The sequence below is a fragment of the Pleurodeles waltl genome, chromosome 9 (genome assembly GCF_031143425.1).
Source record: "Pleurodeles waltl isolate 20211129_DDA chromosome 9, aPleWal1.hap1.20221129, whole genome shotgun sequence".
Classification (NCBI taxonomy): domain Eukaryota; kingdom Metazoa; phylum Chordata; class Amphibia; order Caudata; family Salamandridae; genus Pleurodeles; species Pleurodeles waltl.
The window spans coordinates 222,282,364-222,354,452 of record NC_090448.1 but is presented as its reverse complement, the minus strand read 5'-3'; positions in this window follow the sequence as shown (position 1 = coordinate 222,354,452).

The following is a 72,089-nucleotide window of genomic DNA, read 5'->3' as shown; positions in this document are numbered from 1 at the left end:
TTTTTCAATTCTGTTTGATTAATCTTTACAGTGATTGATTTTACTACACGGCTTTAAACTTTGGACAGTTTTAAATATGTTGGCAACATTCCTATATTTCTTTTTGCCCATCCTCTTAGCTGCATATTTTATCTTGGGCAGTGATTTCAATGCTAATATTCTCTGTGTTAACTTTTCCTAACCCTTTCACACAAACAAAGAAGGGATACTCTTAAACAGATGCATTGACGTAGCTGGAACAGGCTAGCAGATTGGAGATGTTTCACTTTTTTGAAGACTTATTAACTCTTATGAACTCTTTTGACCAATACCTTGATCTCTGCCAGTAATTTGAAATTACGGTGTTTCTGGATCACTTCAGATATTGTTCTTGCATTTAAAAAAGATGAGTGTGGTGATTCAAAATGCCTTAAGACCAGGGGTTTATTGATTCTGCTGTTAAAGTAGTTGGGATGGTCATAAAAAACAAATACTTGTTCTTCTGATAACAACATTATTGCTGAGGTTGAATATGTCTTTAGTGAGGCTCTGGAAACTATGGAGCAGAGGCTCAATCATTAGCAAATATACTGTGTTAAAACAGGCTTCTATCCATTTGATCGTACCAATAGATCTAAGTTAGAGCAGATTTTATTGTCCATGGATCTTGACACATCACATATTATGTTTCTCCATTGTTTTCACACTGACTCATCTGCTACTGTTTGATGTGGAGATTGTGGTAAATGCTCTGAATCTTTTAGATTAAACAGGGGGTTCAGCAGTAGTCTCTTCTCCTTAATATTATTCATTTTATACATCAATAATCTCAATTACTATTTACTATCCAAGGGACAAGATGTGCCTCACATTGCTCATAAGGCCATCCCAGTATGCAGACAACACCATTTTACTTTTGCACACTGTGGACTGGAAAAACTTGGAGATGCTTTTGTGATCTTTATGGGTAACTTAGATTTAAAAAAACAAATCTTTCTAAAATCCATGGGTTGAATTGGGGAAGGTGGAACAACTAAGACCAGAACACTAAGCCCTCATTATGACTTTGGCGGTCTTATTGCAAGACCACCGCTGTGGCGGGCATCAAAAAACCTCCATGTTGGTGGTAATTCGACCGCTGTATTAAGCGTCACACCATTAACACCACCAAAATACAGCCACAAAATCGACACCGCCAGGACCCAGGAGGGTGGGAATTAGGCGTTTCCACCACCAGCACCGCCATGCTGACAACTTTCCACTCACCAGATTACAAACCTCAAATCACCACAGCGGTTCTACAATGGTGGAAAACCATTGGAGATTTGAACCTCGCGGTCAGAATACACTCCTCCCAGAACAAACCACCACATTTGACCACTTTGAATACCCCACACCTGACACTTATACACACACCAGACATACCTACTTACAGCACTGTATAACAAACCCCACACAACCTTTGTGACTAAAACGACTACCACATACACCAAGAGGCCACAAACCTATTACTCAGTACTAAAACACACAAACAACCACGATCAACCAGCACTCACAACAAAACACTGCATCCCACCAAGCACCCTACACACACAAGAGCCACCCTCACCCACAACCCATCCCCCATGTCACACCAAAAGCACCCACTCTTCTCAGATGATGAGTTGATGGTCATGGTCGATGAAATCATCAGGGTTGAGACACAACTGTTTGGAGCACAGGTACAGCAAACATCCATAGCCAGGAAAATTGAGTTATGGCAGAGAATGGTCAACAGGGTCAACTCAGTGGGTAATCATTCATGCACATGGGAGGACATCAGGAAGATGTGGAACGACGGGGGAAGGTGTGTTCTGTGGCTTTACAACACCAGATAGCCGTGCAGAAGACTGGTGCTGGGCCCCCACCTCTTCCCCAGAGCTCACATCGTGGGAGGAGAAGATCATGGAAATACTGCATCCTGAGGGCCTGACTGGAATACCCAGAGGACTGGACTCTGGTGAGTAAAAAACACTCCTCTGGCACTAAACGACCTGTCCAGCATGCATCCTCACTACCCAAACACTCCCAAATCCACCCATTCTCCTACTATACCTCCCACCTTATCCCCTATCACCTAATGCCTCTCTCCTGCATGCCACACTACCACCCTAGCCCAATGCCCACACACTCCCTGCCAAGTGCATGAATAGTACAGCCAATAACTATCACTACCTCTCCCACAATGCACTAGCCTATCCACAGCAATACCTGCAATGTGCACTCCACATCACATAACTTGCATGTATGAATATTGCACTAGCTACAACAACTGGATGCTTCGACTGAGGAACACGAAATGGCAATGACAGTGATGCAATGGCACTACACAATGCAAAACAACCCCTATGGGGCATGGTACACATGTCACAATCCACCATTCACAAACTCTATTATCACAGCTGCAGCTGTCATTGCCATTACTGGTAATCAAATCAAGCCACTGTATGTATCAGACAAACAGAAAACCAATCACACCTCCACCATTTAAACCTTTCCTTATTCATCCACAGGTACCCCTGCCACTGCCACTGTGAAGAGGATACCAGGGACAGCCAGCCCTCCTTAGGATGAAGGTCCTAGTAAGGACAATGGGCAGGATGTCTGGACATTGTGACCTACCTGGCCCATCTGGGACCCCTGGTCAGTATACCACTCCCTGCCTGCCTCACTCTGCCCACATCAAATGACCTGTAGCGCCAACATCACAGCCAACCCTTTGTTCCAAAACCTGTGCCCCAAGGACGGTACAATCAATTGTGTGCCCCACAGTACAGGGACCTGAATCACCCCCTCACACCCAAGACCATGAAGGTTCTGCTGACACTGGGAGTGGGCACACCTTGCCAGGAGCACAGGCACATGGGGCCAGGGGGCATGGGAGGGGACCTGTGGGCCAGATGACGTTGCAGCCAAGGCAGTCACCTGACCAGAAAGTCATTTCCTAAGTCCTGGGAGCATATCATCAATCCCAGGACAGGATGGGCCAAATAATAACCATGTTAGGGTCAAATCTGAGGCTTCAGAGGGAATACCAACAGGAGGTCATGCAGAACTGGCAGGCCAACATTGCCGACATGGCCTCCATTGCAGGGGTACTAAAGGACATCAACACCACCCTGTGTACTTCTCCCACCCACCAGCAGGCCCCTTCCGCTAGGCACATCACATCTGAGCAATCTACATCTGCGGCTGCTAGCGGAATGGAGGCCCTGCAGGGGAACTCCAAGCCTCAGGCACCCCTCCCTCTGTAGCTGAAGAAACTCCTGCAAAAGTGGATGTCCATAGAGACATCCGGCAGGAGCAGATGCCAAGACCAACCCCACAGCCAGGAGTGACCCTGTCCTGATTACACTCCCGTGTGTGCCACTGGGACTCCCTGTTGACTGTTCATTGACATTACTCCATTTTCCAATGGCCAATGGACACTGGACCTGTGTTACCAACAGTTGTGCCACCTACTATAAGGATACTATCTACCACGGCCCCACTAATCACCTGTTTGGCACTATATGCACAATCAACACTTTAGATCACAGCAATGGCATTTGTGCCTTTATTTGCACTCATACAAATGTTTGGTCTGCAAACTGTTGTTTGTGTATTGTCCCCTAATCCAACAGGCAATGAAATGAACTACAGAGGGAGACATCCTCTACAGGAGACACAGTACAACATAAATGGCCCACTGTAGATGTAAGGGAGTCACCAGTACAGCCACACACCACAGTAAATCCAAATATCCAACCTGCTAAAAGATCATGGCAGAGAGTACCACCAGGCTGGTAGGCATGGAACCACACAAAAAACATATGCAGTACATAGTTGTCCTGTCCAGTATAGATAGCCATTCAAACAGGGCACAACAGATATCACTTCCACATCACCAATTTTAGGTAATACATCACAAAACACTCTCGCTGCCATCTGTATCGTGCTAGACTCAACACTGTGAACAGTAACCAAAGGCTAATTAACATGAATGGATCAAGCAATAGCTAGGAGTGCCAAAGAGGAACAGGGCACAGTGGCTTGCCAGAATGATGTGAGAATAGGAGAATGCAAGACACACACCACAATACAGGGCTGTCCATAGGAGATGTCAGTCTTGCAACATGCAGAGAGTGTGCACATGGTTGAGAAGATACATATTCAGTCAGCAACTTACATGCATTCAATCACCTCAAACAACACACACATAGGGATAGGAACACTTTACACCACCACTGAGAATCCAAATCAGGAGGACCATTGGCAGCAAAGTATGTTGCAATAGTTCACATGCAAATATACACAGCATACCTGTAAGTTACTGGAATTACTGATTGATAAGCTCTGCCCTGGACTCAGCTGCACCTTCCTCATCTGCCTCCTCATCACTTTCCACTTCTGCATCACCAGCAACTGGACCAGCTGCCTCCTCATCATCGACTAGTAAGGGTATCTGACATCTCAGGGCCAGACTGCGGAGCATGCAGCAGGCAACTATGATCTGGCATACACTCTAGGGACTGCAGAGGATGGCACCTCCAGAGACGTGCACACACCTGAATCTGTCCTTCTGGAGGACAAATGTTCTTTCTATGACACTCCTCGTCCCGCCGTAGCCCTCATTAAAATAGAGTTCAGTGGCATGGTACCTCACTGGTGTTAACAGCCAGGGAAGATTAGGATAGCCAGAGTCATCTGTATGCAGGAAGGACCTTTCACAATACAGGTACAGACACAAGGAAGATTGTGAAGACATGTGCCATTACAGATACACACATCCACCAATGAGCCAAGCTCTCACTCTCTGTAGTCGTGCCATCATGTGGTGGACATTGCTGTTCCTCAGAATATAGGAGTTATGCACAGATCCAGTAAACTTGGCTATCACTTGGGAAATGTATTGGTCTGCCACACGCACAACCTGCACATTGATGGAGTGGTAGATTTTCCTGTTCCTACATACCTGTTCATTGGCATTAGGAGGGACCTGGGCTACCTGCGTGCCATCTATGGCCCCTATCACATGAGTGATGTATCCCACATATCATAGAAGTCTGCCTTCACATAAGGCAAATCCCTTCTCGGGGGGAACCTGATGTAACTATCCATGTATTTCAATAAAGCACACAGTACATCCTTCAGCACAAGAATGAAAATTGGCTGTGGCATCCCTGCTGCCGGGCCCATTGTAATCTGAAAGGAGCCTGTGGCAAGAAAGTGTAGCACTTACAGAACTTGAACTGTGGGAGGGGTGGCATTGGGATTACATATGGCAGGCAATATATCAGGCTCCAGCTGGGTACATAGATCCATGATGGTCTGATGATTCAGGCATTCGGCCACCTTCTGCAGCCTTAACTCTTGACACTCTCGCAAGTAAGACCTCCACTACGTGAGCAGTTGCATAGTGTCTCTGGGAGCAATCATGCCACATCCTGCAGATGATAGGGCCCCCAGCCTTCACCTAAGAAGAGCTTGAGAAGCTGGTGGAAGGGGTCTGACCCCTGTATGGACAGCTGTATGGGACACCAGAGGAGCAGGTGAGCCCAATGCCATAGTCATGTGTGATAGGGGTGTGTGTGAGGGTGAATGGTGTGTTTTCTGGTCAGGGAGGGGGTAAATGCATGCAAGAGGCATGAACTTAATGAGTGTGATGTGTTAGGATGGGCATGTGTGGGCATTCGGTTGGTCTTATGTCTGTAGTCCATTGCTGATGGTATGATGCATGTCTACATGACTTTCTCCTTCTGTCTGTGTCACCAATGCAGGTCAACGCCCATCAGAAGAAGGGGCTTTTGCATGCCATCACCAAACAAGTGCGGACCCTGAGGGTCCATGCCCGGTGGAGCACTCATTGTCGCAATAGGTGTGAGGACCTGAGTCGCTGGGCCCAGAAGACCATGGCGGCCCAGCTGGGGATGTCCTGCCCATCGGACCCTGACCCCCCAATGGCCTGCATTTTGGCAGGGGCCTACCCTGAGCTGGATGGGCATTTGAGGGCAGCACAGCAGCCAAGAGGGGGTAAGTAATCACTGTATCCTGGGGCTTGCCTGGCCTTAGTTGGGATTGGGTGCCTCATTCCTGGCAGGGTTACATTGCAGTACATGCTACATGTGCATCAACATTAGGAAATGGTAAATTGGCTCCCTGGCAGAGTTTATTTTGTGGATGTATCTCCATGCAGAACAGTCATTGGAATCCTCTCCATGTCAGTAATGTAGTGATGCACTAATGACATAGGCACATGTGTGACTTCAAAGAGTGTGAGTGTCAGTATCACCCTGATCATTGTGTATGACCAGCTCCTGCCATCTGCATCAGTGGCTCTGAGGTGTCAGGCCACTGCCGTCTGTGTAGCCTACCTGCATATGCGACTGTGTGACTCTCCTTTATCACTGGGATTTGATTAATCATGTACTGGTTCTGGATACTGAAGGATTGTGGGCATGTGTAAGGAAATGCCTCCTTGGCATGGTTACCCCCTAACTTTTTGCTTTTGCTGATGCTAAGTTATGATTTGAAAGTGTGCTCGGACCCTGCTAACCAGGCCCCAGCACCAGTGTTCTTTCCCTAAACTGTACCTTTGTCTCCACAATTGGCACAACCCAGGTACCCTGATAAGTCCCTTGTAACTGGTACCCCTGGTACCAAGGGACCTGATGCCAGGGAAGGTCCCTAAGGGCTGCAGCATGTCTTATGCCACCCTGGGGACTCCTCACTCAGCACATGCACACTGCTTCACAGCTTGTATGTGCTGGTGGGGAGAAAATGACTACGTCGACATGGCACTCCCCTCAGAGTGCCATGCCAACCTCACACTGCCTGTGGCATAGGTAAGTCACCCCTCTAGCAGGCCTTACAGCCTAAGGCAGGGTGCACTGTACCTTAGACATTGTAAGTGCAGGGTAGCCATAAGGGTGTATGGTCTGGGAGTTTGTCAAACACGAACTCCACAGTTCCATAATGGCTACACTGAAAACTGAGAAGTTTGGTATCAAACTTCTCAGCACAATAAATGTACACTGATGCCAGTATGCAATTTATTGTAACATACACCCAGAGGGCATCTTAGAGATGTCCCCTGAATACCTACCCGATTTCTAGTGTTGGCTGACCAGTTTCTGCCAGCCTGCCACAAACCAGACATGTTGCTGGCCACATGGGGAGAGTGCCTTTGTCACTCTGTGGCCAGGAACAAAGCCTGTACTGGGTGGAGGTGCTTCTCACCTCCCCCTGCAGGAACTGTAACACCTGGCAGTGAGCCTCAAAGGCTCACCCCTTTTGTTACAGCACCCTAGGGCATCCCAGCTAGTGGAGATGCCCTCCCCTCCGGCCAGTCCCCCCGCTTTTGGCGGCAAGGTTGGAGGAGATAATGAGAAAAACAAGGAGGAGTCAGCCACCAGTCAGGACAGCCCCTAGGGTGTCCTGAGCTGAGGTGACTGCTGCCTTGAGAAATCCTCCATCTTGAGTTTGGAGGATTCCCCCAATAGGATTAGGGATGTGCCCCCTCCCCACAGGGAGGAGGCACAAACAGGGTGTAGCCACCCTCAAGGACAGTAGCCATTGGCTACTGCTCTCCCAGACCTATACACACCCCTAAATTCAGTATTTAGGGGCTCCCCAGATCCCAGGAAATCAGATCCACTTCAAATACTACTCCAGTTAGCACTGGGATGGCCAGTCTCCAGGTGGGATCAACAGTGTGCCCAGAGCAAATCAGGGTCCACACTGAAGTTACATTAGTCTCTGAGGGTGGGTACACTAGCTGCCTGGCCGCCTAACATGCAAAAATACAGGCAGCAGCTCTTTATTAATGGGACTAGAGTAGAGGCCCTGAGGGATACAGGTGCCAGTGTCACTATGGTGACAGACAAACTGGTTTCCACAGGACAATACCTGACTGGACAAACTTTTCCAGTCACCAATGCTGAAAATCAGACTAAAGTACATCCCATGGCTATGGTAACTTTAGAATGGGAAGGGGGCACTGGCCTGAAACAGGCGGTAGTCTCTTCTGCTATACCAATTGAATGTCTGCTTGAAAATGATCTCGAGTCCTGAGCATTGGCTGAGGTAGAACTCAAAACCCATGCTGCCATGCTGGGTATCCCTGAACTGGTGTGTGTCAAGACTAGGGCACAGTGCAGAGCTCAGGGTGAAAAAGAGGTGTTGGAGTCTGGAAGAATGGCCCAACCCTCCAAGAGAAAAGGAAAGAAGACTGGGGAACCAGCTTCAGCACAGAAAAAGAAACAGAACCTCTCTTCTTAGGAAGAACTTCTATCCCCTGAGGGAACTGAGTCTATGGAGTTAGAACCTTATCAGGTTGAGCTCTTGGGCCAAGGGGGACCCTCAAGGGAACAGCTGTGCAAGGGGCAAGAAACTTGTCCCTCTCTTGAAGGCCTAAGGCAGCAATCTGCTGAACAAGAAAAAGGAATGGTCAGTGGATACATAGGGTCTATTGGGAAGATGGACTCCTTTACACTGAGGCAAGTGATCCCAAGCCTGGTGCCACCAGGAGAGTGTTAGTGCCTCAGGAGCTTAGGGAGTTCATTCTGCCTTTGGCCCATGACATTTCCCTTACTGGGCATTTGGGACAAACCAAGACATGGGAGAGGTTAGTCAACCATTTCTATTGGCCCAATATGTCCCAGAAGGTAAAGGAGCTTTGTGCCTCCTGTGCCACCTGTCAAGCCAGTGGTAAGACAGGTGGCCACCCAAAGGCCCCCCTCATTCCACTTCCAGTGGTGGGAGTCCCCTTTGAAAAAGTGGGAGTGGATATAGTGGGTCCACTTGAACCTCCCACAGCATCAGGGAATCAATATATCCTAGTAGTAGTGGATCATGCTACTAGGTACCCTGAAGCAATTCCCTTTAGGTCCACTACTGCCCCTGCAGTAGGCAAAGCACTCATTGGTATTTTTACCAGAGTGGGATTTCCTAAGGAGGTGGTTTCTGACAGAGGTACCAACTTCATGTCAGCTTACCTGAAACATATGTGGAATTAATGTGGGGTGACTTACAAAGTCACCACACCATCCCATCCACAAACCAATGGTCTTGTTGAGTGATTTAACAAGACATTGAAGGGCATGATCATGGGGCTCCCTGAAAAACTCAAAAGGAGATGGAATGTCCTCTTGCCATGCCTGCGTTTCACCTACAGAGAGGTGCCTCAGAAGGGAGTAGGGTTTTCCCCCTTTGAACTTCTGATTGGCCATCCTGTTAGGGGACCACTAGCTGTTGTGAAAGAAGGCTGGGAGAGACCTCTCCATGAGCCTAAGCAGTATATAGTGGACTATGTACTAGGCCTACGTTCAAGGATAGCAGAGTACATGGAAAAGGCAAGTAAAAACCTTGAGGCCAGCCAACAACTCCAGAAGATGTGGTATGACCAAAAGGCTGCTATGGTTGACTTTCAGCCTGGGCAGAAAGTCTGGGTTCTAGAGTCTGTGGCTTCCAGGGCACTTCAGGACAAATGGAGTGGCCCTCACCCAGTGCTAGAGAAAAAGAGTCAGGTCACCTACCTGGGGGACCTAGGTACTAGCAGGATCCCCAAGAGGGTGATCCATGTTAACCTCCTAAAACGTTTTCATGACAGGGCTGATGTAAACATGTTAATGGTTACAGATAAGGACCAGGAAGCAGAGAGTGAACCTCTCCCTGATCTCCTCTCCACTGACCCTAAAGATGGCACAGTAGATGGAGTGATCTATTCAGACACCCTCTCTGGCCAACAGCAAGCTGACTGCAGGCAAGTCTTCTAGCAGTTTGCTGAGCTCTTTTCCCTAACCCCTGGGCAGACACACCTATGTACCCATGATGTGGACACAGGAGACAGCCTGCCTGTCAAGAACAAAATATCCAGACAGTCTGACCAAGTTAAGGAAAGCATCAAAGTGGAAGTCCACAAAATACTGGAGTTGGGAGTGATGGAGCGCTCTGACAGTCCCTGGGCTAACCCAGTAGTCTTCGTCCCCAAACCTCACACCAACGATGGCAAGAGAGAAATGAGGTTCTGTGTGAACTACCGAGGGTTTAATTCTGTCACAAAGACAGATGCTCACCCCATTCCAAGGGCAGATGAGCTGATTGACAAATTGGGTGCTGCCAAATACCTGAGTACCTTTGACTTGACAGCAGGGTACTGGCAAATAAGAATGGCACCAGGATCAAAAGAGAAAACAGCATTCTCTATACCTGATGGGCACTACCAGTGTACTGTAATGCCCTTTGGCTTAAAGAATGCCCCTGCCACCTTCCAAAGGATAATGAATCAAGTCCTTGCTTATCTTGATGATGTTGCTGTCTTTAGCTCCAGCTGGCAGGATCACCTGGTCCACCTAAATAAGGTTTTGCAGGCCCTGCAAGCAGCAGGCCTCTCTATCAAGGCATCTAAATGTCAGATAGGGCAGGGCACTGTGGTTTACTTGGGACACTTTGTAGGTGGAGGCCAAGTTCATCCACTCCAACCCAAGATCCAGACTATTCTGGACTGGGTAGCTCCAAAAACCCAGACTCAGGTCAGGGCATTCCTTGGCTTGACTGTTTACTATAGGAGGTTTGTGAAGGATTATGGATCTATAGTGAACCCCCTCACAGAACGTACCTCCAAGAAAATGCCCAAGAAAGTTAACTGGACTTTGGAATGTCAAAAGGCCTTTGGCCTGAAGCAAGCAATGTGCACAGCACCAGTTTTGAAAGCTCGAGATTACTCTAAGCAGTTAATTGTGCAGACTGATGCCTCTGAACATGGGATAGGAGCAGTCCTGTCCCAAACAAATGATGATGGCCTTGACCAGCCTGTTGCTTTTATTAGCAGGAAGTTACTCCCCAGGGAGCAGCGTTGGAGGGCCATTGAGAGGGAGGCCTTTGCTGTGGTCTGGTCCCTGAAGAAGTTGAGACCATACCTTTTTGGTACTCACTTAATAGTTCAAACTGACCACAGACCTCTCAGAAGGCTCATGCAAATGAAAGGAGAAAACCCTAAACTGTTGAGGTGGTCCATATCGCTACAGGGAATGGACTTTATAGTGGAACACAGACCTGGGACTGCCCATGCCAATGCAGATGGCCTTTCCAGATTCTTCCACTTAGAAAATGAAGACTCTCTTGGGAAAGGTTAGTCTCATCCTCTTTCGTTTGCGGGAGTTGTGTAAGGAAATGCCTCTTTGGAATGGTTACCCCCTAACGTTTTGCCTTTGCTGATGCTAAGTTATGATTTGAAAGTGTGCTGGGACCCTGCTAACCAGGCCCCAGCACCAGTGTTCTTTCCCTAAACTGTACCTTTGTCTCCACAACTGGCACATCCCTGGCACCCAGGTAAGTCCCTTGTAACTGGTACCCCTGGTACCAAGGGCCCTAAAACCAGGGAAGGTCTCTAGGGGCTGCAGCATGTCTTAGGCCACCCTGGGGACCCCTCACTCAGCACATGCACACTGCTTCACAGCTTGTGTGTGCTGGTGGGGAGAAAATGACTAAGTCGACATGGCACTCCCCTCAGAGTGCCATGCCAACCTCATACTGCCTGTGGCATAGGTAAGTCACCCCTCTAGCAGGCCTTACAGCCCTAAGGCAGGGTGCACTATACCTCAGGTAAGGGCATATGTGCATGAGCACTATGCCCCTACAGTGTCTAAGCAACACCTTAGAGGTTGTAAGTACAGGGTAGCCATAAGAGTATATGGTCTGGGAGTTTGTCAAACACAAACTCCACAATTCCATAATGGCTACACTGAAAACTGGGAAGTTTGGTATCAAACTTCTCAGCACAATAAATGCACACTGATGCCAGTGTGCAATTTATTGTAACATGCACCCAGAGGGCATCTTAGAGATGCCCCCTGAATACCTACCTGACTTCTAGTGTAAGCTGACCAGTTTCTGCCAGCCTGCCACACACGAGACATGGTGCTGGCCACATGGGGAGAGTGCCTTTGTCACTCTGTGGCCAGGAATAAAGCCTGTACTGGGTGGAGGTGCTTCTCACCTCCCCCTGCAGGAACTGTAACACCTGGCAGTGGGGTGCTGCAGTTTGTTGCAGCACCCCAGGGCATCCCAGCTAGTGGAGATGCCCGCCCCCCGACCACTGCCCCCACTTTTGGCGGCAAGGCTGGAGGAGATAAAGAGAAAAACAAGGAGGAGTCACCCACCAGTCAGGACAGCCCCTAGGGTGTCCTGAGCTGAGGTGACTACTGCCTTGAGAAATCCTCCATCTTGAGATGGAGAATTCCCCCAATAGGATTAGGGATGTGCCCCCTCCCCACAGGGAGGAGGCACAAAGAGGGTGTAGCCACCCTGAAGGACAGTAGCCATTGGCTACTGCCCTCCCAGACCTAAACACACCCCAAATTCAGTATTTAGGGGCTCTCCAGATCCCAGGAAATCAGATTCCTGCAACCTGAAAAAAGAAGAAGGACTGCTGACCTATAAGCCTACAGAGAAGGAGGAAGATGACAACTGATTTGGCCCCAGCCCTACCGGCCTGTCTCCAACTTCGAAAACCTGCTCCAGCGACGCACCGGACAGGGACCAGTGACCTCCAAAGCATCAGAGGACTGGTCTGGACTACAGGACCAAGAAACTCCTGTGAACAGCGGCCCTGTTCAAAACCAGCTACTTCTTTGCAACAAAGAAACAACTTCCAAAGACTTCACGTTTCCTGCCGGAAGCGTGAGACTCTACACTCTGCACCCAATGCCCCTGGGTCTACCTGCAGAAAACCAACACCTCAGGGAGGACTCCCCGGCGACTGCGAGCCCGTGAGTAACCAGAGACGACTCTCCCGAGCCCCCACGGCAACGCCTGCAGAGAGACTCCAGAGGCTCCCCTGACGGCGACTGCCTGTAACAAGGGACCAGACGCCTGGAACCAACACTGCACCCGCAGCCCCCAGGACCAGAAGGAACCGAATTTCAATGCAGGAGTGACCCCCAGGTGACCCTCTGCCTAGCCCAGGTGGTGGCTGTCCGGAGAATCCCCCCCTGTGCCTGCCTGCACTGCTAGAGTGACCCCTGGGTCCCTCCATTGAAACCTATACAAAACCCGACGCCTGCTTTGCACCCTGCACCCGGCCGCCCCTATGCCGCTGAGGGTGTGTTTTGTGTGCCTACTTGTGTCCCCCCAGTGCTCTACAAAACCCCCCTGGTCTGCCCCTGAGGACGCAGGTACTTACCTGGTAGCAGACTGGAACCGGAGCCCCCCTGTTCTCCATAGGCACCTATGTGTTTTGGGCACCTCTTTGACCTCTGCACCTGACCGGCCCTGAGCTGCTGGTGTGGTAACTTTGGGGTTGCCTTGAACCCCCAACAGTGGGCTGCCTATGCCCCAGGACTGAGACTTGTAAGTGTTTTAATTACCTCCTAATTTAACCTTTACTTACCTCGCCAGGAACTGTTGATTTTTGCACTGTGTCCACTTTGAAAATAGCTTATTGTAATTTTTACAAAGACGGTACATGATATTGTTTTCATTCAAAGTTCCTAAAGTATCAAAGTGAAGTACCTTACATTTAAAGTGTTTGATGTAAATCTTGAACCTGTGGTTCTTAAAAGAAACTAAGAAAATATATTTTTCAATATAAAAAACTATTGGCCTGGAGTAAGTCTTTGAGTGTGTGTTCCTCATTTATTGCCTGTGTGTGTACAACAAATGCTTAACACTACCCTCTGATAAGCCTACTGCTCGACCACACTACCACAAAATACAGCATAAGAATTATATCATTTTGCCACTATCTTACCTCTAAGGGGAACCCTTGGACTCTGTGCATACTATTTCTTACTTTGAAATAATATATACATAGCCAACTTCCTACAGCATAGCATTACAGTTCTACCACAAAACTGGTCTTAATGAGACAGGAATATTGGCCTGATGGCTAACTGGCCATATGTAGGTGATCTGCTTGCTGTAGAGAGTGTGTCCGTAGGCAAAGAGGGATTCTGAAGCATGTTGAAATGAGGAATTCTGATTGCACAGATAATTAATTCATATGAGCAATACTTGTGGGGATGTGGCCTTCAAACTATGGTTTAGTATTGGAGGCAGTAAGTGCCCTGGGAGGACCCTTATGTCTCACAGTGCTGACAAAGCCCTATCTAGCCCTCTGCTGCATTGCTGACTGACTGCATAGTTTATGTCAACATGGATATCTGGGGGCCTGTGACTCTTACAGCTTGCCTTGGCTATTAGGTAGTGGCAGATTAGGATTGGTTTGGGTATTGCTTGACACATGGCGTGTTGAGGTGATGGTGGTTTTGTGTTCTGTCTCCACAGGCTGCTTAAGTGTTAGTGGGATGTATATTAGGTGTACTGGCAGTGGTGTTCGTCCATTTGTGCTTACTGCATGCAAGTATTTACCCCATGTGATATGTGTGGTATGGGATCAGTGACAGGTTTTGCCATTTGTAGAATTTTGTGTTTGAGGGTGGAGTTGTCATGGTGCCTATTCCAATTTGTGTATCTGCATGTGTGGTAGAATGGTAAGTGGCCCATGATGTGGTATGTCCAGATGTTAATCTGTTGTGACATTGCACTCAGTGGATGTGTTAGGACGGTGAACATGTGGTACATGGCCCATTGTACATGCACTTGGCAGTATGCTGAGTAGTGTTATATGTGTTTTGTGTCAGCAGCTCTGGCTCTGTGATAGGGTCTGACTACTCACATGTTTAAACCACAGATTCACATAGTACACATCTGGTGTGAAGTGTTTGGGTGTCTAACTGGTACTGGCTAAATCTAAGTTGTCCTCCATAATAGCATCACAATACTGAGTGGGCTGAGGACAGGTAGGTGGTGTGTGCTTTGTAAGTGGAGCTGTCTTCACTGTTATGGACATGTTACAGAGGGCATGAACTAATCAGGTCTTGTCACTGTAGAGGCCTGCTGTGTTATGTTGTGTCAGCTGTACATCCTACGGGTGATAGGGGTTTGGAGAGGTAAGATGTGTATTCAGGCATTGTATTGATTCTGCATCCAGGGCATGCTGTGCCAGCTTCAAAGGGCAGTGGTTGGTATCCTGGGGATAGGTGTAGTAGTGCAGTCCTACTTAGGTATTGCTCTAGGTGTGAGGGTTGGCAGACAGGTGTGGGAAGGGTGACATGTCATGACGTTATGTAGGTTATGTGCATTAGCAATGTGATTGCCTAGCTATGATATGTATTGTGACAGATATACATGTGTAGCTGTGTCAATGGGAGGTATATGTTAACCTCTTAAGTGCGGGCGTCGACCACTGGCCGACGCCCACACACCCTCCCTGGTGCGGGTCACGACCAGTGGCCGACACCAGGAAGGGCATTAATAAATCCTCGGGTGCGTCGCACCCGAGGAATTTTTTTTATTTTTTTTACTCCCCCCGGGAGACACGGAAGCTACTGTGTCTCCCCCCGCCCCCCACCCGCCCCTTTGGGGGGGGGGGGGGGGCGCGATCGCGCCCCCCCCCAGGGGAATTTTTTTTTTTCTTCAAAAAAGAAAAAAAGAAAAAAAATAATGAAATGACAGGGCGTCGTCTGTGGGCAGGGTGACCCCCTGTGGGGGCAATTTTTTTTTTAGATGTTGTAGGGTTTCCCTGGGGGCCATTTTGGCCCCCAAGGAAACCATACAACAACTAAAAAAATATATATGTATATATCTATATATATATATCTATGTAGATAGATATATCTAGGTACATGGATATATCTATAGATATATCTATGTAGATATATATATATATATATATATATATCTATATATATATATATATATATAGGTAGATCTGTATCAAAGAGATTTATAAAGCGTGCTACTCACCTGTGAGGGTCTCAAGGCGCTGGGGGGGGGACGGAGGGAGGGAAAGGGGCTAGGAGGTTCACTGTTCAAAAAGCCAGGTTTTGAGGCCCTTCCTGAAAAGAAGTAGGTTTTGGGTCTTGCGAATGTGGGTTGTGAGTGCGTTCCATGTTTTGGGTGCAATGTAGGAGAAGGATCTGCCCCCGGTGGTGGTGTGTTTGATGCGGGGGACAGAGGCGAGAGAGAGGTCAGCTGAACGGACGTTTCGTGTGGGGGTGTGGAAGGTGACTCTCGTTGAGGTAGCCAGGGCCTGTGTTGTGGAGTGATTTGTGTGCGAGGATGAGGATCTTGAAGGTGATCCTTTTGTCAATGGGGAGCCAGTGGAGGGATTTGAGGTGTGGAGAGATGTGTTCGTGTCGGCGGAGGTCGAGGATGAGTCGTGCTGCTGAGTTCTGGATGCGTGTAGTTTGCACTTGAGTTTTAGAGCGTGCCGGCGTAGAGGGTGTTTCTGTAATCAAGCCTGCTGCTGATGAGTGCGTGAGTGACAGTTTTTCTGGTCTCTGTGGGGATCCATTTGAATGTTTTTCAGTATACGGAGTTTGTTGAAGCATGAGGAGGTAAGAGCGTTGATTTGTTGGGTCATAGAGAGGGAGGAGTCTAGGATGATGCTGAGGTTGCGTGCGTAGTTGGCGGGGGTGGGTGCAGGGCCTAGCGTGGTGGGCCACCATGGGGGGTCCCAGGTTTTTTTGGTGAGGGCCAAAGAGGATTATTTCGGTTTTGCTTGAGTTGAGTTTCAGGTGGTTGGCTGTCATATATACATCACTTTTGTCAATATGTGTGTGGTTTCCCTGGGGGGAAAAGGGTCCGACTTGTCTAGTGGCAGTTTTAGTGCCATAAAGAAGCGCAGAAGGTTTATATGCCTACTGCAAAGAGCACATCTGTATTTTATGTAAATAGCTGAGTACATTAGTAAAGTCTATGGAGAGATGAAGGGCACTTTTGCTGGGTGGTAATGAGGGAATCCGAGGAGGAGGGAGTGGGAGCACCAATAATGATTGTTGGACTGGGCGCAGGAGGTGCTAAAGACTGTGACGAATGGTATGTGACAAGGTGTTTTTTGAGTGTCTTGAAAGTACGTGCTGATTGAGGGAAGAAGCGCAGGTAAGGTGGCCTCTACTGTTGCACGTATCTCACACACACCATCGATTTTGTGACTGTCTACGTAGGCTAGTGTTTTAGAGCAACAGTTTAGCCAATAGCAGAGATGGCATCTTGATGGATGACTGCTGCCTGCACTCGGGTAATAGAGGACCGCTCTGACATAGGATCAGAGACTGAGACATCAGATACTGAGACAGCATCTGAGGGATAGGACAATGGCGCAGACTCTGGGAGTGATTTTTCAGTCAGAGGAGTCCCATTCGAAAACTCCTCTTCCAGTACATTATGAGGGAGGTGATGAGGACAGTCCTGCTGTCCCTTCGCAAGCTGTTCGTGCAACTGGGTAATAGTGGGTTAGGCCAACCCAGAGAGCAGGTGAATGCGGCGGCAAGCAGAGAGTGAGTGCTCTCTTGGGAGCTCACCAATTTAGTTCAGCCCCAAATTCCACCACCCAAATCATATTGTGGAGACATCAAAATTGTCTATGGCAAAACAAACTGGTTTTGTAAGGCAGGCACCTGTGTTTTTGGTCCTGGATTCGGCGGCCATATAGAGAAACACACTAAACCCAAACATTTCTGGAAACTAGACATTCGGGGGGAGTCCACAGAGGTGTGACTTGTGTGGATTCCCCAAAGTTTTCTTACCCAGAATACCCTGCAAAGCTGAAATGTTGAAAAAAAACTCTATTTTTCTCGCATTTCTGTCACACAAACTACAGGAATATGCTGGGATCCACAACATTCCTACCACCCAGTGACTCCTCACCTGTCCTGATAAAAACACTACCCCACTTGAGTGCCTACACCTAGTGCCTGTGTCAGGAATGGATCACCCCAGGGTCAACAGCTGCCTCACGTAAGGACCAACATTGACCGTTGTGTGATCTATTCCTGTCGCAGGCACCAGGCCTAACCACACAAGTGAGGTATCATATTTATCGGGAGACTTGGGGGAACGCTGGGTGGAAGGAAATTTGTGGCTCCTCTCAGATTCCAGAACTTTCTGTCACCGAAATGTGAGGAAAACGTGGTATTTTAGCCACATTTTGAGGTTTGCAAAGGATTCTGGGTAACAGAACCTGGTCCGAGCCCCACAAGTCACCTCATCTTGGATTCCCCTGGGTTTCTAGTTTTCAAAAATGTGCTGGTTTGCTAGGTTTCCCCAGGTGCCGGCTGAGCTAGAGACCAAAATCCACAGGTAGGCACTGTTTTCTATGAAAAAATTTGATGTGTCCACGTTCTGTTTTGGGGCATTTCCTGTCGCGGGCGCTAGGCCTACCCACACAAGTGAGGTATCATTTTTATCGGGAGACTTAGGGGAACGCTGGGTGGAAGGAAATGTGTGGCTCCTCTCAGATTCCAGAACTTTCTGTCACCGAAATGTGAGGAAAACTTGTTTTTTTAGCCACTTTTTGAGGTTTGCAAAGGATTCTGGGTAACAGAACCTGGTCCGAGCCCCGCGAGTCACCCCTCCTTGGATTGCCCTAGGTGTCTAGATTTCAGAAATGCACAGGTTTGGTAGGTTTCCCTAGGTGCCGGCTGAGCTAAAGGCCAAAATCTACAGGTAGGCACTTCTCAAAAAACACCTCTGTTTTCTTCCAAAAATGTGGATGTGTCCACGTTGCGCTTTGGGGCGTTTCCTGTCGCGGGCGCTAGGCCTACCCACACAAGTGAGGTATCATTTTTATCGGGAGACTTGGGGGAACGCCGGGTGGAAGGAAATTTGTGGCTCCTCTCAGATTCCAGAACTTTCTGTCACCGAAATGTGAGGAAAACTTGTTTTTTTAGCCACTTTTTGAGGTTTGCAAAGGATTCTGGGTAACAGAACCTGGTCTGAGCCCCGCAAGTCACCCCTCCTTGGATTCCCCTAGGTCTCTAGTTTTCAGAAATGCACAGGTTTGGTAGGTTTCCCTATGTGCCGGCTGAGCTAGAGGCCAAAATCTACAGGTAGGCACTTCTCAAAAAACACCTCTGTTTTCTTCCAAAAATTTGGATGTGTCCACGTTGCGCTTTGGGGCGTTTCCTGTCGCGGGCGCTAGGCCTACCCACACAAGTGAGGTATAATTTTTATCGGGAGACTTGGGGGAACGCCGGGTGGAAGGAAATTTGTGGCTCCTCTCAGATTCCAGAACTTTCTGTCACCGAAATGTGAGGAAAACTTGTTTTTTTAGCCACTTTTTGAGGTTTGCAAAGGATTCTGGGTAACAGAACCTGGTCCGAGCCCCGCGAGTCACCCCTCCTTGGATTGCCCTAGGTCTCTAGTTTTCAGAAATGCACAGCTTTGCTAGGTTTCCCTAGGTGCCGGCTGAGCTAGAGGCCAAAATCTACAGGTAGGCACTTCTCAAAAAACACCTCTGTTTTCTTCCAAAAATTTGGATGTGTCCACGTTGCGCTTTGGGGCGTTTCCTGTCGCGGGCGCTAGGCCTACCCAGACAAGTGAGGTATCATTTTTATCGGGAGACTTGGGGGAACGCCGGGTGGAAGGAAATTTGTGGCTCCTCTCAGATTCCAGAACTTTCTGTCACCGAAATGTGAGGAAAACTTTTTTTTTAGCCACTTTTTGAGGTTTGCAAAGGATTCTGGGTAACAGAACCTGGTCCGAGCCCCGCAAGTCACCCCTCCTAGGATTCCCCTAGGTCTCTAGTTTTCAGAAATGCACAGGTTTGGTAGGTTTCCCTATGTGCCGGCTGAGCTAGAGGCCAAAATCTACAGGTAGGCACTTCTCAAAAAACACCTCTGTTTTCTTCCAAAAATTTGGATGTGTCCACGTTGCGCTTTGGGGCGTTTCCTGTCGCGGGCGCTAGGCCTACCCACACAAGTGAGGTATCATTTTTATCGGGAGACTTGGGGGAACGCCGGGTGGAAGGAAATTTGTGGCTCCTCTCAGATTCCAGAACTTTCTGTCACCGAAATGTGAGGAAAACTTGTTTTTTTAGCCACTTTTTGAGGTTTGCAAAGGATTCTGGGTAACAGAACCTGGTCCGAGCCCCGCGAGTCACCCCTCCTTGGATTGCCCTAGGTCTCTAGTTTTCAGAAATGCACAGGTTTGGTAGGTTTCCCTAGGTGCCGGCTGAGCTAGAGGCCAAAATCTACAGGTAGGCACTTCTCAAAAAACACCTCGGTTTTCTTCCAAAAATTTGGATGTGTCCACGTTGCGCTTTGGGACGTTTCCTGTCGCGGGCGCTAGGCCTACCCACACAAGTGAGGTATCATTTTTATCGGGAGACTTGGGGGAACGCCGGGTGGAAGGAAATTTGTGGCTCCTCTCAGATTCCAGAACTTTCTGTCACCGAAATGTGAGGAAAACTTGTTTTTTTAGCCACTTTTTGAGGTTTGCAAAGGATTCTGGGTAACAGAACCTGGTCCGAGCCCCGCGAGTCACCCCTCCTTGGATTGCCCTAGGTCTCTAGTTTTCAGAAATGCACAGCTTTGCTAGGTTTCCCTAGGTGCCGGCTGAGCTAGAGGCCAAAATCTACAGGTAGGCACTTCTCAAAAAACACCTCTGTTTTCTTCCAAAAATTTGGATGTGTCCACGTTGCGCTTTGGGGCGTTTCCTGTCGCGGGCGCTAGGCCTACCCAGACAAGTGAGGTATCATTTTTATCGGGAGACTTGGGGGAACGCCGGGTGGAAGGAAATTTGTGGCTCCTCTCAGATTCCAGAACTTTCTGTCACCGAAATGTGAGGAAAACTTTTTTTTTAGCCACTTTTTGAGGTTTGCAAAGGATTCTGGGTAACAGAACCTGGTCCGAGCCCCGCAAGTCACCCCTCCTAGGATTCCCCTAGGTCTCTAGTTTTCAGAAATGCACAGGTTTGGTAGGTTTCCCTATGTGCCGGCTGAGCTAGAGGCCAAAATCTACAGGTAGGCACTTCTCAAAAAACACCTCTGTTTTCTTCCAAAAATTTGGATGTGTCCACGTTGCGCTTTGGGGCGTTTCCTGTCGCGGGCGCTAGGCCTACCCACACAAGTGAGGTATCATTTTTATCGGGAGACTTGGGGGAACGCCGGGTGGAAGGAAATTTGTGGCTCCTCTCAGATTCCAGAACTTTCTGTCACCGAAATGTGAGGAAAACTTGTTTTTTTAGCCACTTTTTGAGGTTTGCAAAGGATTCTGGGTAACAGAACCTGGTCCGAGCCCCGCGAGTCACCCCTCCTTGGATTGCCCTAGGTCTCTAGTTTTCAGAAATGCACAGGTTTGGTAGGTTTCCCTAGGTGCCGGCTGAGCTAGAGGCCAAAATCTACAGGTAGGCACTTCTCAAAAAACACCTCGGTTTTCTTCCAAAAATTTGGATGTGTCCACGTTGCGCTTTGGGACGTTTCCTGTCGCGGGCGCTAGGCCTACCCACACAAGTGAGGTATCATTTTTATCGGGAGACTTGGGGGAACGCCGGGTGGAAGGAAATTTGTGGCTCCTCTCAGATTCCAGAACTTTCTGTCACCGAAATGTGAGGAAAACTTGTTTTTTTAGCCACTTTTTGAGGTTTGCAAAGGATTCTGGGTAACAGAACCTGGTCTGAGCCCCGCAAGTCACCCCTCCTTGGATTCCCCTACGTCTCTAGTTTTCAGAAATGCCCAGGTTTGGTAGGTTTCCCTATGTGCCGGCTGAGCTAGAGGCCAAAATCTACCGGTAGGCACTTTGGAAAAAACAGCTGTGTTTTCTATAAAAAAAATAGGATGTGTCCATGTTGTGTTTTGGGGCATTTCCTGTCGCGGGCACTAGGCCTACCCACACAAGTGAGGTATCATTTTTATCGGGAGACTTGGGGGAACACAGAATAGCAAAACAAGTGTTATTGCCCCTTATCTTTCTCTACATTTTTTCCTTCCAAATATAAGAGAGTGTGTAAAAAAGACGTCTATTTGAGAAATGCCCTGCAATTCACATGCTAGTATGGGCACCTCGGAATTCAGCGATGTGCAAATAACCACTGCTCCTCAAAACCTAATCTTGATCCCATTTTGGAAATGCAAAGGTTTTCTTGATACCTCTTTTTCACTCTTCATATTTCAGCAAATGAATTGCTGTATACCCAGTATAGAATGAAAACCAACTGCAGGGTGCAGCTCATTTATTGGCTCTGGGTACCTAGGGTTCTTGATGAACCTACAAGCCCTTTATATCCCCGCAACCAGAAGAGTCCAGCAGACAAAACGGTATATTGCTTTCAGAAATCTGACATCGCAGGAAAAAGTTACAGAGTAAAACATAAAGAAAAATGGCTGTTGTTTTCAGCTCAATTTCAATATTTTTTTATTTCAGCTGTTATTTTCTGTAGGAAAACCTTGTAGGATCTACACAAATGACCCCTTGCTGAATTCAGAATTTTGTCTAGTTTTCAGAAATGTTTAGCATTCCGGGATCCAGCATTGGTTTCACACCCATTCCTGTCACTAACTGGAAGGAGGCTGAAAGCACCAAATATAGTAGAAATGGGGTATGTCCCAGTAAAATGCCAAATTTGTGTTGAAAAATTTGGTTTTCTGATTCAAGTCTGCCCGTTCCTGAAAGGTGGGAAGATAGTGATTTCAGCACCAGAAACCCTTTGTTGATGGCATTTTCAGGGAAAAAACCACAAGCCTTCTTCGGCAGCCCTTTTTTCCCATTTTTTTGGAAAAAACTAAATTTTCACTGTATTTTGGCTATTTTCTTGGTCTCCTCCAGGGGAAACCACCAACTCTGGGTACCATTAGAATCCCTAGGATGTTGGAAAAAAAGGACGCAAATTTGGCGTGGTTAGCTTATGTGGACAAAAAGTTATGAAGCCCTAAGCGCGAACTACCCCAAATAGCCAAAAAAGGGCTCAGCACTGGGGGGGGAAGGCCCAGCAGCTAAGGGGTTAACCATTTTGCCCCTTACCTCTCTCTCTCTAGCCACCTCCCTCTCACTCTCTTTGTGTGCATCAGCATCGTCTGGCGAAGGAGAAGACGCACAGGCGAGTGAGGAGGCAGCAGCCCGTAGGACCCAGGAAGCTGGCACCAGAAACACCGAGGGACCCAGTGGGACAGAGGGCAAGGGGAGTGCCACAAGGGAGACCGGATCTGCCACCTCTTCATCTGAATCCTCCTCCAGTGGACACTCCCTGGGACCACCCAAGCACCAACTTTGTCCACCACCCCCTTACTACCACTGCCCTCCCTATTGCTCATCACCCAATTGCCCGTACCCACTCACCCAGGAGGGTGGACATCTCCACGGGAACCTCTGCCCCTGCCCAGTCATCCCTGCTGCCCTCAGTAGGGAGGCTAATGATGTACTGAGGTCCATCTCTGTGGGTCAGGCAACCAATGTGAATGCCATCCAGGGACTGGCAGCTCAGGTACAACAGAACAATGCATTCCTGGAGGGCATTCACAGTGCCATGGCTGGATTACAGATATCCTTTCAGGCACTGGTCTCCACTCTGAGAGCAGCCAGTGTCCCTTTGTCTACTGTTCCCCTCCAACTACCTCTTCCCAAACCCAAACCCCTCTCCGCATACCCATCCAAATCACTCATTCCTACAGGCATGCATCCACCTCAACAGACAAGGTTTCCACAGACAAACATAAGCACCATGGAAACACACCACCGGCATGCACACAAGCAACAGCCACCTGCAGACACAACATCCACTCCCTGCACTGACTTCCACATCACCCCTCCCTAATAGACACTACTCCAGACACACCTGCAGCCACCACAGCCTCATTGATGGATCCAGCCACCAGTTCCTTTTACCGACAGTCAGCACAATATTAGACCTGCAGACATCCACCCCAGTCACCACTTTTGCACTCACCACAACCACTGACACCCCCATATGCAGCACATGTACCATACCTGCAGACCACCCCTAACATAGAGTCACCCATCCACCACAGCGTCTTCCAGCACCTCCTCTCAAAACACCTAAGCACACACACTCACCCTCACTCACTCACCCAACTGACACCCAGCACACAAAAGCATTCCATGCAGGCGCCTGCACCCAAGACATACACCGAGACACATCTGACAATAACTCCCTCTCCCTCCATTTCCAAACCGTTTAGCCATGACCGCCCGTGTGTCTAAGAAACATTTCATCTCAGAGTATTCCCTGTTCCCTACCCCTCTCCCAACCTGTGAGATTCCCAAGCACTCTGTGCTCAAGTCCAGCCCTTCCACCTCCAAGTCCTCCCCTGCCTTCCCAGTGTATATAGTTGGACATTTTTAATCCATTTCACCTTCTGGGCCAACATGTTGTTGGAGAGTATGTTAACGTGCTTGTCCTGCCTTTCATTCTACTTGCTGTTTGGTGTATGTGGGCTTTGGTTTGTCTGTGTGTGACTTGTGTGTGTGTGTTGGTTGTGCTTGCTGTTCTGCCTAGGCTGCAAGTTTGTGTGTGTGGTCCTCAATCAATTAATCAATCAATCATGGATTTGTAAAGCACGGTTAATCACACATTGGGTCTCAAGGCGCTGAATGTAGGCATGTTGCTCAAAGATCCAGGTCTTGAGGTCATTCCCTGAACTTTTGCAGTGATGCGGTCTGCCTGAGCTTGTGGGTGTTCCATGTCCGGTTGCTAGGCAGAAGGATCTTCCTCCTGCTGTACTTTTCCAGATCTTGGAGAGGGCAACAAGGGGGAGCTGGGAGGAGCGGAGTCTTCTGTTGGGTACGTAGAAGGTGAGGTGGTGGTTGAGGTATGCCAGTCCTATGTTGTAGAGTGCCTTGAAGGGGTGGATTAGGAGTTTGTATGTGATGCGCTTGTTGACTGGGAGTCAATGTAGGTTTCTGAGGTGGGAGGAGATTCGGCTGTGATGGGAATGTCAAGGATGAGTCTGGCTGCTGCATTGTGTACTCTTTGTAGTCTTGATTGAAGTTTCTTAGTAATGCCGGCATAGAGTGCATTGCCGTAGTCCAGTTTGCTGGTGTTGAGTGCATGAGAGACTTCCTCATGTCTGGGGGAATCCATTTGAAAATCTTCTGCAGGAGACAGAGGGTGTGGAAGCTAGATGAGATTATGGCGTTAACTTGGTGGGTCATCGATAGAGAGGACTCACGGATGATGCCCAGGTTGTGCGCATGATCAGTGGGGGCGGGGCATTACCCAGAGCAGTGGGCCACCAGGAGTTGTTCCAGGAAGAAAGGGTGGAACCGATCATGAGGATCTCTGTCTTGTCTGAGTTAAGCTTGAGGCAGCTGGCCTCCATCCAGGTGGCGACTGCTCTCATCCCGTTGTTGAAATTCCTCTTCGCTTGCGCAGAGTCATCAGGCCGGGACAGGATCAGTTCGGTGACGTCAGGGTAGGAGACTATGTTTAGCCGTGTTCATTGGTGATCTTGGTGAGAGGGACCATGTAGACTTCAAAAAGCGTCGGGCTGAGTGAGGATTCTTGGGGAACTCTGCAGCAAGTGTCTTTAGGTTCGGATGTGACCAGTGTTACTCTGACCCTCTGTGTTCTTCCGGTGAGCAAGGACCTGATCCAGTTCAGGGCTTTGTCTCAGATGCCCGGTGTCCATGCAGTCTGTTGCAGAGGGTGGAGTGGGAGATGGTGTAAAATGCAGTGGAGAGGTCGACGTGGAAGAGTATGGCCATGACACCACAGTCTAGTATGATGCGCATATCGTTGGTGGCTGCTAAAAGTGCAGTTTCGGTGCTGTGGTTGCTTCTGAATCCAGACCGGGAAGGGTCTAGGATAAGGTGTGTCTCGCTGGTTGATGGCTTTCTCCATTACCCTGTCTGGGAAAGGGAGCAGAGAAATGGGTCTGTAGTTCTTCAGCTCCCTCAGGTCATAGGTGGGTTTCTTGGTAGTGGGCTTATTTCAGCGTGTTTCCAGTTTGAGGGAAATGTGGTGGTCTTTAAGGATAGGTTGATGGTTCGGTAGAGTACCAGCGCTATGGTGGCACTGGAATTTGTCCAATCTGTGGGGATTTTTATAATTTCACCTCCAAACTGGGACAGAAACATCTTGATCAGATATCAGTGGTTTGCAAAGTGAAGTGTGCTCTCATTTTGTGCTATGTCTTTGATGTTTGGTGTTACACTTCCAGTGCCAAAGTACAACAAGAAGAAATATCTCTTCTGCTGCATGTTATTTGGTCTGACTCATAACACTTCTCACTTTTTTTGCCAGGAGGATTTTGGTCTGCCATATGTTGAGAATCATATCTTGCTAGCTCCCTCATCGTTGTGGTAATCAATTTAGTTTAACCTCTACAGAGGCTCACTCAACTTGGAGGGGGTCCTACTATGGCGGGGGCCATGGCCTGTGTCAGGGGTTTGCCATGAAGAAGCTATGAGGCTGGTCGGGCATTAAAGTGCTTCTAGAGTCACAACCAAAGGAGAAGGTCGGCCCCACCCCTTAAAAGGAAGCATGCATGACGAGTGGGCCTCTTTGGTTCCCTCTCGCCTATCGAGTCACCCAACAGCAGCATTTTCCCACAGTGCATGGCCAAATGTAGCCCCTGATTTGTTTCCTGATTTGTTTTTGCTGGATCTGCCTACAGCATGCTTCTCGTTGCAGCTCTGCACCGCGGACCTTGTTTGTGGCCCTGAGAGTGTCACTGTGAGCCACTCAGGCTCAAGATTTTGGTTGCCTGATACTTTGATGAGTATAATGGATGCAGTAGATGGGATTCTGCCCTTGCTGCACCTGCTGGCCCTCCAAGGGGGACAATTTAGAGAGGTGGTGGTGCCTTGGTGCCTGCTGAGACGCCAAGGAGACCAGGGGTAGCACCTTGGTTGGCAGTTCCCCTGCTAAAGAAGCTTGCTCAGGGACAGGGACCTAGGAAGTAAGGGTGTCCAAGCGCAGGGGTTGCTTCTGGCACCCCAACTGTGAGCAGTATAAGTGAAGGTGGGGCACAGCATTGTGTTTCTGCTGTGACAGTCCCGACAGCTAGTAATAGCACAGTGCAAAACAGCAACAGTTATACGATGATTGGGGTCGCACATACGGGGGCACTGGACAGACAGATTTAGGGCCAGATTACGACCTTGGCAGAAGGGATTACTCCGTCACAAATGTGATGGATATCCCGTCCGCCATATTACAGGTTCCACAGGATATAATGGAACTTGAAATATGGCAGACGGGATATCCCTCACGTTTGTGATGGAGTCATCCCTCTGCCAAGGTCGTAATCAGACCCTTAATCACAAACTTAGGCAGTGCTTTTCCTTGACTTTCTAAGGTAGGGATGTTGTCTATGCCTCTGATGAGGGGTACTTCAGCTGGTGTAGCTGAAGGTGACTATGTGGAAAGGGCCAAGTGGCCAGTGGCTCTCCTGGATGGTAGTGGGGGGCAGGTTGGTCAACTGCAGAGTGCTGGTGCACAAATGGGGGTGAGCTTTGGGATGGCGCTAGCTGAACAAGTATTGCAGCAGCCTGCAGGGGTCAGCAGGGGGACGTTCCCTCAGCAAGTAGTTCCAGCACTGAGGGGCACACCCAATCCTCAAAACACACCACTGAAAGGTACAGTGGTGTCTTTGCTGAGCATCAGGTTAGGAATTGTGCGTTCCGAACATGATCAGCTGGGAAGGCATGTGCCGATTGAAGGGAAAGAAAACATTTGGAAGGGTAATTATATTGATATGTGCATGCTGATTACGGATAGCCCCAAGCAGAAAGAGAGAAAGCGGTACAAGGAGTTCTCCCATTCACCACCAGAGAGTGGAGAACACATTGTTGATTTGGATCAAGTGTTTCACAATCTTCCAAGCAATCATGGCAGAACTTGTCCCAACCTTGGGGGCACAGTTGCTACCAGAATAGGATTGTATGCACTCGCTATCAGTTCGGGGTACGTTCTGGAGAGATTATGACAAGGAATTTAGGAGGATTGTGGACAGTAGTCCCACACTGTCAAGAGACCAAATCATTATTAACACCTCGCTGACTTTATGAAGCCGCAAAGGATGGATGCTAACTCTAGTCAGCGGTTTTGGAGGGAGCAGTGGCAAGTAGTAGTCAAGGAGAGGGTAAAGAAAGGGTGTTTGGATTTCAATAGGAGATCCTGTTCCACATCCCCAGGAATGTGCAAGTTCAAACAGTGTTGTTCCTTCTGTGATCTCTCTTTCCAGTCCAAATGGTTTAAAAAATCAAGAGACATATGCCCCAAGAAACGGGATTGATTCCTCCCTTCTGGTGAAGGCCCCTTCCTCAGTTAACAGGCAAGCATAGCATCACCAGGGCTAAGATATTAAATTAAAGGAACATTTGAGGATTCTGAGCTTCTAAAACCTTTAGTTCATGCATCTGTTTTGTTGCAGAACTTATTTGGGCTCACTTTATACTTAGCAGCCATGGGAAGAAGCCTTCTTTGATGCTTTAGGTTGGGATCTATTCCCTTCATTATTACTTTCCCTTAGGGCTCAAATAGATCAGTTGTCAGATGCTGTTGGCCATGTGCTGAGGATGCACCTCAATCACTTTTGCATACTATCTTTTTTTGTGAATGTTCTAAAGCTTTTTCCTTAAGAGTTTTAATCTAGTTGCTTAAAGCATATGGATAACTAGGTGTAGGCCCACTTTAATGCACTTAGATATGCTGTTTGATTTATATGCTTGTTTTGTGGCAGGCTCTTTTTTTAAATGTGTGATTAGATTCCATAACTCATTGATATTTCATCACATATTTGATTCATCTGATTTGAGCATTCTTAAGGCTGTTTGTTATAAAGTAACATTTATTAGCATGACAGTTTTTTGTGATTTCAAATATTTTGTATTGCAAATAAAGCGGGCTTTGAGGGTAAATGTGCACTTTACACATACAGCAGTCACTGTATGGTATAGGTAACAGCTATGTTTCCATTGCTGCAATCATTAAGGGCCTGATTTAGAGTTTGGTGGAGGAGTTACTCTGTCACAAATGTAACTGATATCCTGGAGTATTTCAATTCCATTATAGCCTGTGGAACTCGTAATACTTCGATGCGATAGATGTCACGTCAGTGACAGAGTAGCCCCTCTGCCAGACTTTATATCAGACCCTAAGTCTAGAGACTACAAATCTAAAATGTTTTTGCTACATTAACCTACAGATACATTTTATAACAGACTAACCACACCAAACTCTGAGAGAATTGATTATGAGCACCTATGTTTTGGGATCTCCTTCCTCTGGTTTCCAAGATGAAAACAACTTTGAAAGAAAGATGTCAATCTGATATTACCTTTCAAAGAGGCAGCAAGCCTGATGCTGAAGTGCTAGTAGCTTCTGAAGCTGTAAAGAAGAGGGCTGTCTGGTATTTTTTTTATGCAGTTGTCAAAAGGAATGATTCCTATTTCACAACAAGGATATAACTCTAGATTATGGATGAATGAAATATTGGTAATACTACTACATATTTTGCATGGGGAGAACTAAAGATCTGGTACAAATACTCAAAGGCAAACCATGCTGGATTGAAAATCCCTCATCTAAAGAATAAAAACTGACTTTTGCTGTACAAAATAGGAAGATATCTTATTGACAATCACTGTCTGAGATTCAACATGGTTCTGATAGTTGATATATATTCCAATTCAAAGAACATGCAAGTTCCTCAGATCTGCAATTTTTGTAGATATCAGGGCCACATTAAAGAAAGTACCCCAGGTGTACAAGGGACATTTGTGACACTATATTGCACCTTTCAAGGTTCTGTGGTATTACAGATTACTAGATCCACTTATACTTAACTTAACAACATGAAGATTGTCAATGTTAGTATATTTGATGCAAAGTATAGTAAATTTGTACTTACCTAAATATAGTTACCTTGATAATATAATGGCTGTCGATATTCTACAGTCGCTAGTATTATAGGTTAATGTATTTGTCCCCAATATTATGTCATATAATTAGCATATTGATCACCTGTACATGATGGTTGTAATTGCACAATTATAATTCTCGAAGAATGGTTGTACTAATAGCCATATTGCGGGCATCCATTTCGCATTGATGACATTCATGGCACCTACACCTACTATAATGATGCCCCTCCATTATGGTGCCCACACTAGCAATATGTTGGCCCTGGCACTATAGTGGTAATTCCTGGTACATTGTGAGCAGACATGGTATGATGGTGGCAAGGCATGAATGTAAATAATTTTGAATATATTGAAGTATAAGCATTCTCTATGATGCTATAAGGTTGAATATGTAGTTATTATTTTGAAAATATGACGAGTTTGCCTCGAGTCTACAAGAGGCTAACAACTGTTTTGTATGTATGTGGGATTTTATGGCTTTCTAATGAAACTCTGTTCTGGTCTTTGTGACTGTGTCTATTTTCTTTCTCCATATGTCACAATAAATTCAGCATTTTGTACATTCGGTTGAGGATGAGGCTTTTATTACTTATGGTTAATTACTACAGAGGTGTCAATGACTCGAATATTGCCTGACTGCTGTGATCTCTACCCTAGGGATTAAAATAGGGTTCGAGTCACACGTGCAAAGTATAAGGAACAAGCTTGAAACTTGAAAGGATCTTTCCTATTCGTGCTTTTGTGTTTGAACTTAACATGCCTATTGTTAGAAATGGGGTTTCTGGTTGGCTAGGGTATGCACCTCAGCCAGGCAGAACTTACCCACTCTAGTCAGGGCAAGGGAGTTACACGTCCAAGATAACCCCTGCTCACCCCCTTGGTAGCTTGGCACAAGCAGTCAGGCTTAACCTGGAGGCAATGTGTAAAGCGTTTGTACAACACACATTCACATGTGATGCAATATCCCCACCACAAAGGAAACACAACACCAGATTATATGAAAATATACTGTATTGCACACAACGCAATTATCAGACCAAACATCACATATCAGTACTATCATGCTACCTTAGCAGTTGTCAGAAAGTTACACATTAGTTACTCTGCAAACTAGCAGTAGTCACAAATAACACACAGGTTACTCAATATTCTGCAACATAAGCAGTAGTCAGGAAACACGTTATCACATTAGAACACTTGTCATAAAAATATCATAAAACGCCCATAGTAGGAACATTAGAAACATATGGCAAGTTAGGGAAACATATTAGCAAGTCATGCCCATAAAAGGAACATTGGCATAAGCACACAAAAACATCATAAAACAGGTAGGCAATATGTAATGCAATAAAGTCTCTAATAGGAACTTCTGATATATATTGTCCCTTTGAAATACCTGGTAGATGATAAAGGCACCTCCAGTGCCTAAGAAACGGAAACAAGGGGGCCCCCGGCGCTCCCTGCGCACAACGGGGGCCTCGTGATGCTGTAGAGGGAGAGGGGCAGCACGCACCCTCCCTGATCCTTACTGGGTCCCTCCTGGGGCCTTTGATCTTTGGGGCCCCCTCCAGGACTTAACCGGCCTTCAAAAAGGAAGGGCCACCAACAGCAAGAGAAAAGGTGAAGGAGGGGGGCGCCACGCACCCCCTCCGGTTTTAGTGATGGGCCCCTCTGGGAGCCCGCGATCCCTGGGGGCCCCCAAGGCCTTCCACTGGCCCTTTCACGGAGGGGACCACGACCAGGTCCAAAACTCAGCCCAGTGGCGTGGGGAGCCTCCGATGAGGCTTCCGCCCCGCCCACGGCTCAGTAGAGGGCTCGCTCGGGGCAGGGAGATACCTCCTTCTCCCCTGCCCCTTGGGGTCGAGAAAAAAGGGGCCCGTGGGGCGGGGGAACCTCCGATGAGGCCTCCGTCCCCCCCCCCCACCTGGCTGTAGACACGCGGCGCGGCCTACCCAGGCCGATTGAAGCAGCAGGCACCAAAGCTGGTGCCTGCTTGTGCCCCGGGGGTGCTCCACGGAGCGCGCTTTACCCCGGGGGCACGATAGGAGTGCGCTCGCTCCAATCCTTTAGTTTTGGCACAGACCACAGCGCGACTTCGGCGCTGCCTTTAAGACGGCCCGGGTTGCAGCGGTGATCCTTTGGCAAGTGAAAAGTGCAACTGCCACACTAGGCTACCAACAGAGGCAGCGCTTTCCTACCTCCAGCGCTAGGCCTCCATATATGCAGCATTTTCCAAAGCACTTTCAGTAAGAAAGAAGATCTTGGAGCACTCTTCGTGCCAGTGATGGATGCAGGGGTCAGGGGCCACAGCACCCTGCCCCTGGGGAGCAGAGCTTTAAGAAAAGGTCCTCAGGTGGAGGGCCCAGCAACAGGCCAGCACAAGGGGAAGGCAGCAAGTGGCAAGTCCTTCACAGTGACCAAGCAGGTCACAGGTCAGCACAGCAGCAGCAGTCCATGGCGGTTCCTGGTGAGTCCTTTCAGCCTTTGGTGTCCAGTTCCAAGATGATTCCAAGAGTCTCCAAATTGTGGGGAAAATTCCCCTGTACTTATAGTCAGTTCTTACAGTGTTTTACAATGGTAGGGAGAGGAGGTTCCAGCCAGTTACAACTGGTTCTGGGAGTGCCCCCTCTCTCCTTTCAGCACAGGCTCCAAATATCAGTGGGGGGTTAACGACCCTATTGTGTGAGGCCAGGGCACAGTCTTTACAAATGCAGGTGTGCCCCGCCTCTCCCTTCTCTCAGCCCAGGAAGACTATTCAGTATGCAGATGCACCTCTGTGACACCTCCACCCTCCCTGTGTACAGGCTGTCTGAAAAGTATGCACAAAGCCCCAACTGTCACTCTGCCCAGACGTGGATTGGAGTCAAGCTGCAAAACACCAGAGTCATAACCACAGATAAATGCACACTTTCTAGAAGTGGCATTTCTGTGATAGTAATAAAAAATACACCCACACCAGTAAACAGCATTTATTATCACCATCACAACCATACCAAACACGCCTACGCTACCCCTCATAAATCAGACAATACCCCTTACACATAAGGCAGGGCATTTCTAATGCAATCCTATGAGAAGGCAGCACTCACATCAGTGAGACACCAAGTTAGGCTGTTTGTCACTACTAGAACAGGCCATGCAATATGGCACATGTCCTGCCTTTCTACATACATGGCACCCTGCCCATAGGGCTAGCTACGGCGTACCTTAGGGGTGACTTACATGTAATAAAAGGGGAGTTCTGGGCCTGGCAAGTAAATTTAGATGCCAGGTCCCTGTGGCAGAAAACTGTGCACACAGGCCCTGCGCCAGCAGACCTGAGACAGGTTTGAAAGTCTACTTCAGTGGGTGGCGCAAGCAGCGCTGCAGGCCCACTAGTAGTATTTCATTTACAGGCCCTGGGTATAGAGATACCACTGTACAAGGGACTTATAGGTAAATTAAATATGCCAATTAGGTATAAGCCAATCATACCAACTTTAGATGGGAGAGCACCTGCACGTTAGCGCTGGTCAGCAGTGAAAAAGTGCTCAGAGTCCTAGAGCCAACAGCGAGAGGTCAGAAAAACCAGGAGGAAGGAGGCAAAAAGACTGGGGATGACCCTGCGTAAGGCAAAAAGTCCAACACCTATGAAATTATCAGTCAAGATGTTCAGCCATCTTTTAGACAATATGTTGTTGTGCTTTTCCACAGAGGTTTACCTTCTAAACCTTCTCCAGTTGCTCCTAGATTCTTCAAAACGTGTGTCCAAACCGTGCGCTTCCGATTGTTCGCAAGAGAAAGAAAACACCCTGTAGTCTCATCTTGACCCTACCGTAAGGCAGAATGGTGATGACAGGAGCTAGCTACCTTTGTCCTTTGGGTAATGTTGTATACCTTTGTGCTGACATACTGTTCAACTCTTTGAAGAGATCCATATGATCAATAGGCTTAGCAACACTGTAAAACTGTTTTTAATGTGCTCTCCGGAAATCAAATTGCAACCCTGTGAATATGTTTCTGTTATATTTTTAACCCACATATTAATTGAACACTATGCAATTCAGCCACATGTCTTGTGCCGATTACTCTTTCTAGACAGGTCTATAACGTTTCACAAGTATTCCTCTGTGGTTTCAATAGAAAATCTTCCAAACAAAAATGCTTTTGTAAGTATGTGTTCACAGAAGTCCTAAAGCTCACGTTTTATCTGGGCAGGCAAGCAGGTGATTAGAACATCTAATTCTCCTTATCTGCTTCATCTCTTATTAGGCTACGCTTTGTTTAGGACAGCTAACTGATAGCATCCTGGATGAACAAAAAAATATCCTTAACCATCACTACATCATAAGATATATTAAACCACAACTATGCCAAACACACTCATTTTCCTCTGTGTGATTCCAGAACAGATTTTGATTCTCATGCTTGGGGTATTCATTTATTTTTCATACGTTTTTTATATAATTATATATTTTTTTATTCATATATTTTTCATATACTATCGTCTCTCAACTTGTGCGCAAATTTTCTTTGGCACTCACTAGTCAGTCTACTTTTGTTCTTCAAAGATTGTAATCTTAAAATGTATTTTGAATCTCATCCTTTCTACATCTCACAGACTGATGCATCTGTAAAGTACAAAAAGTATGGCCATTGAAGGTTATTTGGAGAGCATTAGAGTCTCTGACTCTTCAAAATTTGTGTGAGCATTTTCTTCTACCTCCTCATTTTTTGGTCCTCAGATTCTGAGGTGACTACACACCCATGAAGCAGACCCCTCTTGTTGGATAAAACTTTGAGACTCAGGCTTTGACTCCAAGCAAAGATCACATTCCTCTTTGTTTCAAAACGACAGTATATCTAGCCTGTGGTTTGCACTTTCCATATTCAGATCTAAGGCTAATTTGAAGCTACAACCTTTACACAAATACCACCTCTGCCACAAATGTAAAGACATTTTCTGTCTGGTTGAATGAAAAGGGTGATTAGAGATTATGGGCCTTATTTTAGGTGTGGCTGAGGGGATTACTCCATCACAAACGTGACTGATATCCCGTCTGCCATATTACGATTCTGTTATAGCCTATGGAGATCATAATACGGCAGGCAGGATATCCGTCATGTTTGTGACAGAGTATCCTCCTCAGCCAAACTCTAAATCAGGCCCTACATGTCTTTTTACAGAGGTAAGATCGCAAGCTGTTCAGATGGAACCCATAAGGCAAACCAAATATATCCTTACCTTACACTTGGGAAGGATGGGGCAAGATTAAGGTATGTTGTGAGGGTGGCTGAGGGTTCAACAAGTCAAAAATCAACACAGTTGAATGAATAATGAAGTAAAATGCATGCAATGTTTTTAAGAATGATATAATGACTGACTAACCAATAACTATTAAAAGAAGAACAGCATAGATAAACGTAAGAATTATGTATTCTCTTAATATAAAATCAACGAAGTACCCGTCAAAATGGAAGTAAAAAACAGTTTTATCTTATAGAAAAGATCAAGAAAGTAATCTCTGATAGCTTCTATTGTTCATTTTAGTGAGGGCCTCTGTCAAATGTGAGGTCTACATGCAACTTTGCCGGTTCCAAAAGGGCTGGAAATTAGACTCCTATAAAAGTTATAGTTGTATTTAGATTTTTTATATAGCAGAATGGTTTGTGCACGTGTGTGAGTCAAAGTAATTATTTTTTTGAGAGCAGGTACTTGACATTTTTTCTGGTCCTCTGATATGAATTTGAAGTGTCGTATAAATTGCTGCGGTTAAAAAGAACCATTGTAAAATAAACGTTTAATCCAATTCATAGATTATCAATGGCATGGGCCTGTAGGCAGTTATGTGTGAGTTGACAGGCCGCAGCACAACTAGAGACTAAAGCAAGAAATGAGAAATGAAGATTTCTCTAAAAAACTGGTTTTAAAGGTAGCATATTTTTCACGTGCTGCCGTCAACATTTACATGGTGATACCTTAACGTGCATTTTCAATTAAAAACTATTTCAGTATGTAGACTTACATAGCCGACCAATTTTAGCCTTCCCTCTTGGTACAAGCTTTACCATACTGTGGTGAAGGGCTAAGGCAAACAGACCTACCCGGATCACAGAGCAATAATGCAAAAGGTAAAATGTTACAATGATCATTCAGGACTTGTGGAATCTTTACAGTAGCATTAACAGTTTATAACCTGAGCAACTCAACAGTTCCCTAACATAAAACAAGCATTTCAATGCAATGAGTCTCGCGTTTGCTCCCGTAGAGCTATTAGCGTTGTAAATTCCTAACTGGACTTTTCTTGTTATACAAAATGAAAATAAAAAATAAAACAATTGACATAAGGGAGCCTATTCAAAGCGCCGTGGTGGGCGTAGAGAGCGAGAGAGAGAGAGAAAAGTGAAAAGAAGTTCGCTGGCAGTCGAAGTTATCGACAACAGTGCAATTATTCATGCAACTGGGTGGATGGCCAAGGGGGTAACAAAACCGCCCCAAGGAGGGACAAAAGTAAACATTTACCAATGATAACAAAGGATTTTTGAAAGGCAAGCCCCTAGCGAGTGATCGTGGTCGGAAAAGCAGCGCTTGGGCGCTGCTATGCTCGACCTAAAAATGAACACATACATGTTGCATGTCTAAATCTACAGAGAATAACAACTGGATAATGTAGTATATGTGACTAATGCTTCATTCTGGAAGAACAAATGCAAGAGGAACACTTTGTTCTAATATACCTTGGAGTTATTCAAATTTAGAAATACGTTTTTTAGCAACTCCATTAGAACTCGTGGGATTTACTTAGGAAGGAGAAAGACGGCTAAATGCTTACAGCTTTTTGTGACGCACTAAAACACTCACTTTTTTGAGAACTCATTAAAGGCTGATTACAGATAATATCTATTCTAAAGTGTGCAGTTACAGCAAATAGAATATTAAATAATGCAATGGCATTGAATTAGTTAGATCACTCGGCATGCTGTGCTTGTTACAATGAAGTCCAGAACGAGGATTTTTAAAATGAAGGAGGCCCGCTATTTCATTCAATAATAAAGGGGATGTTGATTTTATTCCCATGGCCTCTTCATTAGTTTACCACAGACTTTCTTTCATCATGCTAAGCCACACGAGGCAACTAATTCACAAATTACCCCATGGAGAAACAGTGAAAGTTCATTTTGACAACTTCTTACTTGAGTGTGCAAACAAAAATAAAGGTGCCCTTCGACCATTTATTGGGGCACCTAACTTAGAGTTGGTTGCAAATAATCATAAGACACATTTGTGCATTTTCTAAAAAACGATGTTGGTTTTCTTTATTCTTTCTGATTTGTGGAATGTAGAAAGACTACATTTTCCTAATGGCAGTATGTGAATAACTGAAAATGCATTCAGCTGAAAGTCAACGTGCTCTCAGTACAGCAGTTTAGAACCAGCAGTAAGTCAAACCCAAAGAAATGTGTCAGATAATGTCGGTAAGAAACAAATCAAACGATAATACAGTGAAGGAAATGAAGGTCACAGATGGCCACATCAAAATCAAGTAAAATATAAAAGTAATTAGAAAACCAAAACAAAAATGTAGGAAAAAAAACTGGAGGGAATGAAATGAAAAAAATTTAAAGGATGGAAAAATGTCCTTTAACACATTTGTCAATATAAGGCATCATTTTGAGTTGGATGGACTTTGCTGAAACATTAGTGTCAGAATTAAAGTATTTGCGTGCTACTGGTTGGGGTGATGAGGCGTGGGGCAAGACTGTAGGGTGTGTCCTCTTGGAGTACTCTTCGGGATTGCTGTAGGGGACATTCGAGGGCCGGGTAATGCAGCGCGTCATACCGTCATGGTGTCTCTGGAGTTTTGAGACCTCATAATTCGGGCCGAACACACGTGTAATGGTACCTCGAGTTATTTCAGTTATGCTCCTTGTAACATAACTTAGCTTGTCATGCAGCTTTTAGTGGTTAACTATAACGCAACAATTCCCAAAGATAGGTCAAAAAGAGCCTATTTGGAGTAATTATGTGCCTATCAATTTGAATACGAAATATTCACAGGCCAATTTATCAAGGTTTCATGCAACGCAATGCAGCAAGATACTTTGCTGCGATGCATAACAGGGAGAGGACAGAAATACACTACATTTAACTTTATATGGCACAATCCTGTCCTATACTTGCCCTGATGCACAATGCGCACCCAATGCAGGCACCCTTGTGCTGTGGTGCAAGAGTCCCTGCACTGTAGGCAAGATTGCTTTTGTGCAAGGGGCATCTTCCTGCACAAAACAAACCTCAGAGGCATTTCCCTCTTTCAAAGTGTACTGCAGAATGCAGCACTCTTAGAAAGAGAAAACAACCAGGAGAAAGAAAGCTCTTTCTCCTTGTTGCACCTCTGGATGGAAGGTATACAATCCTGATGCATTCCCTGGTCTACCAGTGTTGGTAAATATTGGAATGCATCAGATTACATAGGAGGATGCATGGGAGCACCCACTTTACCCATGTAATACCTCCACCATGCAGTGTAATGCAAGGCAGTGACTTGTTACTCTATACTTACCAAGCCACGCAGGGCCACATAGGTTGGTCTTGAGTTGTTTGGTAAATCTGAATCTAGGTTTGGCATTGCCCTGCGTGGCACAAGGACGAAGCAAAAGAGTGAAAAATATGGCTCCTCAGAATCTAAAACCAATTGTTCTTAAGTAACCACTAGAGGATAGCAGTGAACAAAATGTATCCACAAGGGAGGATCAACCCTCATGGAGGCCAGTGGATTTGGAGTAAGAAAATAACTTTTGCAGATGCATAATTGTTCTTTTACTTGAAGTTGTGCACTTTTGCATATTGGTTTGCCTTTCAGTTTCATAACTAATATTCAAGACTGCTTCAATTACTTTGATTTTCTTTAGTATAGATAATGGGGGTTTCACTGTACTGGGATGCAAGTTCTTATAGTCACCCTATTGAAATTTCTCCTTGTAGGTTGCACTTCTGTAATTACAAGCCCTTCTCAGCTTGAGGGACATTTAGAAGGAAGTTCCGCATCAGGGTTCCTCAATCCTCAGAAGATAATATTTACCCCAGACAACTGCACACTGTTTACCTGGGCACCCTTGCAACTTTTCATCAGCTCATTCTGGAGCTGCAAGCATTCAATATTCAATGAAGCGTGTTTCCTGTCTAGAAAGCAGGTGACTTCCCGGTGGGAAACCTGCCTCCTGATTTACTCACCCCTATTGCTGGAAGTCAATCAGGTAACACTCTTCTGTTAGCAACGGAATTCTAGTAAGAGCATGGAACAACTTTAGAGTCAGAGTCAGATGCCTAAGTGGAAAATTGAAAGAACGTAATTACCCCACAGGAGTGATGAAAAGAGGATACAAACAAGCATGAATCAAATCAATAACCATGAGGGTCTACTAGAAACACACATGAAACATAAAGAAGTCAGGCCGATATGTATAACCACATACTGTACAGCACCAATGCGCTTAAGAACATTACATACAGATATTGGAGAGTTTTGAAATCCAATACCTTACCTATGTTCTCTTCAAAAATGTGTTAGCGTCAGAAACGTACTGGTTCATATTAGGCCACCAGATAGAGGGGGGCCACCAGAACAAGATCTACTGGGGCTTCCACCGATGAAGGGGCACTACTATTGTGGTGCATGTAGTGTCTGCCACCTAACAAGCACTACTAAGTCCATAGACTTAGGTCTGAAATATCAATAGATTCTGAATCAGCATACTACATGCAACTCAGAAAATGGAGTCTTTTTGAACGAGTGCCCATGTAATCTTCCCTACATGGGTATGGCCACAAGAAAAGTAAAAAGTAAGAATAACTTGCATATAAGCAATATTCAGTAACAAAATCATTACTCAACGAACCACACACTTTTTTGAAAAATAAGTGTTTTGAGGACCATTTAAAATGGATAATTTTGAACAAACCCAGTTTACCACGAAAACACGAAAATTCTGAAAAATGTCTCGCTGAAATATGAACAACACTTGGTATATAGATTGGGGAGCCTTGCGGGAAGTTTAAAGATGACACCCTATGGCACTACATTAACATTATAATTGTTTCCAGTTTTCCGATGCAAATTGTTCAGTTGTATCGGATGAAGGGAAAACTTCACTGACCGAAGTTTCTTTGGATGTATGCAGAAACAACCTCCTTACCCTTTTTTTGAGATACTATAATCTTTTTTTGGAAAATACGTTTGAGACAACTGTGATGGGGATTTTTCTGAAACTACACATATCTACTTATATACATACATGCCATGCTCAGACGACACAACATCTTTTGTCACAGGTGGAAAATGAGCAACATGGGCAGTATTTAAGTATTACATTTTTAACTGGTTTCCAGAACATTTGGATCATTTGTAGAACAGCCTTTGTGGTATTTTCGCAATGGGAACCATGACTTAACGTCCATAGAAAAACACTACAATAATAATTATTATTAAGAAAATAATTGTGTTCAAGGCTCTTATTTTAGTGCACGGTGCTCTTTGCCAGACTGGGACACTTTACCTCAGAACCAAGTTGAAGGTCTTCATTCCTTCCCAAAAAGTTGAGGTCTGCTCATAGAATATTAGCAGTGACTCCCAGAATTCGACACGCTAGAGCACGAGGAAGGCCTCTCACCTACCTAGGCTCAGTAGCATGGAATCAGCTACCCCTGGAGTTGCGCACTGTGAGTAATGTTGCAATGTTCAAAAGAAAGCTCAAAACCTGTCTTTTTTGTGCATGATTAATTGGTAAATGGTTTCACCTTTTCTCGACCGAGGCAATGCGCCGAGTCACTCCTTCAAGTAGCTATGGGTGATACAAATTTCTTTCATCATCAAAGTACTTATAACCTTCATCACTCTTTGTGTGTGGATTATACTAATGGGAGGCTGGCTGATGATCTTTTTCTCTTCCCTCTGCGTGGTGTTTTCATGTAGTGAAAAAGATAGCATTTATGCTATGGTAGCTGAAATGAGGCAATAACAATAATCATTAAGAATCACTCTAAGTACAATGGAAGTCTGTGTTCTGCTAATTCTTCACTTATTGCTAGGCTTCTCAAGTGAAGTATTTGATTCAAAACGCACAGATTCTGAAAATCTGGCTCTCCAAGAAGATAATTGAAAAAAAACATCCTCTGATGAGTGTTATGTAGCATCTGTCACAAGTAAAGGACAGTGGATTAGTAATTCTCCTAACGAAGGAAGACAGGAACTGGAACAAAGTCAGTCAAAGGTCTTACTTCAACAAACAAAGACAGGAAGGGTGAAGTAGTTCTGGACAACATAAACAGTTTATCTGATACAATGTCATACTGAGAAATTTTCTGAGAGACTACCATTCTGTGGCTTTTTCTTGGTTTCAGGTGCTCTGAATAGTTTTTGCTAGAACACGAAAGGGTCCCACAGGGTGATCTGCCCCATAAAAGCAGACTGGTTGTTAGCAGCTCCCATCCTCCTGCATTTGCAGGTGTATCCTGGATTCCTTTGCTGTTTGGACTTCCACCTGGACCTCAATTACTCCCTACTTTTTCTGCCAATAGACTATCACAGTTCAGTGTTTCCCAGAAGATAACGTTTATAGATCGCTCTATGTCCCCCTCAATTTGGATGTTCAATTGGTAAACCCTGTTGGGTGGGGAGACGTGCCTGTCCACCGTCTCTATGATGAGGACTCATTAGTTGCTGTCACATCCAGATGATCTATAAGACTCTGTTGACAAATCCTGACATCTGCTGCTCTGTCCAGCAGAGTCTCTGCCCACATCCTGTTCTTCAGCAATGTTCACAATATTGCTGGCATGTTTAATTGGAAATTGCTTCCACCATTTTCTTTTCAAATTGGGGCTTTTGTGGGGGAGATTTATCCTCCTTTTTAGCGCAAGCTTCTGAGGAATGTTGTGAGTCCTTCTGCTTTGTGTAGTCAGGACAGTCAGGACAGGACTGGCCCACTCTCTCACTCCATTCATCCAGCGTGTCCTGAAAGGAATGAGATGGACATGTATCAGTATATTTATATCTATCAGGAATTTTTAAAGTTTCTCTATTTTGGAGATTTCCATTTAGAGGTCTCCAGATGCAGAGAATCAGCTCTCTGACTTTTTTTGTTTTGTTTATCCCAGGATTTGTAGAACCCTCTTGTGCTTGTTTAGTACCTTCCTTAGGGGTGTTACTCTAAATTTTTAGTTGAGTTGGTTTGGCCCCCAGACTATCCCAACTTCAGTATAGGTCTCGGAGATAATCTTTGGCAGCTTACGCTCCTTGTTCTGTTGAGGAATCTCCTGGAGCCGTTGGCGAATAGTCAATTCTGCTGCTTCCCCTTTAATATTGATTAATAATATTGAGGAGACTGTGTTGAAGTTACGCATCAGTTTCATCCCTAAAGTCCATGGCCAGGGCTTCCCCATGTTCATTTTGAGTTTGTTTTAACACTTCCAGTAAATTGGCAAGTGTTGGGGTTCCAAGTGTGGTTGTGTAAGTTGTGGTGCAGACTGTACCTCAAGTGGCACAGTCCTCTGCTGAGGGAACTATTCCAAATGCCAAGCACATTGTGAAAATTCTGTGTTAATCTTGGGGTCTTTCAGCCTATTTGCTTTTTGCGCTATCCAAAATAGATTCTTTTCTCGTTCTATGGGAGCTTTGCCCATTATGGAGTGTACTGTTTGAGAATTAATTCCTGTATCTGCCAATTGTGCTGCCCTTGGTGGCGCGGTGTTCAAAGTTTGCATTACAAACTATATCAGTAGTCTGTATATTGCTACTAGCTCATTGTAAAGTGTGCGTATGTCAGGTACTTGCCTAGCCTGTACTTAGGGATGTGGTGTACATATGGCAAATGTGGGCCACGTTGGTCCGTCATTAATTAAAGCACCTAATCTCACAAATTGTATTACTTGTGGAAGGGCACCATTGAATCAATCTTGGAGTTCTTGATAAGAAAATGGTATGTCTAAGTGTTGATAAGCTCGGTACCGCTGTGGTACGTTCGCTATTCTGTAAGTGTGAAATGTGTGTGATTTGTCATTTAGTTCAGGAGAGGTGACACAAGAATCAGATGCTTCTGTTTGTATGCCTCATGAGCTTCCACAACAAATGTAACTTCCCTGCCATCATCAGTTAAGCCATTGGCGAGAAGAAACTGCTTAAGTGCTTGCTTGCAGTTTTCTGGGATGTTTATGGTATCTGCCATGTTGATGAGAGGATATCAGACTTGGGAACACCAACAGGGGAATAAATCCTTTTTAAGGTTCAAGATTGAACAACCTACAGTCTAGATAGGTACTCCCTATTCAGCTGAGGAGGATTGTCCCTAAAACCAAAAATATCTCTGTATAATGGTACTTTAGGGTACTTTAGGGTACTTTAGTGTATGTGAGACCGAAATACTCAGGAGACTCATAAATTAGTGTCTACACCATCGTTGGTGCGCCATGTTATAAGGACCTTCTACAAGACTGCTGGATTAGGGGTGGCAGCACCTCTGATTGTATGTGACTGAGGGCCAGATGTAGCAAAGAGATTGCGCCTCGCAAATAGAGAAAATCACCGTTTGCGAGGCGCAAATGCCTCTTTGCTATGCAGAAATGCATTTTGCGAGTCGGATCCAACTCGCAAAATGCATTTCCGACTCGCAAATAGGAAGGAGTGTTCCCTTCCTATTTGCGACTCGCAATGTGATTCAATTCCAAATGGAATCCCAGTTACCATCCACTTGAAGTGGATGGTAACCCAGTCTCAAACGGGAAGGGGTCCCCATAGGACCCCTTCCTCTTTTGACTGGAATAGAAAATATTTTTTCAGAGCAGGCAGTGGTCCAATGGACCACTACCTGCCCTGAAAAAATCAGAAACTAAAGGTTTCGGTTATTTTTTTAAAGTGCAGCTCGTTTTCCTTTAAGGAAAACGGGTTGCACTTTGAAAAAAAAAAAATGCTTTATTAAAAAGCAGTCACGGACATGGTGGTCTGCTGTCTCCAGCAGGCCACCATCCCCGTGAGTGCCCATACTCGCAATGGGGTCGCAAACTGCGACCCACCTCATTAATATTAATGAGGTGGGTCTTTGCGACCCCATTGCGAGTTGCAGAAGGTGTCTGAGACACCTTTCTGCCTACCAAATTGCAACTTGCAATTTGCGAGTCGGAGGGACTCGCAAATTGCAAGTCGCAATTTGGATTTTTCCTACATCTGGCCCCAAGTCACTCCCACAACAGTTGTTGGCCAAATCCTTCAGGCTTTCTAGCAGCACCTCAGTAAAACATAAATAGTGAAGGTGATTTCTGGCAGCCTAACACATGGACTCTGAAATCCTCTAAGGGAAATCACGGTGCAACAAGTCTTACACTTTTCTCTCATTAGAAATGAGTCTCTTACTCACACACAGGCAAGAAAGAAGATGAAGAACAGTTTTCAATACATTTATTGAAAATACTGCAAACTACGATAGAATACATGAGCTGCGCTGATTAGGATAGTGATAATAGGCAAAATCAGGATTTTGAGGATAAGCAATGTGAATATGAACAATCCCAACATTTTGCAATAAACATGAATATACAAATGCCTCCCTAAAGCATATTGCCTACCCTAAAGAGAGTAAGGTATGATAAAACTAATCTGCCCAAGCCATGTCCATGAGAAGAACCCCAACCCCAATTACCTTAGAACAAGATTGGCCTCCAGTCTCCAAATGAAATATCCTGGGTGGAAACCCCTCTAATCACCTCAGTCTCACAGAGTGTTTTTATAAGGCCCCTGTTATTGCCTGTGCAGACATCTTGATGTGGGTATGTACCTAAGCAAAAACTTGGATCGGCAATTTCCTAACAACATGCTTGACATGTTCACATTCTGTTCTTGTCTAACGTGAAGCAAAGGACATGATGACAATCCAATATGTACATTACTGATAATGACGCTTTCACGGAATGGCAACAGATTATAACATAAAAAAAATTCTTATGAAATGCAAAAGCTGCAAGAACTGCTAAAATGGAGAAAAAATAATAATAAAACAGAGCATCTATATAAAAGGACACAGGCCTGCAACCTGAAGCCAAGCCAAAATCCTATACCCAAACGAACTGAAATGGATCCACAACAGTCTCTGTTGCATTACTGCCTGCTGCTGCAGTCTCTATTACACCTTCCTCCTGTGGCCAGGCTATGTAGCTAATGTGAACTTGCTGACTACAATGTGGCGTTGGCGGCTGGTATAAAGACAAATGCAATGCAGCTCAGTTCTAATCGTTGGTGTCTGTGGTGAGCATTGGAGTGACGCTGAATGTGGAAGCTGGAATGAATGGTGTCAAAAGAGAAACAAGGAGCCCCTCATGCTTGGGCACAAGTATGACATATGCATGTTTGCCTTTACTGCTAACATATTTGCTCTATTTTTATGCTGACCTCGTAAGAAGATATTGAGAAGTATGCTGTTGAGTCTACATTCTATTTTGAGAGAAGATTGGATGCCAGGAGAAACAAGTAAGTGAGATGCTTTATCATGTTACCTTTGAGAAATGGATGTGCATAGTAGGGCAGTGGGGCAGTTCAAAACGTTTATTACACAAGCGTGGTGTAGGTCCCTGTTAGACCTGGCGTACTTGGTGTGGTTTCCATTAACTTTTTGCCCTTTGACCTCTTGTTTTTTTGACTCATTTTTTATGACTTTTAGGATTCTGTGCACTGTACCACTGCTGACCAGTGCTAAACTACATGTACTCTAAAACTTGGTAAAATTTCCTTGTCCACAATTACCATATTTTATTTACTTGTAAGCCCCTAGTAATGTGCACTATATGTGCCCAGGGCCTGTATATTAAATGCTACTAGGGGGCCTGCAGCACGGATTGTGCCACCCATTACAATATCTTCAAACATGTCTTAGGCCTGGCACTGCAGAGCCGATGTGTGCAGCTTTAAACTGCCAGTTCAAATTGGCAAGTGTACACATTTGCCACACTCAAACCTTCCCTTTTATTACATGTAAGACACCACTAAGGTTGGCCCTGGTTAGCCCCAATGGCAGGGTGCAGTGTATTTACAAAGTTGGGCATGTACTTTTTATTCAAACCTGTCAAGGTATTTAAAAACTCTTGAATTCGTTTTTCACTGCTACAAGGCTTATCTCACTCATAGGTTAACATTGGGATTGCCACATAACATCCTTTAAGTACAATTTCCAATTGGGAAGAGCTAGAAATATGGGGCCCGATTCACAAAGGTAAACGTAGATGGTTGGTCCAAACTTCAACCAAACGTCTACGGCATTTACGAGTAGCATCTTTCGTTACACACAATTGGGGACGGAGTTCCTGCTTGGTCATACTGGGCTGGATGCGTGGGAGGAGGTGACACCTACACCAAAATAGTGCTGTGCCTCTCCTCTCAAAAAGGGCCACGTAAGCCCCTGTAGAGTGTCTGGAGCCAGAAAGTGATCCTTAAAGGCCTCCTTGAACTCTCCCCCTCATCAAAGATACATTTTGGTATATGTACTGCTCCCCAAACCCCACCAAATCAGTTTACTTTTGGGTCCTGTGGAGACTCTACCAAGAAGAGGAGCTGTGCTCCCAAGAGGGACTGCCACTTTGCTAACTGCTCTGTTGTGTTGGGCTGCTGCCTGCTGATCGCTGTGCTGTTAGGAGGGACTACCACTTTGAAACTTCCTCTGCTGTGTTGGCTTGCTGCCTCCTACAATGAGAAGGACTACTCCTACTCTATAACCTCAAAGGACATTTCAAGTGACTCATGGGCTTGTTGGCTTGCCCCCTTGTTCACCGTGGGGCTCTATCATTTGTCTGGCAGCAGTGTGTTTCAATGACGAGCCATGTGTCTGATTGCTCCGTGTGTTTAACATACTCCATCCAGCCAGTGCATGTTGAGTGCTTTCCAGCATTTTACGACTCAGTCCGTGTTGAGCACTTCTTTGTTTAACAACCCAGTACATGCTGAACGCTTTCCAGCATTTTACAAGTCAGCGCATTTGAGCACTTCTTCATTTACCAGCCCAGCTCATATCAAAGTGCTTTCTAGCATTTTTCAAGTAAGTGCATGTATGCACTTCTTCATTTAACAATCTAGTGTGTGTTGAGCTCTTTCCAGCCTTACAGTGAGTGGGGAGTTGTGCAGACTGTTAGCCTATGTGTGTGTACATATACCCAACGAGGCCCCGCACTGCAGCTCTGGACTGCCTTTTATGTGTTTCTGCCCCCATTGACTTCCCGATCCCGAAGAGCCACAACCCAGGTTGATCCAGGGAAGTCAACTTCCTCTATAAATCATTCTGGTCATGAGGCCACAATCTGACTATAATTGTGAGTGCTTGTCCAGCACTCCACTAAAGACGCTATACTGTAACTCCCTGAAAGGGAGTGCCCATCTTTTTTTGAGCTCTCTGATTGTTACAGCAAAACTTGAAATGTGGTAACCTATTCAAATATAATTTGATTTTTGTTATTTTCGTATTGTTTTGATCATACAAATATTCTCTATTTTTATAAACTGATATGGAGTCTTTTTACGCTGTTTTCACTATGTTGCTGCAATTTAAGTGTTGCCCAAATACTTTACACATTGCCTCTTAAGCCTGACTGTAGTGTGCCACACTACCAGAGTGTGAACACAGGTTAATTTAGGGAGTATAAGTGACGTACCCTGACTAGGATTGCAGTCCCTACTTCCACAGGATGCATACCTCTTCCAACTAAAGACCCAACGTCAAACAGTCCCTGATATCAAGTATGGAATAGCATTTTACTTTAATCCCTAAAATGCCCCGCCCCACCCATTACCCTTAGTGCTCAGGCCTTTTTTTGTCATTAGAGGGAAGTTGGCGTTATGGGCTCCTTACCTTTTTTCAACATAAAGTATCCACGCCAAATTTGTGTCCTTTTTTCCCAATATCTTGAGGATTCCATAGGTACCCAGCGTTTGTGGATTCCTCTAGAAGGTACCTAGAAAATAGGCAAAATATAGCTACATTTTGAATTTTTTGTAAACAGTACGAAAACATGTTCTGGATAAAACAGTATTTCCTCCTAAAAATAGTGTGCTAAAGTCACCCTCTTCCCAGCCTCCAGGAACAGGCAGAACTGAATAAAAACCAGTTGTGGCATTTTTCGAAGAGCTAGCCCATTTTTCCTATTTTCTGTGCTCTCAACCTACTTCCAGTTTGTGATGGAGACCAGTGTAAATTCCATAAGTGATCCAGGAAAAATATAGATTTGTGTAGAGTAGACACAATTCCAAATTCAGCAAGGGGTCATATGTGTTGATATCTCAAGGTTTTCCCAAAGAAATTAGCTGTTGAAATAAAGAAATATTGAAAATGAGTAGGAAAAAACTGCAATGTGTGACAATATTGTTTATCTTTAACTTTATGGCACAATGCCTGATATACAAAAATAATATACCATAATGTCCGCTTGACCCTTATAATTGTGAGGTTATATAAGGTTTGTAGGTTCTTGTTAGAAATGGGGTCTCTGTTTGGCAGTCAGTTTGCAATCTGTCCAATCAGGGACCCTCATTCTAGTCAGGGCAATGGAGCTACACAGTTAGATAACCCCTGCTTACCCCCTTGGTAGCTTGGCACAAGCAGTAAGGCTTATCTCAAAAGCAATGTGTAGAGTATTTGTACCAACACATACAGTAATACAGTGAAAACACTACCAAATGGGCACTACACTAGTTTAGAAGAATAGGCAATATGCAGTTGAATCAAACAAGACCGAAACAACAAAAAGCCAACATACACAAATCAAGATATGAATTTTTAAAATAAAAAGAGTCTTACTTCATGGAAAACAATGGAAACTGTTGTTACACAAAGTACCTGGTTTGAGTGAAAAATAAAGCCGCACGGGCGAGCGTGTGTCAGAAAAGTCAGCGATGTGTTGATTCCTTACTCGCAATCGAGGCCGTATGTCATTTCTTCTCCGGTCGGGTAGGCATTGCATCGTTTTTCTCCCCCACAAGAGAGCGATGCATCGATTTCCAGACAGGGCACCTCGGATCAACACAGGTTCACGTTGATTTTGACGCCCAGGGATGATGCGTGAGAAATCCTGCCTCACGATGATGGAAAAACACTCTACGTGGGGTTTGCATAATTTTCAGCAGCTGCAAGCAGGTGTTTGCATCTTTTCTCCAGCTACGATGCAGGTGATGCATCGATTTCCCAGCAACAATGCAAGTGGTGCATCAATTTCATCTGTGAGGCAGGTAGCACATCATTTTTACAGCTGCGATGCAGGTGGTGTATCTAACTTTTCCCCACACACCTTTCTGTGATTGAATTTCAGTCATTGTTCTACCAGCTTCACCTTTCAAGGGCCCAGGGACTGGATAGGACACCACTTGGTAGGGCAGGAGACCCAGGAGAGAGTCCAGGTACTGGCAGAGGAACTCTTTGATGGCCCTAAGACTTCAAAACAGGAGGCAAGCTCAGCCCAAGCCCTTGGAGATTCTTCACAAGCAGGAATATACCACAAAGTTCAATCTTTGTCCTCTTTCAGGCAGAAGCAGCAACTGCAGGCCAACCCAGCAAAGCACACTCACAGGCAAAGGGGCAGTACTCCTTATCCAGCTCTTCAGCTTTTCTCCTTAGCAGAGGTTCCTCTTTGTTCCAGAAGTAATTTGAAAATCTGGGGTTTGGGGTCCACTACTTATACCACTTTCTGTCTTTGAAGTAGGCAAACTTCAAAGGAAAGTCTTTGTTGTTCACAAGATCCTGCCTTGCCCAGGCCTGGCTCCAGACTCACACCAGTCCATCACTAACGCTAGCTCAGATGGCCCATCAAGATATGCAGGTTACACCCCAACTCCCTTGTGTCACTTTCTAGAGGGGATTCACAAACAGCCCAACTGTCAGTTTGACCCAGAGAGGGAATACACAAACAGGCAGAGTCACATAATGTTTTAGGCAAGAAAATGCCACTTTATAAAAGTGTCATTTTCAAACTGACAATTTAAAAAACAACTTTACCAAAATATACATTTTTAAATTGTGAATTCAGAGACACCAAACTCCACATTTCTATCTGCTTCCAAAGTGAAACTGAACTTAAAAGATATTTAAAGACTGCCCCATGTTAACCTATGAGAGAGATAGGCCTTGCAACAGTGAAAAACAGATTTGGCAGTATTTTTTTGTTATAACGTGTAAAACACAACACTGCATGTCCCACCTTTAGCATACCTACTGAGGGCCTACCTTAGGGGGGCCTTACATGTATAAAAAGGGAAGGTTTGGGTCTGGCAAGTGGATGCACTTGCCAGGTTAAATTGGCAGGTTAAAACTGCACACTGCTGTGGCAGGTCTGAGCCATGTTTATAGGGCTACTCATGTGGGTGGCACAAGCAGTGCTGCAGGCCCACTAGTAGCATTTGATTTACAGGCCCTGGGCACCTCTAGTGCAATTTACTAGAGGCTTACTAGTAAATCAAATATGTCAATCATGGAAAAGCCAATTACACACACAATTTACACAGGGGGAACTTGTACTTTAGCACTGTTCAGCAGTGGTAAAGTGCCCAGAGTACCAAAAACAGCAAAAACGAAGTCCAGCACATGGTCAAAACATAGGAAGCAGAACCAACAAAGACAGGGGAGACCACGCCAAGGATGCCAGGAATAACAGTTCTCGAAGAACCGAGGTGCCAGAGTCAACAACTGAGCTGCACCCTACAATGTTTTTCATTGTGTACTAAGTTTAGACCAATTCATGTGGTGAAATATGTAGAGTGAAAAAAAAATATCAAGGAAACCTATATATTTCTGAGCAGAAGGTATGGAATATAGGAACAGTTTTTATTTGTACATCTCTGAATATGTGGGTACCTGTACTAGTATACGATTTAGAGGGTATTCTTCAAAATGTCTTCTTTCTTATTCATTGACTTACAGTTGGAAGGCGCAAATGCAGTGAAATCCAATTGGTAATATCAAATGTTCTACTATTCTATGTTCCAACATGTCTTCTGTTAAAAATGGTACCTCACTTGTTTGGGTACGCCAAATACCCACAACAGGAAATGGCCCAAAACACAACATAGACATCACATTTTTCCTCTGAAAACTAACCCTCAGTGGGTAGCTGTGGATTTTGGGCACTAGCTCGGCCGGCACCTATGGAAACCTAGCCTACCTGTACATAATTGAAAAATAGAGGAATCTAGGGTGGGGTAACTTTAGTGGCTCTCACCAGGTTTTTTATTTTACCAAGAAACCCTTACAAAGCTCAAACTTTGACTAAAAAAACTTTCCTTACATTTCCGTGATGGGAAATTCTGGAGTGTGTGAGAAACCACAAACTTCCTTCCACTCAGCATTTCTCCAAGTCTTTCAATAAAAATGTTGCCTCACTTGTGTGGGTAAACAGAGTGCCTGCACCATGGCACAGCCCAAAATGCAACACATCTACATCACATTTTTCCACTCAAAACTGAACCTTTTTTGCACAGTGCATAACTGTGTTTTTGTACCTTCACTCAGCCACACCTTGGGAAACCTAGCAAACCTGCACATTTTAAAAACTACACAACTTGGGGAGTATGAGTGTATGGCTCCCACTAGGTAATTTAACACAAGAGCCCTTGCAATCATCAACCTTTGATTAAAAAAATACACATTTTCCTCACATTTTTGTGATGGAAAGTTCTGAAATCTGTGAGGAGCCCAATATTTTCTACCACAAAGGGGAGAGACATAACACCACACTCCAATCACTGCTAAATCAAAATCACAACTTTGGGAAGATACAATGGGTAAGAACTAATGATGTATTAAAAACAAATGAGAGCACTATCATGTCATGATATGTGGATAGGCATCCCTTTTTATAGCTGCAGTGGTCCAAGTCCCCATAGTCAGGCCACTATTTTGCAGCCAACAGTTCATATCAGAGCGTGCTCTGCAAGTAGTACCACATAATTCTGTCAGCCATCAGTCAGTGATGTCTATTCCGTCAGACCATACACTGCATTAATCCACCTTTGAATTCACAATGTCACACCAATTCATCACTGTTGTGTGTAGCATGTACAGTTGTCTACAGGGGAAAAAGAAATTCAAATGAGGGACAGAGAATCTATGACCCAGTACCACAACTTGCATATGGTGCTCTTGTCACTATCCAGGATTGGCTATTCCTGACCACCCTTAAAAGAGTTGGATGGGGCAGTGATTATTTCTACCTCATTAGTTGCAGACATCTCAACAGCAGGTTGAGGACCAAACATCTTGTAAGAGGTAGGAATGGGTAGGGTAGTGGCAATGGAGACTAACAAAGATGTTACAGCAAAGTCGTTCTCCAGGGCCTTATGGATGATAGTAGCCTGTACAATCAATCATGAACTGCTTGGTTCAGGGGACACAGTGGGTTAGGAGAAGAGAGGGAAGACACATGAGGAGTCAGGGGTGTCTGGGGTAAAATACCCCTTTGGACTCTGTTGGGTGGTATAACAAGCCCTAGCTGTGGGAACAGGTTTTATGGTAGGGGTGTGCTCAAGATCTATTGTTAAAGGAACCTGCTTTCTGAACACCGCAAAGTCTTCAGGGCCAAGTGGTCCATCTTCCTCACAGTCCTTTTGGACTCTTTAGAGAATGCAGAATTCTCCTCATCCCTGACCTTGGTGGAATTGGGTGCCCATCCGGCAGCCAAGGATCTCTTTCTATACACATATCTTCATGTGTGTCACTGATGCCTCCTGTGGAGAATGAGGACAAGAGAGAAAATGAAAAACTAATCAACGTGTCTGTGATTTAATGTGATGCACATTCAACAGTTACAATTTCTATACTACATGTCAGAGTGGATCAAGGCAGTGCCATAATGAGGTGACACCAAACAGGCAAAGTTAGAATATGAACGTGTATTATTGCTGCATAGTCATGGATGTGGATGGCTATCCTAGTCAACCCTGTATATTCTTTGCTCTGAAGCACTTCCAAGGGTCATTAGGAAAGCCAACAAGTTAGCACTTAAACTCCTAAATTACAATAGAATCATCATCCAATCAATATGTCTGTGAGGTCATGTGGTTTCACCTTAGATATGTGTCAACATCCTCAAACACTGGCAATGCTAGCTGTAATACTACATTCAGGATGTGGTATCGGAAGACATGAAAAGCTGCCATTATACTCGGTGAAGCCTATCTGTCATTTTTACATGTTACTGGGCAATGAATGTGTCATTAAAATATGACTGAATGATCATTTTAGGTGGATCTTGTGTAATGGGTAATGGTATTGCAATGTGGTACTTATGTTTCTTGAAAAGGATTTCAGCCCACTTAACACAGTTCTGAAAACATTTCCAATTATTCAACCTAGTGGCAGCACCCATAGTTATATGGAATCAATGATCTGTATGTTTTGATCATCATCTTCAGTGTACTTAATATTTTAAAGGTGTCATATATAGGAAATATGTGTCAGCTGGCATACAGACAAACGTGGCTTGGACACAGTTGAATGAGGATATTGGAGCAATGTGTATTCTTCGCTATGCTGCTGCTCATGTTCTTTCAACTGAGTGTGAAAGTTCAACCAAGCATTTAGGACCCTCCTTAGCAGTGGGATGAACTATGCACAGCATTTTACATAGCATTAGGTGGACCTCACTGGGATGATCTGAGGTTTGAGTTGTGCCCAGCATCAGGGATCCTGTCAGACCTTTGCATCTTACTTGGATGTTCTGATTGAATTCCCCAACACAGTGTACCTTCTGGTGATGATGTACCTAACCATCAGCAATGCATTTTACTTCAGCTGGGTGTCTTCACCTGCGTACAGCTGTGGGATACTGACTGATGATCTCCAATCCTTTCATCACAAAGTTTGGGCCCCTCTTCCTTCTCAATGCACTCAACTTGGGGTATTTCATACATGAACAACAAAAGCCTGAGGTGTATTGCAGCCTGCCCTATGTATGAGTGAATAATGGATGATTTAGCACACTCACTTATTTGCTTCTAGGTGTGCATCGTTGGCAGATTAATCCTTTTCAGTGCGTAAACATATGTGGTGGAGAACCTAAAAAACAGCAATGAAATATGACAAAGAGGGGGCAAAGTGGGATAAAAGTCCATGCTGCACAGAAAGACACCCAGTGGTTTAATGCATTACGTACATCCTACATCCACTGATTGATGTGACAGTGTGAACATTCGCAGAGTTCTAAAGCATTTATGTGCATGCATATATTATTTAGGGATTATAATCCACAAATGGTGGTGGGATTCACAAGTGTTCACATGCCATTGACGTCAAACATGTTAGTGCGATCTCCCACAGGTCTGTAAGCTTGTGGCTGTCATCTACTGATATGTGGATTGCATTCATACTGCCATGTATGCTTGTTTCGTCCTGCTGCTGGCTATAGTTGTGTGCTAGTATGTTTTGTCCGGACGGTGATGCAGTCCTATTGTCATTAATTCAATACTATATAGTGATTATGAGGGAACAACTGAACTTGAAGTTCAGGTGAAGTGTGAATCCACAAGTTAGTCATTCAGCCCTTATCTCTGGCAAGGGTCCAGCCCTGGATCTGGATTAGCAATTTACGGAAAGGTACGGGCTTAGGTGTAAACCCTGTACCAAGGAGATGTTCTGCAAAACACTGGTACTACTTTTCACACTACACAGGAGTTTACAGAAGCATCTTCAAATATTCAGTGCACCTGAAGCACAACAGAAGTACAAATATGAGATTTTTGCATAGTTGCCTCCATTTTTGTGTGTACTAATGCTGTCTTTTGAACTCTGTACAGTGGGCCCATGCTGCTAGTCCTCAGTGAATGTGCTTTGCTCCTTAAAATAAGGTAGAATTGGCAAAGTCATAATTGAGATATTTAACTTTCTAGTTAGGCCATAGTATACAATGCAGCAAAATAAACAATGACATTAAAACATTAAATGTCACAGGTGGACTATAGCATGTTATGTCATACACTAGGCTAACAAAGTAAACATTGCTTCAGACCTACATGTGTAGCCTGGCTACTGCAGGATTTAAACCTGCAGACAAATCTGTGATAATAGCCTTGTTTTGGCCAGACAGAAGTCTAATTTTAAATGTTAAATACATAACTCCTAAGTAAGCTTGGCTTCTCACAGAACTCAGGAAGTGATTTGGAGGCCCTTATGTGTTGTAGGAGATTGTTCCATGTTTTGGGGGGAGATGTGAAGAAATGTGCTACCTCCTACGCTGCTTTTGTGTATGCTAGGTACATGTGCAAGTAAGAGTCCTGCTGAGCGGAGGTGTTTTGCTGATGGTAGGTATATGGGGCTCATTTTGTGTAGTGTTTTGTATGATTGAATGGGGAGTTTTAATTGGTGTGTTTGTATATGGTGAGCCAGTAGAGTTCTCTGAAGTGCAGGGTGATATGGGTAAAGCATGGTAGGTTGAGGATGAGGTTTTCTCTTGTGTATCGAAGGCTTGTGGGTCTGTTCAGGAGCTGTTTGGTGGTTGCAGTGTAGAGTGCATTTCCATAGTTGGTTCTGCTGGTTATGAGTGTGTGTGTGACTGTTTTCATTGTGTTCTGTGGTAGCCACTTGAAGGATTTTCACAGCGTCCTGAGGATGCTGGAGCAGGTGGAGGTGAATGAGTTGTCCCTCGATGTCATGTTGAGTTTGTTGTCTAAGATGATTTCTAGGTTTATGGCACAGCTTGTGGGGTGGGTGTGGGTACTAGGTCACAAGGTGGAGTCTACGGAGAGGTCTATTTTCTGAAAATCACAACTTAGGTCTTGTCCATGTTGAGCTTGAGGGATTTAGGTCTTATCCAGTTGACCACAATGGCCATGCTGGTGGCAAAGTTGTTTTTTCGTCACAGGTGTCTTGGCCTTGAGGGATAATATCAGTTGTGTCATCTGCTTAGAAGAGAATGTTGATGTCATGGGACCTAACAATTTTGGCCAGTGGAGTCATGTAGATGTTGAAAAGGGTCCGACTGAGGAACAATCCCTGGGGTATTCCATAGATGAGGTTCGGGGCTTCTGAAGTGTAAGGTGGCATAAAGACTTTCTCTGTTCTTCCAGTGAAGAAGGAGCAGATCCAGTTGAGGGAGGGTCCTTGTATGCTTGTCTCATAAACTCTTCAGATCAGGGTGGAGTGGGAGCCTTTGTTGAGGGATGTGAACCACTATTTCCCCTCAGTTGAGGATCATCTGATGTCATCAGTTACTGCAATGAGGGCTGTCTTGGTCTGTGGTTGGGTTTGAAACCTGATTGAGTAGTATCTAGGAGCTGGTGGTGGTCAAGGTGGCTAGCGAGTTGCTTCTTGATACCATTTTCTATGACTTTGACTGTTTATAGTAGTAGGGAGATTGAGCGGTAATTTGATAACAGGTTGGAGTCTGCTGAATGTTTCTTAGTAGTGCATTGACTGCTTTATGTTTCCAGGCTTCTGGAAAGGTGGCAGTGGTGATGGGGGTGTAAAAGATGTGGGTAAGTGCTTCAATGATCGGGGAAACTGCTAAGGTTTAGATGTGGTGGGGGTAAGGGTCCACTGCCCCCAGGGGGGATGGTTCTCATGATGGTGGCTGTTTCTCCTACAATGACTTGTTTCCAAGTAGTCATGGATTTCCTGAGTTTTTTTATTGGTAGGCTGTGGGAAAGGCTGCTGGGATTCAGATGGGGGCAAAATCGTTGTAGATATTTGCATATTTGTTGCAGAGGAATTTCTATATGTTGTCACATAGGTCTTCAGTGGGGTGATGTTATTGGTGGTGAATGCTGGTACTGTGAAGTCCTTGATGATTGCTGTTGAAGCTGCGTTTTATGGGCTCTGCTAGGGACTTTTCTTGGTTTCCCTGATTTGTTGATGGGTGCGTTTTAGGGCCACTGTGAAAGCAGTCTTGTGAGTTTATTTTTGATTTTCATCCCAGATCTTGGCAGCACTGCTTGGTTGATTGGTGATCCTGTTTGTACCAGTTGACCTGCTTCTGAGTTCTCTTTTTGAGTGGGCGAAATATTGTGCTATTTTTGTAACTTGGAGTTGCATCAAAATTCTGCCAATCGACGCATGGTGGAATTTTTTCTTGTGCACAGCTCCATAATGGTAAGTTGGTGAGTGCATGTTAGATTTAGTATCCCCCAGCACAATTTGCGATCGCTCGGAGGACATCAAGTAGGATTTTTCTATGGTAGGCATTTGCAACTGTTCTCATTCAGAACGCTGCCACTTGAGTAGAAAATCTACTCAAACATCAGCAAAATCAACTCAAGTAGCTGCACCCTCTGGTGCACCACGTGGTTCAATTCACCCTGATTATTTCAGTGCGGAACGCACACCGGGGATCAAATCACAGTACGAGCAGTGAGTCATGCCTATTTATACTCATTGCTGGAGCTCTACGTAATCTCACAGAGTTTTTATGGAACTTCGGGGAATTCTGTGGAGTCAAATTCTACAAGTTTTGTCCATCAATAGTTCTCTTCTGGTGATTTTGTTAGGAGTGTGCCAAGGAATCAGCTCAGGCTGCAATCCACTTCTCTAATTGGCTGATGTCTAGTTTCCAGTAGGACTGGGCTGGTTTTGCATAAGGTATACGAACAGTCCATTTCTGTGATGCTGTTCCAGCTGTGGCTGGCCTAGCCTGGTAATGGTTTTTTGTGGCAAGGGGTATTGAGCTGGAAGTGAACAGCGGTGTGGTCACTCCAGGTGAATGGCATGGTTGCTGTGGCCTTGAAGCCATTGAAAGAGACAGTGGCTGGGGCAAGGGTGTGTCCGACATGTGTTTGGGCCCAGCGACACATTGTGACAGTGCAAGGTTTCCTAGGCTTTTCGAGGAGTGCATTGAGTTAGGAGTCGGTCCAGTCTTCCAGGTGGATGTTGAGATCACTTTGGAGAATGTAGGCTTTGAAGTCAATGGTATGGGGGCAGCAAAGTCTGTGATGTTGGTGAAGTTTGTTTGTGGTCTCAGTGGTTGGTAGACTAGGGTTCAATTGAGGATTACATTTGCAGAGATTAGTAGTTTGAAGTGCAGGTGCTCCATGTAAAGATTATGGTGATTCCACCTCTGAATTTGTTTGGTGTTATTGTTGGATGATCTTGTATCCAGCTGGGATGGCCATAGCAGTGTTGGGTGATGACGTGGGGATCAGCCATGTCTCCATGAGGATGAGTAGGTCTGGGGCGTTGTTGTCCAGTAGGTCCCAGATTTCTGTGGCATGCTTGCTGAGCGAGCAGGTGTTTAGGATCATGCATGGCACTGTGTCTTGGGGGGCATGTTTACCAGTGGAAGTAGGTGGCACTCTGGGTGTAGGCAGGGTGTGTGTAGGTGATGTTTATGCAATGTTTGAGCTGCTGCACTCAGTGTGGCAGTGGATGAGAAGAAAGCTCCTCCTATGTTGTACAGAGTTCGGAGGAATGTTGCTGTGTACCCCTGGGGAACGGTTGGACCAGGGTTGACATTGCTGGGCACGGTCCATGTGCTTGTAGGCCCAGTACGCAGTCCAGGTGCGGGTTCTTCATTTATTGTTGGCATGTTCCTGCAGTGATTAGCCCACAAAAAATAGTTTCCTTGCATAGGGCTGTAGTTGATCCTTTGAGGATAACTGAAGTCCAATTAAGAAACTAATTTGCTAATTATTCTGGTTTGGGATAACCTAAAGATATGATTCAACTACTGTTTTTATTAATTATGAAAAAAACAATTAAATGGAGATATTGTGTTTTGATAGTTATTTTTAAAAGAACAGCTTTTGCCTGTCTAAATCTAGTGTAGGGTAATTAGCATTCTCCCAGTCAGTGCTTTCACCTTAATGAGGTGTCAAAACAGCTGCCAGTGCAGAAAAATGGCTTAGGTCTTTTGTTAGCGGACTGAGTTATGAGGTATGTGACTGATCCCAGCTCAGAAAGGACAGTTGGGTATAGTTCAGAAACTCCATTAACTTGAAAGGAACCAGGGTGGAGCCTGGCAATCATGGATACGTTTAAAGGGAGAGAGAAACCCTTTCATTCCAGGTTATTGTGCAGCCAACTAGGCATCAGCCTAGTTCTTGGACCAGTTTAGTGTGGTTGATGAGAAGGGACTGCTCATGTTTCTATACATCAGCCTCCTGAAAATAGGTTCTACCATGTTAGATTTCACTCAGAATCTGTGGAATAGTTTTCAGTAAGGCAGAAAGGATGCGCTGTTAACTAAGAAGGTTTGCTCTATGAATCTTTTTTCTCTTTTGATAGGGACTGTATAGGAGTCATCCCACCTACTGGCTAGTGAATCCAACAAAAGTGGCACCTCTTTCCAGCTCATTGGAACACCTCTGGACCTGTGAATAAAGAAAAAGAACTGAAGATGACTGGACTCCAAAGCTTTCTGGGCATGGTCACTCTGCCCCAGCTGAACAACAATTTCAGGGTCCTGCTCTCTGGTTCTGTCACCAGGGATAGGATTGCACAGGTTATACCTGCTGGTACATATAGCAAGGCACCAAGGGAGTATGACTTCCCTGCTGAATTTGATAAGTGGTCAGCTGATGTGGCCGAGTCCTTCACGATGACGTAATCCAAGGCTGGGGAAATGGACAGTCTGGGGCCACCTAGCAATAGGCTCTTATCACTGTGCTTCCCAAACTGGTCAATAACCCTATTTCCTGTGACAACTGTGGGCCTATCTCACTCTTGAATGTAGATGTAAAAATTCTAGCGAGTGTCTTAGCCACCCACCTCAAGAATGTCATCCCTACCCTGGTCCAACACAGGCAGGTCGGCTTTGTCCTGGGCCAGTCCTCCAGTAATAACCTGTGCACCCTAGCTCATGTCCTCTGGCTGGTAAAAGACTTACCAGGGGAGGCTCTGGCCCTCTCCCTGGATGCCAGGAATACCTTCAACTGCATTAACTGGGAGTATCTCTTTGTGGTTCTACGCTGGTTTGACCTTGGGGAGGATTTCAACTCCAAGGGTCAACTATTCGATGATGGCTACTCAGAGCAGGATAATTGTGAGGGGTTCATCTCCACGCCCTTTCCAACCGAATGTGGGAAGCATCAAAGTTGCCCCCTTTACCAGCTCCTCTTTCTCCTGGTCCTAGAACCCTTGTCCGTGGCTGTGCACCAGTACCCGGATATAGTGGGTGCCCCAACCGGCCCCTTCTCCATGCTCCTTTATGCAGATGATATTGTGCCTAAGCTTGTGGATCTCGACTGCTCGCTCCCAGCCCTCTTCATTCTAGTGGATGACTTTGTGTTGATAGTGACTTACAAGATCAACTGGAGGAAGAGTGAGGCCATCCCTCTCCTCTGCAGCAGTAATCCAAGGCCACCGGTTCCACTGGACATCGACCTGCCTCAAGTACTAGGGGATACTAGTGAACAAAGAACTGGACCGTATGATGAGGGACAACCTCGAGCCCCTGATGGATCATACGAAAGCCGACTTTTTAAAATGGATGCACCTCAGCCTTTCCCTGTGGGGTCATGTGCAGGCAGACAAGTGGTCACTCTCTCCAGGTTCACATATTTGCTGGGAATGCTGCCCTTGCAGGTTCTGGTCACCCGCCTCCGCTCTGTGGACCAACTTATTAAGAGCTTCTTATGGGGTTCCATACACTCAAATGTTGCCATTTCCAAACTGATAGTGCATAGAAAGCATGGAGGAATATGGCTGTTCAGATGGCACAGCTCGCTTACCAGCAGTGTGGTGTGGTGGACCCCCCCCCTTGGGTATGGACAGAACATAGGGGGTCATTCCGACCCTGGCGGTCATGGACCGCCAGGGCCGGGGACAGAGGAAGCACCGCCAACAGGCTGGCGGTGCTTCAGGGGCAATTCTGACCGCGGTGGTAAAGCCGCGGTCAGAAAAGGGAAACCAGCGGTTTCCCGCCGGCTTTCCCGTGCCCCAGGGAATCCTCCACGGCGGCGCTGCAAGCAGCGCCGCCATGGGGATTCCGACCCCCTTCCCGCCAGCCTGTTCCTGGCGGTTTACACCGCCAGGAAGAGGCTGGCGGGGACAGGTGTCGTGGGGCCCCCTAACAGGGCCCCATTAAGATTTTCAGTGTCTGCAATGCAGACACTGAAAATCACGACGGGTGCCTCTGCACCCGTCGCACACCAGCAACCCCGCCGGCTCCATTCGGAGCCGGCTTCATCGTTGCTGGGGCTTTCCCGCTGGGCGGGCGGGCGGCCTTTTGGCGGTCGCCCGCCTGCCCAGCGGGAAAGTCAAAATGACCGCAGCGGTCATTTGACCGCGGTACGGACTTTTGGCGGTCTCCGCCCGGCGGGCGGCGCGTGCCGCCCGCCGGGGTCGGAATGACCCCCATAGTCTTCCGGAAAGCACATTAGGGTTTTCCCCACTGTATGTCTATGGCACCCTCAGGGTGTGCTATGCCAACCCCATAAACCTAGTGATGACTTCCACCTTGAAGAGGGCTCATGGCCTTCTTTCTGTGGATCACAGTCTCCAAGCTGAAACCCCACTGTGGCAGAATGCCAGTATTCAAATCAGGGGCTACCTGCCGGACTGGCCCAAGTGGAGCAGGCGGGCATAAAAGAATCCTCCCACCTGAAAAAGGATGGGTCTTTTAAGATGTTCCAGGCCTCTGGGAGGACTTCAGCCTACCCCAGCATCAGTATTGGTGGTACCTGCAGCTGCGCCACTGCCTCCACAACCATCTGGTGATGCCCCCATGGGTTCTGTGGTCTACCCCCATCATTGCCTGCTTTCAGGTGTGGGGAAACTACGGCAATGTGATGTCAGGCCTCTACAACCTCCTGATCCATCACAAATAAGCCATTCCAAAGTCAACCCAACTTTGGATGTTGAAGCAGGCCCTTCTTTTAGTAGACTGTGACTAGGCGGACTAGAATGAGCTTTGTGAGGGCCTTACTGGGGAGTACAGGAGGAGAGGATGAAGTTCTGCTTCTTTAAATTGGTGAATGATTGGTACTTGGAACCAGCAAAGCTGGAACAAACTGGCCTCCTCCATCCCTCACTGTGCTGACATTGCGACTTCCTTGGCTGTGACATCTTGCATATCCTGGTCAACTGCCCTAGCCTACGGGTGTTCTGGGCTGAGTTCTAGACCTTGTTGGCCTGCACTACTGCTCTTCCCTCCCCACTCCCCTGTACCACCGTAATTTGGCACAATATAACTGCCACACCAAACCCATGTAGTCACGAGTCCTGGTTCTTGGCGACAGCTCTGACGTAGGTTAGAATGAGCGCCCCCACCACTGATGCTCCCCACACATGCCCACGCATGTGGAATGGCTGACAGAAATGTTCGAAGTGGTGTCCCATAAACAGCTCATATATTCCCTCAGTGATAAACTAGATCTCTACCCTGAGGTCTGGGCCCTGTTTCTCTAGGACGGGACGAGCTGGGGTGGGGGGTACGTACTAGGATGGCCCTGCTGTTTCCTGATGTCAGTGTTTATTGGTTTCTACTTGACCAGGATGCCAGGGACAGTTGTTCCTGCAACTAGACTCCATATTTCAAGGATTGCCACTGCTCCTACTGCTCCTGCGGAATCTGTGATGGCCACTGAATAATGGGCCACAGGAGCCTTTGGTTCCTGCCACAACTCCCCCTTCCTCTTACCCTTTCCTCTCCCATCAGCCCTCCTCATCATCTTCTACTCACCTTCCACTTCCCAAGCCGCAACACTTTTTTCCTTCTCCCTCCCCCTTCCTTTGTTCATCATTTTCCACTTCCCCTCCCTCTCCCCCTCTTTTCTCTCCCCCTTTCCTTCTTTCCTTCTCTCTCTCTCTCTTTGGCTCCCCTCGTATTAGTCCTTCGGATGGGAAGTGTTGGATCTTAGGGTGGGTTGTGCATCCTACATCCCCCCACCCTAGAGAGATCTTGTTTTATTACGATTTCCTCTCTAGCTTATATTACGTAGCCCTTGAGAGTGTTTGTTTTATATTGTATCATTTTGGTATTCGTTTTAGACCCCCAAAATGAAAATAAAGACTACAAAACAAAGAAAAGGACTGGGCTTGTTGTTTGTAATGTGTGTGGAGACCTGAGGAGCCGGACTGCTCTCTCATGAACCTACGACTAATAAATGGACTTCAGGGTCCATTAGCTGACCTGCTTTGTGACTACACGGACACATGAAGCAGCAAGAGTCCTTTTTTCCTGGATTGACTGCCTAACCTACACTAGACCCTCCTTCTGGCTTTAACAGGAGTGACTCTTGCCCTCTAAGTGGTGTCTCCTAGATTATGAGTGCCTTAGCAGGGTCCAAGAGGAACTGTTTCAGAAAAGCTAAAAAGCTGGGATTTTTAAAATGTTTGGACCTCCAGAGTTTCAGCAGGACCTCAGTGCAAATGTGTCTGACATACAGAGGACTTTGTTGTAGCTATAAGGCTTGCCCTGCTGGAAGATTTTGAGCTAAAAAAAATACTGGGCCCAAAGGCACGAATCTTGACTGGGTGAAGGTGCAATATTCACCCAGTGAGAGGATTTCAGTGGCTGCAAAATTTAAATACTTCTTGTTTTTAACATTTTCCTAAAAAATGAATGGCTTCAGTGGGATATCATCCAACGTCTACATGGTGTTAGGAGAACGTCTACAGATTCAGCCTTCAACCGTACCCCACTGTTTAGAAAATGATTGTGGAATGTTTATTGTGATGTGTTTTGACTTTACAATTGTTTTGTTACTGCTAAATACCTTGCACACTTTTTCTTAAGGTAAGCCTGTCTGCTTTGCTCCATAGCTTCCAGGGGTTGATCTCCAGTTTCTGTACTGAACTTGGGCATTGCACCTGATAAGGTTTGGACTTGTGAATGAGTTATTATCTCCGGAGCTAATAGCCCATTTTCTTCCATGCCCTAAATAGTGCCTTGTGTCAATCTGTAGGCTCTATTGTACCACTGTTGAGGCAGAGTGATTGGATGCCTTAAGTGCCTAAGCTGATAGTGAGAGGGATAATATGCAGCGTCACTGGCAAAGTGAACATGGATGAAGTGGGTAGAGTCACTACACAGTCATCATTTTTCACATTTCTACCATACATGCATTCTGAGAGGTAATCATAGCTATATTAAGAAAAGGGGAATATGATGAAAGACTTCCAGAGTAAAGCTATGCCCCAGGTGCACCTGCAATCCCAGAGTGATTTTGAAGTACTTACTAATCATCTACATGTCTTCATAATAGCTGTCACGTGCAATCTGTGCCTAGAGGAAGCTCATACTTTGCTGTTTCAAGAAAGTGGCATATATGTGAATGAAGCAGCCAAAGGAATCACACTTTGCTTGCACAATGATCGAGTGCCCATAGTCTATTGCATTATTGATTAGCTTGTGCTGTGGGTGGGGCAGAAGAACTTGGGGGAAATGAGTACAGGTTAGATGTGGCTCGTTCAATGTTGCCTCTCCTGCAGTGTTTGTTGTATGTAGAGGTACTGCTGCATTTGCTTGATGATAAATATCATTGCCTGCTCGAGGCACAGGGTCTAGCTTGCCTGTGAGATACTGATCAGGACTTAGTTTGTTTACTAGAATTATCCAGTGGCCAGAAAGTGGAGTTCAGCCAGTATTATGGCATGTGCAGGGATGGCATGGGAGTGGGATATTGGTGATAATATCTCCTGCTCGCATTCTGCAAGCATGTTCAGTACCACATCAGGAAGAAGGCTATCTTGCCATTACCTCTTCCTCAGACATGACAAAGAGAGTGATCATAACACTGTATATTCCCTCTCTCTTCTGCCAGTATTTGTTCCTCAGGATGAGAGGCAGTGCCACATTCATTGCCATTGTGGGAAAATGTGTATGCCTGTGGCTTGCTCCCTTATGAAGGAAGGCTTTGTTCAATTGGTTATTCTAATGAGGCTCAGCTCATTATGTGTGTGACACATGTGTTATCAATGAGCCCCTTCTCCCTTGGAGTGACTAATGTGAGTTGTACAACATCAAATTCTTGTCTAAATTTACCTTTGTGAATTGAGTCAATATGAAGTTTCTCTATGTTCGTGTGTATGTGAGTGCTTGTGTGTGTTGTTCTTGTCACTGGTAATTGGTTACTGAAGTATCTATTTGTCCTTCTACTGGTGAAGTTCATAAAACTGTGTTTAGGTGTTTCCTTCACCGTTATCTCTTACTGTCACAAGTTGATTCTAACGAAGTTAATGCTTATTTTGTCTTCACTACAGACTTGTGCTAACTCTCGCACTGGGGAGCACAAAGTCTTGCTGGAATGCATGCTCTCTGGAAGCATCCAAAACCTTACATGTCATCCAGGGAGGCTCTGTGGTGGTGTGAGACTGTGCCTGGGTAACCGACTGTCCGGAGGTCCCTGATGGCCCAAGTTGGTCATCCAGATCCAGGCGACCAGAGCTGCTGTCATCACTTTGGGCCTCTTCTGTGGGGGGCCTTGATGTTGCTTGGCACCTCTTCTCCGGTAACATTGGCTGGGATACCTGTGGGGATGTAAATGCAATGTTATTGTTTCTTTGTGTGACATATTGTGCATGGGTGGGTTGCCCTCTATGGTTGTTATTGCCCTGGCAGCTTTGCTTTGTGTGAGTTGCTATTTGGTGGGCTAGCTGATTGTCTCTAGTGTGCATGCTGTAGTGATAGGTGTCCATGCAGGGCTGTGAATGGTGTCCATGCATTGGTGATGCATGCTGGGCTTGGCATTGGGATGTGAGGGTTGTGATGGTGGGGTGTGTGGGAGGTGGTGGAGTGAGTTGGAGTGAGGGTGGGGATATGTGATGGCATGCAGGTAGGGGGGTGATAATAGTATAGAGTTGACTTACAAGAGTCCAGTCCTCCTCCTACTCCTGCCAAGCCCTCAGGATGCATGATTGCCAAGACTTGTTCCTTCCATGTTGTTAGTTGTGGGGGAGGAGGTGGGGGACCACCGCCAGTCCTCTGTACAGCTAGTTGGTGTCTTGCTGCTATTGAACGCACCTTCCCCTGTAGGTCGTTCCACCTCTTCCTGATGTCATCCCGTGTTCTAGGGTGCTGTCCCACAGCATTGACCCTGTCCAGGATCCTCCGCCATAGCTCCATCTTCCTAGCAATGGATATCTGCTGCACCTGTGCTCCAAATAGCTGTGGCTCTACCCAGGTGATTTCCTCCACCATGACCCTTAGCTCCTCCTCAAAGAATCTGGGGTGTTATTGTGGTGCCATGGGTGTAGTGTGAGTGGCGTGGGTGAGGGTGTGTAGGGTGATGTGTTGGGGTGTGTGATGTAAGGTGCGTGGGTGGTGTATAGGTGATAGTGGTGTGTGTCTCTGTTCTTGTCTGTGGTCTTGGTGTCTCTCTGGGGGCAATTGTTTGTAGTCGTTAAGGGTTGTGAGTAATGTGGGTGTGTGTTTTATAGTGGTGTGGGTGTGGTGTGTGTATGGGTGTCAGGTGTGCGTTGTTTGAATTGGCCACACTTAAGGGGGACAGGCTTTGAAAATGAGTGGGATAAATCGCTACCTGACCCATTGGATTGTTGGAATGGGGCACATGGGCAGAAAGGCACATTTTAAGGGCACTCTGGCTGCTCCTCAGGAATCCCAATCAGGCTAGTACACAGACAAATCAAGTGCTGGACCTCAGCATGGACACTCAGGGTCAGAGATGTTTAATAGCAATAAAAGGTGGTTCTGTGAGTGAATTTGCTCCCTAAACAGTGACAAATCAGATCATCAGCACTCTGATCTCTAGTGACCAGTCCAATAGGCCTTGAGGAAGTGTGTATACATGGCTCAACCTATTAGCTAGATATGATTTTCCAAGCAGGCAAGATCAGCGGCAGGTGAAGGGAAGGCCAACATAGTTTTAGTAGGGCTTTGGGCTTACTACTAGCTTCAAGAAGGCAGCACTCAGCACAGCGTCGTGGAAGCACCACTATATGTCCAGATAGAGCAGTATGTTTGTTTGTGTTGAACAAACATGATGTGACCTCTAGCCTATATCTCCAGGTTCTGGCAGCTGGGTAGCATTCCCTGCCAATCAGAGTGCATATCACAGATTTGATATCCCAGCCAACCAGAATGTGGCAGAGATGCCCTCAGCAGATGAGACACTGGTCTAACGTGCACGTTGGCCTTTAGTTTTAGGGCCATATTTATGCTTTTTGATGCAAAACTGCGCCGACGCAGTTGCGTGTCAAAAAATGTACCGCCGGCTAATGCCATTTATTTGTGCCGCTCGGGCGTCAAATTTATACTTTGACGCATGGAGGCTCAAACCACAGGTGTGAGTAATTTTTTTTTACTCAAACCAATGCGTCACATCATAAAGAAAAATGACGTTAATGCGGCGAAAATGACTGTGAGCCGGTTTACGACATTGCAAACCGGATATGCGCCTTTTTTTTATGCAATTGCATCAAAAAGCAGCACAAACACTGAGAAATGTGCTAAGGAGAGCCAAAATGATCTCAGATGCTTGGACAGACCCCAGGAAGATGACAACAGACCAGGAACCAGCCAGGAGGACCCACACAAGACCCAGGAGAGGGAAAAGAAGAAAAGAAAGTGTTGCTTCAGTGCAGAAGAGCAGGAAATTCTGCTGACAGAGGTGACGGAACACCAGCACCAACTTTTTGTCACCTCAAAGTTGCCAATTAGTAGGAGAGAGGCAATATGGCAACAAATTGTTGACAAGATAAACAGTGTGGCAGAAGTACAGAGAACAGTCATCGAGTGCAAGAAACGCTGACATGACTGCAAGCGCAGGACCAAGGAAAAGATTGCCAGGAACAGGAAGGCAGCACTGCAGACTGGAGGTGGGAGTCTAGCACCGCAGGAGGCCCTGGACCACATGGAAGAGATGGTGGCAGCCGTCATCCCTGAGGAGATCGTCACAGGGATTCAAGGACAGGACAGCGCAGACTACCAGGAGACAACACAGATGCAGGGTAAGTCGCATGGGGAATTAAAATACACAAATGTTAACTGCAAGCAAGTGGGGGGACATACCTACTACACAATGCATGTAAGTCATGATATTCAGGGAGTGGCATGGGTAAAGGGGCACAGCACGGGGACATAGACTGTTCAGAGGAAACCTGGGACACAGTACTACACTACACCAACAACCTTTGTATGGGGGTATGCTGCCATGCCAAGGATGTTGGACAGGTAAAGCCAGTCCAGGAGGGTAAGGTACAACGTAAAACTGGCATGCTTTCACACAGCAGCTGGTATTCTCCCTACATGAACTAGGGCTCAATTAACAGTCTCAGGCCATCTCTGCAAGTGGAATTTAACATTGACAACAGTTGCCACTACCACCTCTGCTGTGTGTGCAGGTCAAGTAGCTAATAGCAGTAATGTCCCCATGGATCAAACACACCCAAATTAGAGGGTTCAGGATGACAACGTTATCAATCCCCTGTAATCAATAAAACTGTTCTAATCCTGTCAAATGTGAATGTCCATAGTTGCTACAAACATCCGCCATTGTCATAAACATTATGAGGTACACAGCACTAATGTCATACCCATGCTGCATATGTCAGGGTCCACCCTGTGCCTGGGTCACAATAGCTCCAATGACACCATGCTACAGCCCAAATGTCATACTGCTCAGACAACAGCATTGAGGGGGGGGGACATATGTCACTGGCCAGTTAAATTCAACCTCACAGTCAAAAGAGGAAATGGAACACTGCTAGGACCATCAGTGCAATCCAATGTAGCACACATTCCCCAACATAAACATTGCATACTACCAATGCTGGCATCTGTAGTGTGCCATGCCAATGCTATACATAGTATATGATAGGTCTCAGCAACATATAGCTGGATGTGAAATATCTGAGACTGGCTCAGTTCCAGATTGTTAAGTGTGGTGCAAGTGCCATCAGAACAACCACAGCCAGTGCAAGGCCTCACCATGAGAATGGAAGTAGACGGAGGGTTGAGTAGGACAAGAAGGTGGCAGTATACAATTTGGCCAGAACCAACACCTAGAGGATGTGATGCTGACAAGTCCCCAAACTGACCACACTACATGTGACAAGCAGGTGGGTCATAGGCCTGGGAGAATGCTAATATTATAGACAGGAACAATGAACATGAACCAAGGTCACAATGTGCAACAAATAGGAAGGCAGGCATGTCACATTACAAATCCAACAACACAGACACACTAATTGTACAATATCTCATTGCAGAGGGCAATAGCTCTCCTGGGGATATGCCTGTCCTGGACTTCCCTGATGACATGGATGACAAGCTGACAAACAGCAGCCAGCAGACCCTCCAAGATGTCATTGGAACCCTCCAGACCACACCTTCAGTTGCAAGGAGGAGCACAGATACAGCAGCCGTCACAGAGGATCCACCAACTACCCCAATAGTACGACCTGCCAGCTCCAACCCAGCTGAGGACTCTAATGACACTGGCACCAGCTTTGAGAGAACTGTAGTTGGAGTACAGTGGGAGCTGACTGAGGAGGAGTGCGGGTGGGGATGGAAAATATGGCAGCCAGACTAGAGGGGGTGCGTTTGTGCATGATGTCAATTGCAGAACAGGCAGCAGCCATGCAAGGGCGAACATCAATCTTGCAAGAACTTGAAAAAAGTGTGAAGGAAATCAGCACAGCTGTAAGAGAGTTGACACAACACCTCTAACAACAAACTTTTCAACGCGTGCACGAATGCAATATCGACCCCCTCAGGGCCGACCTGGCTGCCTACCACAGTGATGTGGCTGCTATTCTGAAGAACCAGCAGCTCCTCCTTGCTGCAGTACTGCCCTAAATAGCCCCACAGTTGGCAGCTACCGGGATGTCGGACTCCACGTCTTCAAACACTAAGGTGTGTGTTGCCCCTTCACAACCACCACCACCAAGGGCAGAGGAGAAAACACACACATCAGAAGATAAAGACGTGGAACAGATCACCTTCACCTGTAAGAGTACCCGGTAGCACTAGTCCCTGCCACATGGCCACTTATAACCAAGGTCCTGTGCTTTGTAACATGCCAGTCTTGCAACAGCTGTTCTCAAGCACTGTTCTCCAGCCCACTGTTTATCTTGTCACTCTACCCTGTGATTGACTCTCACTAACTCATTGGCAAATCATGTCCCTCTTCACTGTCTGACACTTCACCCCAGCATGCCCAATGACATGTCCTTTTGCACTTGTGTAGGATCACAATGGAAGGTGTCACACTGATGGACTCACAATCATGGACAATGTAAATATAGCACTACAGCACTTCATAATAAATAGCACTTACACAACACTTTCTCTCTGTGTAATGTGACACATCAACCGTGAGGGAGATCAGTGATGTTTGCCTCATGTCAATGATTATAGAATGTCAATACAACTGCCCTGAAAGAATGTGGGCTGATAACTATGCACTGTGGTGTGGATTGTACCATCATCTGCCCTCCCTGAGGGTTAATTCTGAGGTAAATAGAAACTATGCAGTATAATGCTGTGTTGGACAGAATAAGTCTACCTCAAGGGATATCTAAGCCAAAAATGATTGTCTTCAAAAAATAATTCAAGACAATCTTTACGTATGTGACATTTGATCCAAAATTGTCCTCACACACACCATACAGCAGGAATGGATGTGTATGAGTGTACATATAAATAAGTAACCTGGCTGAACAATGTAACAAATGATAGGTGTGAGTTATGCATACCACCACTCACTTTATAAGGCTTCACTTGAACATCAGGCTGCAGGCAGACGTAACACAGTGTCCTTAATACCAAATCTGGTCCCAAAGTATGTGAGATTGAAAACATACATCAAAAATTAACAACACATTGGGATCCATAGTAACCTTGAGTGGTGGGTGCAATGGATGGTAGAATCTTAGCAAAGTAGCTCTGGTGTAGCTGCCAATGTAACAGCTCAATTGGGAATTGGTTGCAGGTTTAAATGACCTATGCATCATTGTTCATCCCTTTGTCACGTAAAAAATGCTGCAAGTCCTCCACATGTGACAGGCCAACTAATGACTATCTTCTGGATGACAATCAAGGGCTACAAGATCTGTGATTTGTAAATGGAATTGCCAGGATGGAATGCAGTTGCTAATCATGAGTGGGTATCCTAGGTTTGGACAAGTGATTTACAGATTTACATGTCTGTGTACTAAACTTTGATCATCACACCTAGGTACACATTTCATAACCCTAAGCCTGTGCCTCGGGGGGATGGAGAAGCAACCAATACTTTCCAACATCTAAGACTCCCAGGAAGCTTTGGACAGCTGTACATGGGTTTGTGCAGTTCACCACAGGTAAGGAGGATGTCCAACTTGGATACATCCAAACCTTTGACAATACCATCCACATTTATGTTTGTAAATGCAGACAATCATCAACATCATTTAATACCACTAATATCTGTCTTACAACAAACAGATAGATGCAAGCACACATCTGGCCATGAGCTGCATGCACTCCTATGACATTGTACTCAAGTGCCACATACACGTAGCACAACATGTGGATCTAGATTCCGCTAGGAAGTCAAACATACAGTTGAACAAGTTCATTAGTGAAGAGGGAGGCTCAAGTCTGTGGGTAAGACTTTGGCATCCCTATTCTGTGAGATTCAGGGTCTGACTTGCTGACTAAACCATGAATATGGGCCTCTGTGAATTTTTCCTTTAAAATTTGAAATACAAAGGTCACCCTCTTCACATGGCCATGCCTACAGGGCTGCACTACAATCCCAAAATATTTGTATACGCTAATGATTGTCCAACTCAAAGATGGAAAAAAAGTGATACTCCACTCAAGTAACATATCCGATCATTTACCAGCCCATCATACCTTGCTATGTGTCCAACACACAGGAGTCAATCACACAACAGCTGCAAACACAACAGAGAACTGAAATATCAAAACAATGGGGGTTATTCTAACTTTGGAGGAGGTGTTAATCCGTCCCAAAAGTGACGGAAAAGTGACGGATTTACCACCAGCCGTATTACGAGTCCATTATATCCTATGGAACTCGTAATACGGCTGGTGGTATATCCGTCACTTTACCGTCACTTTTGGGACGGATTAACACTCCTCCAAAGTTAGAATAACCCCCAATATGTCTGGGTCTGCAAATCGAGCCACCTCTCTGATTGTGTAGGGGGCAGGTTCACCTGTAAAGCATGGAAGACAAAATGTGCTCAATGTCTGTGCCCTCTACAACACTTCCAAATAAAATTACTGTGTGAAAGTCCAGCCTCTCAGACATGATGACACTGTAACAGACATACCACTGCAAACATGTACAGACCCGGTCACTCCAGTGAGTGATACACACATACCTGCACACATGCAGTGGCCCTAACTATCATGTGGTGACAAACACGCTCCATCAATTGTTTGCAGACTCATTTATGGAGTGTACTCCTTTCATCATTTGTAGTAGTGAGAGACATGCAAGGCCACTTTCCTGGAGCACTGCAATACCAGTCACTCATGTATTGTGGCTTGTGCATCAAGGGACAATCATTTACTATGTGACACACCTGTGGGTT